The sequence below is a fragment of the Lolium rigidum genome, chromosome 1 (genome assembly GCF_022539505.1).
Source record: "Lolium rigidum isolate FL_2022 chromosome 1, APGP_CSIRO_Lrig_0.1, whole genome shotgun sequence".
NCBI classification, from domain to species: Eukaryota; Viridiplantae; Streptophyta; class Magnoliopsida; order Poales; family Poaceae; genus Lolium; species Lolium rigidum.
The window spans coordinates 311,107,431-311,179,519 of record NC_061508.1 but is presented as its reverse complement, the minus strand read 5'-3'; the positions used below and the strand labels follow the sequence as shown (position 1 = coordinate 311,179,519).

At 41.7% G+C, this 72,089-nt stretch overlaps 1 protein-coding gene across 1 annotated transcript; it reads left to right on the top strand.

Moving 5' to 3' along the window:
* The first annotated feature begins 23,217 nt into the window (after positions 1 to 23,217).
* Positions 23,218 to 25,612, top strand: LOC124684140 (beta-1,2-xylosyltransferase XYXT1-like). The gene is made up of 3 exons (XM_047218527.1): positions 23,218 to 23,633; positions 23,800 to 23,853; positions 23,997 to 25,612. Exons 1-3 carry the CDS (start codon positions 23,528 to 23,530, stop codon positions 25,256 to 25,258), a joined length of 1,422 nt encoding a protein of 473 aa, XP_047074483.1. The 5' UTR covers positions 23,218 to 23,527; the 3' UTR covers positions 25,259 to 25,612.
* The last annotated feature ends 46,477 nt before the right edge of the window (positions 25,613 to 72,089 follow it).

Below are 72,089 nucleotides of genomic sequence, written 5' to 3'. Positions count from 1 at the left end.
ACCATCTAAATAAATTCATAAATAAATGTAGCCAAACATGGCGGTGAAAATTAAATATAAAATCATATAATAAAGTACCTCCAATCATTTATAGAGCTTTTCTCTAACATGTTTCTTTGAAACATTGCACTCTATCGAACATAATTTGTCTAACATGGGGTTATTCACCCTTTGGAACCAATTACACCCTTTACTCTTAATAACTAATTAAAAATAAGTGTGATAGACCTGATGGCACGTATGTGTGACAAACACACGTTTAGCATGTGGTCACCATGCGTGTGTTCTTAGGGCTGAAGCTGATGCTTCGAGTTAAATAATTTTGGAGCAAGATTAGCCCTCAATATTTATGCATAATGTTTTTTTTTGTATATCGTAGATACACGTGCTCTACTTTGTACTACCTTTCGGAAAAGGACCGATATCGCAAATGTTTCTAAATTTAAATAATTTATACAATATTTAGTGTGAAGATATATCTAAATTTAGTACATCATTCTCAAGAGAGAGGAGCTTATATTTTTTCTTCCAATTATTTAAATATAATCAATTAATCTATAGTATAAATCACCTTCACACTATTTAACCTAATGTGTACCATCGTCTTCTAGGCCGCCAGGTTCGACGGTAGCAGCTCGACGCACAACTTGTCGTTCTAGTCGGCACTCTCGTTCAGCTCTGCGGGCATGGCCTATGGCGCATGTGTTTACTAAAACTAACGGATTATGATTTTAATATGTTTCACGTCCTAGTCTAGAGATATTATCATATTTCCATGCAGTGTGGTTTCAAAAAATTTACAGGCACAACAGCTCGTTCGGCGCTAGCATAGTACACAGACAACTCACCTAATTTTTTTTAAAAAAAACAGGCCTAGTTGTGACGTGATAGGCAAATAGACACGTTCATGTATGTCTCAATGTAGTATGTAGATCTTGCTTAGACGTGATTAAGTAGGACTCTTGTGGTCAAGAAAAAAAAAAGCAATAGCCTTCACTCGTATGGGAAAAATACTTTGGTTTCCTATTTCTCTTTAAATGTGCCTTTACTTTCCCATGTCAAGTACAAAAATAGGTAGTACTACTATCTTTGACATAAAATCTCAGCCATAAGTTACAGACCTAAACATGGATGTTTGGATATTTTGTCGTGTCAAGTTCACGTATGTTTGACACGTGCGCATGTTTACGTAAATATTCATCTCTTATTAAATCCTCATCACAGATTACAGATCCAATGGTAAAAAATTATTATGATGATGTGGATTAACCTCGTGTCTCTATTTAAAACTCCTTATTTTGCTTTTAGTATATAATAGATAGATATATGCATTATTCATATATTGTGGTCAAATAATTAATATCTTTAAATCCGTAAACCGCAATTGGACGAATATTATGTGTATTATTATTAGAAAAATGTGAGGAATTTGAATATGAAATAATTTTTTATTCATTTTTTATTATTATCAAATAATATATGCATTATTCATATATTATGGAATAATTAATATCTTTATATTTGTAAACCACAATTGGACAAATAATTTATGATTATTACTAGAAAAATGTGAGGAATTTGAATATGATTTTTTTATCATTATTATCAAATAAAATATGCATTATTCATATAATATGGCCAAATAATGTGGGGAATTTGAATACGACATAATTAATGTGAGAGGAATCTGTAAAACAGCAATTAGAAAAATATGAGGAATTTGAATAACAATACAAAGATTCGATATATTGAGATGATTCATAGGTTTATACAAATATAGAAGACACACACCACACACCACACCACAATCTACTCATCATCTTTAAATGTTGAGACGATCAAGCTGTCTATTGTAGTCAACTAGTCTCCAATACCTCCTAGCCATCTCGAAACCCATGCGAGCGTCTAGAGCGGCATAGTGCACTTGCTCTTAGCTCAATGGAACATTCCCCCATCCAAAAATCAGTTCATCTTCTTCTTCTTCCGGGTCATCCTTCTTCTTGTTCTTCTTCTTGTCCCTCTTCCTCTTCTTCTTTTCACGTTTTGTCCCAATATTAGAATTTGCAGGATCATACAGACTTGGAATGGGATTTTTGGTTGAGTTCGGGATTATCTTTTGGAGGTCGAACGCATACATAATTTCAATTCCGTAGGAACTCAGCATTTCCACTTCTTTGCCGATAGCCGCGCTGCAGAATCTGATGGTCTTATCCTGCAAGAAACCCTTGAGAAATTGTGGCACTTTATCAGCCCAACAAATTATCGGTCGCCACCGAGAGTTGAAGGACGGCGGCGCGCTGATTACCCTCGCGAGGGTTGGTGAACTCGCAGTCTAAGCCCACACACTTGATTGGTGCGGCGTCGAGAAAATCCCTCTTGATGGCGCGGATCTGATAGCGTGCAAGACACACGTCCGTTGGGAACCCCAAGAGGAAGGTGTGATGCGTACAGCATCAAGTTTTCCCTCAGTAAGAAACCAAGGCTATCGAACCAGTAGGAGTCAAGGAACACGTGAAGGTTGTTGGTGGCGGAGTGTAGTGCGGCGCAACACCAGGGATTCCGGCGCCAACGTGGAACCTGCACAAGACAATCAAAGTACTTTGCCCCAACGTAACAGTGAGGTTGTCAATCTCACCGGCTTGCTGAAAACAAAGGATTAGATGTATAGTGTGAAAGATGGTGTTTGTTTGCGAAGAATAGTAAAGAACAAGTATTGCAGTAGATTGTATTTCAGATGTAAAGAATGGACCGGGATCCACAGTTCACTAGTGGTGTCTCTCCCATAAGATAAATGGCATGTTGGGTGAAAAATTACAGTTGGGCAATTGACAAATAAAGAAGGCATAACAATGCACATACATATATCACGATGCCTACTATGAGATTTAATCAGGGCATTACGACAAAGTACATAGACCGCTATCCAGCATGCATCTATGCCTAAAAAGTCCACCTTCAGGTTATCATCCGAACCCCTTCCAGACATTAAGTTGCAAACAACAGACAATTGCATTAAGTATGGTGCGTAATGTAATCAACATAAATATCCTTAGACAAAGCATTGATGTTTTATCCCTAGTGGCAACAAGCACATCCACAACCTTAGAACTTTCTCGTCATCGTCCCGCATTCAATGGAGGCATGAACCCACTATCGAGCATAAATACTCCCTCTTGGAGTTACAAGTATCAACTTGGCCAGAGCCTCTACTAGCAACGGAGAGCATGCAAGAACATAAACAAAATATATGATAGATTTATAATCAACTTAACATAGTATTCAATATTCATCGGATCCCAACAAACACAACATGTAGCATTACAAATAGATGATCTTGATCATGATAGGCAGCTCACAAGATCTAACATGATAGCACAATGAGGAGAAGACAACCATCTAGCTACTGCTATGGACCCATAGTCCAGGGGTGAACTACTCACGCATCGATCCGGAGGCGATCATGGCGATGAAGAGCCATCCGGGAGATGATTCCCCTCTCCGGCAGGGTGCCGGAGGTGATCTCCTGAATCCCCCGAGATGGGATTGGCGGCGGCGGCGTCTCTGTAAGGTTTTCCGTATCGTGGCTCTCGGTACTGGGGTTTTCGCGACGAAGGCTTTAAGTAGGCGGAAGGGCAGGTTTAGGGGCGACACGAGGGCCCCACACACCAGGGCGGCGCGGGCCCAGCCCTGGCCGCGCGGCCCTGGCGTGGCGGCGCCTCGTCGCCCCACTTCGTAATCCTTTCGGTCTTCTGGAAGCTTCGTGGAAAAATAAGACCCTGGGCGTTGATTTCGTCCAATTCCGATAATATTTCCTTTGTAGGATTTCTGAAACCAAAAACAGCAGAAAACAACAACTGGCTCTTCGGCATCTCGTCAATAGGTTAGTGCCGGAAAATGCATAATAATGACATATAATGTGTATAAAACATGTGAGTATCATCATAAAAGTAGCATGGAACATAAGGAATTATAGATACGTTTGAGACGTATCAAGCATCCCCAAGCTTAGTTCCTACTCGCCCCCGAGTAGGTAAACGATAACAAGGATAATTTCTGAAGTGACATGCTATCATAATCTTGATCAATACTATTGTAAAGCATATGAGATGAATGCAGCGATTCGAAGCAATGGTGAAGACAATGAGTAAACAACTCGAATCATATAGCAAAGACTTTTCATGAATAATACTTTCAAGACAAGCATCAATAAGACTTGCATAAGAGTTACTCATAAAGCAATAAATTCTTAGTAGAAAGCTTTGAAGCAACACAAAGGAAGATATAAGTTTCAGCAGTTGCTTTCAACTTCAACATATTTATCTCATGAATAATTGTCAACACAAAGTAATATAACAAGTGCAATAGGTAAACATGTAAGAATCAATGCACACAGTTGATACAAGTGTTTGCTTCTAAGATAGAAAGAATGGGTAAACTGACTCAACAATAAAATAGAAGATATGCCCTTCGCAGAGGGAAGCATGGATTACTATTTTTGTGCTAGATCTTTTCATTTTGAAAACATAGAAACAATTTTGTCAACGGTAGTAATAAATCATATGTGTTCTGTATAAGATATCCTATAAGTTGCAAGCCTCATGCATAGTATACCAATAGTGCTCGCACCTTGTCCTAATTAGCTTGGATTAACATGGATTATCATTGCATAGCATATGTTTCAACCAAGTGTCACAAAGGGGTACCTCTATGCCTCATGTACAAAGGTCTAAGGAGAAAGCTCGCATTGGATTTCTCGCTTTTTGATTATTCTCAACTTAGACATCCATACCGGGACAACATAGACAACAGATAATGGACTCCTCTTTAATGCCTAAGCATTCAACAACAGATAATATTCTCATAAGAGATTGAGGATTAATTGTCCAAACTGAAACTTCCACCATGAATCATGGGTTTAGTTAGCGGCCCAATGTTCTTCTCTAACAATATGCATACTCAAACCATTTGATCATGAAAATCGCCCTTAGTTCAGACAAGACGAACATGCATAGCAACTCACATGATATTCAACAAAGGTGTAAAAGTTGATGGCGTCCCTGTAAACATGGTTACCGCTCAACAAGCAACTTATTAAGAAATAAGATACATAAGTACATATTCTTCACCACAATAGTTTTTAAGGCTATTTTCCCATGAGCTATATATTGCAAAGACAAAGGATAGAATTTTTAAAGGTAGCACTCAACTAATGTACTTTGGAATGGCAGAGAAATACCATGTAGTAGGTAGGTATGGTGTACACAAATGGCATGGTTTTTGGCTCAAGGATTTGGATGCACGAGAAGAATTCCTCTCAATACAAGGCTCGGTTAGCAAGGTTGTTTGAAGCAAACTCAAGTATAAAACGGTGCAGAAAAACTCACATATGAACATATTGCAAGCATTATAAGACTTTACATCGTCTCCTTGTTGTTCAAACACCTTAACCGTAAAATATCTAGACTCTAGAGACCAATCATGCAAACCAAATTTTAACAAGCTCTATGTAGTTCTTCATTAATAGGTGCAAAGTACATGATGCAAGATCTTAAACATGATCTATATGAGCACAACAATTGCCAAGTATCAAATTATTCAAGACATTTTACCAATTACCACATGCAGCATTTTCTGTTTCCAACCATATAACAACGAACGAAGTAGTTCCACCTTCGCCATGAACATTAAGAATAAAGCTAAGAACATATGTGTTCATACGAAACAGCGGAGCGTGTCTCTCTCCCAAACAAGGAATGCTAGGATCCGATTTTATTCAAACAAAAACAAAAAAAAACAAACAGACGCTCCAAGTAAAGCACATAAGATGTGACGGAATAAAAATATAGTTTCACTAGAGGTGACCTGATAAGTTGTCGATGAAGAAGGGATGCCTTGGGCATCCCCAAGCTTAGATGCTTGAGTCTTCTTAGAATATGCAGGCATGAACCACGGGGGCATCCCCAAGCTTAGACTTTTCACTCTTCTTGATCATATTGTATCATCCTCCTCTCTTGACCCTTGAAAACTTCGTCCACAAAAAACTCGAAACAAACTCATTAGAGGGTTAGTGCATAATTAAAAATTAATATATTCAGAGGTGACATAATCGTTCTTAACACTTCTGGACATTGCACAAAGCTACTGAAAGTTAATGGAACAAAGAAATCCATCAAACATAGCAAAACAGGCAATGCGAAATAAAAGGCAGAATCTGTCAAAACAGAACAGTCCGTAAAGACGAATTTTTCAGGGGCACTTAACTTGCTCAGATGAAAATGCCCAAATTGACTGAAAGTTGCGTACATATCTGAGGATTACGTACGTAAATTGGCAGATTTTTCTAAATTTTCTACAGCAGGGGCTATCGATGGGATTTGGTTAACCATTTATTTTTTGGATACGAACCTATTTAACTATTTTGTGAAAAAGGTTTAAATGGTTAACCATTTTGTGAAAAAAGGTTTAAATGGTTAACCGTTGGTTATTAAGGTTCGAACCTTTTAATATCGTGCAATGGCCATTATGGCATATGAGAAATGGTCGCACAGCTCGTCGGCTCGTTTCAAAAGAAAAATCAGCATGGCCTTTGCTAAAAGTATTAACAATTTACAGGTAAATTCAAAATTTGACAGTCATGTGACACAAAATATGTATGAATCGACAGCAAAAAATTCCGACAAGACTAAGAACATCCAGACCTTGTTGCTATTACAATACTAGAGTTGACAGTAAGCATAGCGATAGGGACAAGCGATAGAAACAAAACAACACTGTCACCAACAATCTCTTTTATGAGTCTGAACTTAAACAGGATAAAAAAACAGGCTAAACGCTTTCAGCCATGTTCTCATTCTTAATTTGTCCTTAAAATGGAGTTGCTGCAACTCTTCATCCGCGCCATCGTCAGTCTCCTTTGCAAAACCTTGAAAGACAGAGCATATTTTGTAAGGATTGCAGATATTAGGAAAATGTAACAACTTTATAGTATTAGTATACCAAACAGGCTATAATCTTGCCAAGACAATGGAAGTGTGGAATCATGCTGCTTCTAAATGCAGGCGGTACGGCATGATCATACATGAAATCTAACACGGCAGTGTCATATACCATATTGGGGATCTTGTCTTTCTAAGGCATCAAATGCTCTTCTCTACCTCAATGCTATCTTGATCATTGTGAAGGTTGAGTTCCATCTCGTGGGAACATCAAGAGAAAGACTCTTCTCACAAGAAATTCCCATTTGTGTAACAATGTCCTCAAACTGTTCTTTCCGATTTGCTGTAACCCTTATGAACTTCACGGTCTCACGAATGTTTGTCAAGATCCGATCCAGATAGTCAATCCCTGCTTGGCATACCAGGTTGAGGATATGGGCAGCGCACCGTTGATGCATGAATTTTCCATCCCCAAGCAACATCTTCTTCGCAACCAAATTTTCTCTCAACATTTTAACCATTCGGCCATTGTTAGAGGCATTATCCAATGTTACTGCAAACACCTTGTCCTCAAAGTTTAGTTCACGAATGCATTTTAGAACCATATTGAACATGGATAAGCCTGTGTGGGGTGTTTCCAAGGCATTGAATTTGATTATTCTTTTTTCCAACTTCCAGCAGTCATTAATGAAGTGTGCCGTGATGACGATGTACCCAATAGTCTGGTTTGAAGTCCATAAGTCCATGGTCAGTGATATCCTTGACTTGGAAGCACCAAATAGCTCCTTCAACGATTTCTTCTTCTTGTCAAACTCTTTCATGATATCGTTCTTCAAAGTATTTCTTGTTATCATGTGAAAGGATGGATTCAAACTAGAGACAAATTTCCGAAAGCCTTCATACTCAACAATGGACAACGGAAGCTCATGGAGAACAACCATCCTCACTAGCATTTTTCTTGCAATGTCCGGATCCCATTTCCACAAGTGGCTGACTCCATCAGGTGTCATGAGGGTTGCATTCATCTGATCCAAAGCTGCAACCACTGTTGCCCTTGCTTGGCATCTGTTTAAGTGGTTGCGCAACCCGCTTGTTCCATGCCCTCGCTTGGCACTAATTAGCGTACTCACGTTGCTTGCACTCTCCTCGTGTAACTTCTCCATCAACGTGTATTGGCACAAATTCTCGCCAAGACTTAGATATGAACTTTCTTCCTTGAGCAACTGCATTTGACCCTTCACTGATGTCCTCATCATCAAAATCTTCTTCTAGCTCATAATTCTCATCTTCGTCGTCCTCATCTCCCTCGAATGGAATCTCTTCATTGTGAACCTCATCATCCACTTCCGTTCTCATCTGTGAATTACCAACACTCCGAGATCTTAATGACGCCATGTATCTTGTCACTAGTGCTGCACCTTCTTCTATTTGCTGCATCTTGCCGCCATCAATAGACAACAAAATAGTATTAGTCTTGGCAACAGAACAGACAAAACAGTATGAGTGTACAATAAGGTAAAATCATGGGTGGACAGACTAGTTATCTCACAGACTGCTTCTGACAGTTGGCTTGTGAGATTTTACTTGTGGGAGGCAGAAGGTGAGTTGTTGTGATTCTGCAAAGTATGCTACTCTGTATTTTATACATTTAATGTGCAGTAAGAAACTTGAAATCCAAAAAAACTGCTATTTAATACATCTTGTTCAGATTGTAATGTATTTCGGCCCAATTTGTATGTGCTCAATCAGAACTATTTCTTTTTTTCCATAGATCGTGTCACTTATGGTTTTGCTTTACTCGACATGTAGATGCCAAGTAATAGTTTTAGGGTTATACTAATAGGTTTTCATATTACTTTGCGCACATATATTTTTTTCTATTGCAAAATAATGAGTGTTTAATCAGTTACAGAAAGTACAATGCTAAAGTTGCAGTGTAGACTGCTGTATAACTCCCTAATAAAAACTAATTGGGCGTTGTAGATGCTTATATTCTCTTCTATAAACTTTGGTCAAACTTTAGATAGTATGAAATAGTCTAGATTGTAGAACTCTCCTGACACATAAATCCCTCTACTACATATGTAAACATCAATGGCTACTGGATGATAATGGAAATAGGTTCCAAGTGTGCTTTGAAAAAGGACAACCAATAGGAAACAATAAGCTAATTTAGCACCTACTGTTATACAAATCAGAACAGTAGAACACCATATTAAATCTTGAGCTCTACCGCATGGAAACCAAGTAATGTTCAGAAACTAATGCGGCACCTCACCAAAGGTTTGGTAGCTGAAACAGCCCACCATAGAAGCCAGCAATTTGTAGAAAAAGGTGGAAGAAAAGGAGGCCCTTTACCTGAGGTAATCGTCCGCGAGGAGTAATGACTGCCGGAGAAGCTTCACCCGAGACGGCCGCAGACATCGGTGTGGTCCAAGATCTCGAAGAAGGTCTTCATGGTCACAGAAGCCATGAGGAGTTACAGGTCACCGCCGCCGGGGCGCCGCTGCAGCGCCGTTTCCGCCGGGTGGCCGGGTGGAGCGGGAAGATGGTTCGCCAGGGAGGGGCCGGGCGGCTCGTCGGAGGAGCGGGTGTCCACCGAGCAGGGGGCGGCGGTATTGGTGGAGGCGGCGCTGGAGGGGACTCGGGAGGGCGGCTCGTCGGAGGAGCGGGTGTCTACCGAGCAGGGGGCGGCGGACCGGCGGTACTGGTGGAGGCGGCGCTCGATGGGACTCGGGAGTTTCTCACAAAGGTTCGTGCGGGGTTAACCTTTGGGAAAAAAGGGCCGAACCATTTGGACCTAAGTGTTTTTCCGGTTAACCACTTGGCCCATTGGGCTATTTTTTAGGTTAGGTTAACCTAACCAGTGGGAAAACGGGAACCGAGTCCCATCTATGGCAGGGGTGGCTCAATTTCGTGACAGCAAGAAATCTGTTCCTGCGCAGTAATCCAAATCTAGTATTGACTTTACCATCAAAGACTTCACTTGGCACAACAATGCAATAAAATAAAGATAAGGAGAGGTTGCTACAGTAGTAACAACTTCCAAGACTCAAATATAAAACAAAAGTGCAGAAGTAAAATAATGGGCTGTCTCCCATAAGCGCTTTCTTTAACGCCTTTCAGCTAGGCGCAGAAAGTGTGAATCAAGTATTATCGAGAGACGAAGCATCAACATCATAATTTGTTATAATAATAGAATCATAAGGTAACTTCATTCTCTTTCTAGGGAAGTGTTCCATACCTTTCTTGAGAGGAAATTGATATTTAATATTACCTTCCTTCATATCAATGGTAGCACCAACAAGTTCGAAGAAAAGGTCTTCCCAATATAATGGGACAAGATGCATTGCATTCAATATCCAAGACAACAAAATCAACGGGGACAAGGTTATTGTTAACCATAATGCGAACATTATCAATCCTCCCCAAAGGTTTCTTTATAGCATGATCAGCAAGATTAACATCCAAATAACAATTTTTCAATGGTAGCAAGTCAAGCATATCATAGATTTTCTTAGGCATAACATAAATACTTGCACCAAGATCACATAAAGCATTACAATCAAAATCATTGACCCTCATCTTAATGATGGGCTCCCAACCATCTTCTAACTTCCTAGGAATAGAAGTTTCAAGTTTTAGTTTCTCCTCTCTAGATTTTATGAGAGCATTTGTAATATGTTTTGTAAAGGCCAAATTTATAGCACTAGCATTGGGACTTTTAGCAAGTTTTTGTAAGAACTTTATAACTTCAGAGATGTGACAATCATCAAAATCTAAACCATTATGATCTACAGCAATGGGATCATTGTCCCCAATATTTTGAAAAATTTCAGCAGTTTTATCACAAACAATTTCAGCAGTTTTAGCAGTTTCAAGCAATTTTGCACGCTTTGCACTAGGAGTAGAAACATTGCCAACACCAATTTTACCATTGATAGTAGGGGGTGTAGCAACATGTGAAGCATTATCATTACTAGTGGTGGTGATAGTCCAAACTTTAGCTACATTATTCTCTTTAGCTAGTTTTTCGTTTTCTTCTCTTTCCCACCTAGCATGCAATTCAACCATCAGTCTAATATTTTCATTAATTAGAACTTGGATGGCGTTTGCTGTAGTAACAATTTTATTATCATTATCCTTATTAGGCATAACTTTCAATTTTAAAAGATCAACATCAGAGGCAAGACTATCAACCTTAGAAGCAAGAATATCAATTTTATCAAGTTTTTCCTCAACAGATTTGTTAAAAGCAGTTTGTGTACTAATAAATTCTTTAAGCATAGCTTCAAGACCAGGGGGTACACTCCTATTATTATTGTTAGAATTACCATAAGAATTACCATAACTATTACCATTAGCGGAAGGATATGGCCTATAGTTGTTACCAGAATTATTACTATAAGCATTATTGTTGAAATTATTATTTTTAATGTAGTTCACATCAACATGTTTTTATTGGGCAACCAATGAAGCTAAAGGAACATTATTAGGATCAACATTAGATCTACCATTCGCAAGCATAGACATAATAGCATCAATCTTATCACTCAAGGAGGAGGTTTCTTCAACAGAATTTACCTTCTTACCTTGTGCAGTCCTTTCTGTGTGCCATTCAAAGTAATTGATCATCATATCATCAAGAAGTTTTGTTGCCGCCCCCAAAGTGATGGACATAAAGGTACCTCCAGAAGCTGAATCCAATAGGTTCCGTGAAGAAAAATTCAATCATGCATAGAAGGTTTGGATGATCATCCAAGTAGTTAGTCCATGGGTAGGGCAATTCTTCACCAAAGATTTCATTCTCTCCCATGCTTGAGCAACATGTTCATTATCTAATTGCTTAAAATTCATTATGCTACTTCTCAAAGATATAATTTTAGCGGGAGGATAATATCTACCAATAAAAGCATCCTTACATTTAGTCCATGAATCAATATTATTTCTAGGCAGAGATAACAACCAATCTTTAGCTCTTCCTCTTGAGGAGAAAGGAAACAATTTTAATTTTATAATGTCACCATCTATATCCTTATACTTTTGCATTTCACATAGTTCAACAAAATTATTAAGATGGGCAGCAGCATCATCAGAACTAACACCAGAAAATTGCTCTCTCATAACAAGATTTAGTAAAGCAGGTTTAATTTCAAAGAATTCTGCTGTAGTAGCAGGTGGAGCAATAGGTCTGCATAGGAAATCATTATTATTTATGCTAGTGAAATCACACAACTTAGTATTTTCAGGAGTACCCATTTTAGCAGTAGTAAATAAAGCAAACTAAATAAAGTAAATGCAAGTAACTAATTTTTTGTGTTTTTAATATGGAGAATAAGACAGTAAATAAAGTAAATCTAGCAACTAATTTTTTTGTGTTTTTGATATAAAGAGCAAACAAAGCAGTAAATAAAATAAAACAAAGCAAGACAAAAACAAAGTAAATAGATTGGATGTGGGAGACTCCCCTTGCAGCGTGTGTTGATCTCCCCGGCAACGGCGCCAGAAAAAGAGCTTGATAGCGTGCAAGACACACGTCCGTTAGGAACCCCAAGAGGAAGGTGTGATGCGTACAGCAGCAAGTTTTTCCTCAGTAAGAAACCAAGGTTATCGAACCAGTAGGAGTCAAGGAACACGTGAAGGTTGTTGGTGGCGGAGTGTAGTGCGGCGCAACACCAGGGATTCCGGCGCCAACGTGGAACCTGCACAACACAATCAAAGTACTTTGCACCAACGTAACAGTGAGGTTGTCAATCTCACCGGCTTGCTGAAAACAAAGGATTAGATGTATAGTGTGGAAGATGGTGTTTGTTTGCGAAGAACAGTAAAGAACAAGTATTGCAGTAGATTGTATTTCAGATGTAAAGAATGGTCCGGGGTCCACAGTTCACTAGTGGTGTCTCTCCCATAAGATAAATGGCATGTTGGGTGAACAAATTACAGTTGGGCAATTGACAAGTAAAGAAGGCATAACAATGCACATACATATATCACGATGACTACTATGAGATTTAATCAGGGCATTACGACAAAGTACATAGACCGCTATCCAGCATGCATCTATGCCTTAAAAGTCCACCTTCAGGTTATCATCCGAACCCCTTCCAGTATTAAGTTGCAAACAACAGACAATTGCATTAAGTATGGTGCGTAATATAATCAACACAAATATCCTTAGACAAATCATTGATGTTTTATCCCTAGTGGCAACAGCACATCCACAACCTTAGAACTTTTTGTCACTGTCTCAGATTCAATGGAGGCATGAACCCACTATCGAGCATAAATACTCCCTCTTGGAGTTACAAGTATCAACTTGGCCAGAGCCTCTACTAGCAACGGAGAGCATGCAAGAACATAAACAACATATGTGATAGATTGATAATCAACTTGACATAGTATTCAATATTCATCGGATCCCAACAAACACAACATGTAGCATTACAAATAGATGATCTTGATCATGATAGGCAGCTCACAAGATCTAACATGATAGCACAATGAGGAGAAGACAACCATCTAGCTACTGCTATGGACCCATAGTCCAGGGGTGAACTACTCACACATCGATCCGGAGGCGATCGTGGCGATGAAGAGCCCTCCGGGAGATGATTCCCCTCTCCGGCAGGGTGCCGGAGGCGATCACCTGAATCCCCCAAGATGGGATTGGCGGCGGCGGCGTCTCTGGAAGGTTTTCCGTATCGTGGCTCTCGGTACTGGGGTTTTCGCGACGAAGGCTTTAAGTAGGCGGAAGGGCAGGTTTAGGGGCGACACTAGGGCCCCACACACCAGGGCGGTGCGGGCCCAGCCCTGGCGTGGCGGCGCCTCGTCGCGCCACTTCGTAATCCTTTCGGTCTTCTGGAAGCTTCGTGGAAAAATAAGACCCTGGGCGTTGCTTTCGTCCAATTCCGAGAATATTTCCTTTGTAGGATTTCTGAAACCAAAAACAGAAGAAAATAACAACTGGCTCGTCGGCATCTCGTCAATAGGTTAGTGCCGAAAAATGCATAATAATGACATATAATGTGTATAAAACATGTGAGTATCATCATAAAAGTAGCATGGAACATAAGAAATTATAGATACGTTTGAGACGTATCAGGATCCACCTCTCCACCCTTGATGCACGAAGAGCGACCGTGATCTTAAAGTGCATCCCTTCGACTGTGATTTAGTACAACTGATATTGAGGAGCCAGGGCGTGCACGAGGTGCTCCATTGGGGCCAGGACGTCGACGGGAGAGAGCTTTTTGGGGGAGATGGCTAATGGAGATGTGAAAATATGTGGAAAATGGAGGAGATGTGAAGCATATAAAGGTGAGGAAGGTGAAGATGAACATGCCAGCCACCGGGTGATCAATTCCTGTGGCCGGCGCCGGCGATCCAAATTCCTGTGGCCGGCCGGCGCGTGACGATCGATTTCCGCGCTAGTAATGGCGATGACTTTGTCCCCTAGTACTATAAATAACCCATTTTTGTCCAAATTCTAGGGTTAAACTTGAAATTGAGATTTGACTTGAGCTATCTCTTGCCCCCTTGTGGGAAAAACCCCTCCTTAGATTGTCCAATCTATTGTATCCAAGGATCCTCCTTACCTAGATATTTTTTCATTTTAGCAACTTTACCAATTGACGATCTCTTGCTTTGAAAATCTATCTTTTTTTGGTATCTTCCTCTTTGGAATTCTATTTGGGTTTGACAATCTTTTCCAAAGGATCCTACAATTTGGTCATTGATTTGTAATTCTATTGAGTTGGTTGTTCGGGCCAACGAGGACAACTGATCTTGTGGGTATGTGTTTGTATCCCTCGAGTTCTTTGTGTTCGTCCACTTCTCTGCAAATCACCTCTGCAGTCACTCAAAATCATGAAGATCAGGCCAAACCCAGGGCTTAGCCAACATCATATGGTATCATCAGCTCAAGGTTGCCACAGATTTCACCCCACCCACCCCAAAAAATAATTTGAGAAAATATCGTAAATCTCCAAATTAGACTAACTTTTTGTGTTGGTTGGATCTCGATTTGTTCAGTTTTTTGTGGGTTTTATCCAATAGATACTTGTTTTTGGTGTTAATCTAACCTCTCTTACCCGTCCTACTCTTGATTTGGTCAAGTCCCATTCAAATCATGTCCTTGTTTTGTTGGGATAGAACCTACCGGGGTAGCTTATGAGAGGTGGTTGACGATGAGTACATTGGAGCACCTGGATGAGATTGGCACACGATACCATGTACAGAAGTTTGGCCCCACTAGGTGGAGGTAAAGACCTACTTCTTCTTGATTGTATTGATGTCTATATGTTTATTATGTTGCCATTGGAGTAGATGGTGGCTATGGAAGCTATGTCGGCTATGAGGATGAATGGATCTCCCTCTATGCCATCCTGATCGGGCTTTACATGGAAAGCTTGACCTAGGGTTTTACATTAATCGGCCGGATCATCTAAAACCCTAGTCGATTACCACCGTTAATTCCTATGCTTCTTCTCTATGATCCTCTTAAATGGATCGACTGGGCTCCCACGTCATGTTGGGACTTGATAAATAAGACCACCGAGGTAGCGACTCGATTAGGCCACCTGGCCTTGCTTCATGACTCACTTTTTTTGGGCCTACCAAGTTTGGTATTCCCTTGTCATTGCCCACCCCCCTGTCCCGTGTGTCAGGGACTCACCTGTAGCCTTGGTTCATTGCCTCAGAGTCGATTTGTCGACTCGCCTTTGATGGGTGAACAACTGGTGGTGAATCGGCGGCAAACTCCTGAAATAGGAAATACTATTGAATTCATTTTTGTCAGCGTCCGACCTTACAGTTTTTTAAGCCGCCTCATGCACGTGGGAACCCTTTATGCGTACCTTGGGCGAGGAATATTTTTCTACCGCAGGTCGCGTCACTCTGTCTTTTGTTTGACAAGACATGATGAGGCCTGCGTCAACACCCATAGGAAGGAACACCTCCATTTAATGTGTTCAGGCCCTTGCCTCTAACAACTGGGCTACGCCGCGACTGCCGCTGAAAACTTCGCATCATCTATACTTTCAACTAGGGTTGAAAATAAAACGGAAACAGATGGAAACATGCTTTATCGTTTTTGTTTCCCTCTATCTTCTCGGAATCGAAAATGGAATCGGAAACCCCGGAAACGAATATGAAAACGGAAATCATCGGATATGAATACAGAACGGATACATAGCGGATACATTACGAAAATGGATATTTGCCACAACACAATACAACATAATACCTTGATTTGTATACCGAAAGACACACATAAATAAAAAATAATAAGACAAGATATATCACTTAACTTCGACAAGCGGCAATTCAACATAAATTAACACACATAGTTTTAACACATAGTTTTAACGGCTGCATGCACACATAACTATACAAAGTGATTAGGGTTAGAGTAATTAGTGGACTTGATAGGTGGTCAAGCCTAGTTTCATGTGTAAATGTAGGTCTACTAAATGCACGGGCCTCTCTAGGTTATATTTCCGGAAACTTTCCATATTTATTTTTCCGGAATTTCCTCCGTTGTTTTCCTTTCCGTCGGAAAGGGCTCCCTCGTTTTCTTTTCCGTTTCCGTTTATGATTTTGCCGTTTCCGTTTCTTTTCCTCCAAATGTTGCTTCCTTCTCCGTATTTAGCCCTCCATTTTCTTTTTCTTCGGAAACAGAAGGAAAGTTTCCCTTTCATTTTCAACCCTACTTTCAGCATGTCGTTGGGGTAATTTCCGCCTGATCCACGTCATGTTGGGCCTTCATCTAAGGGCATGCCACTTTTGGAAACACAAATTACGTGCATAAATGTACCTAAGACCAAGTAATAAACAATATGCATTTTCATCGACAAATACATTACTGGCTTGCACAGAAACACTAGGTTGATGAATTGGTTTGAACATGCTGGACAATTGGAAAGACGAAAATTCTTTTTCACTAAGTATAATGATCTATAATATGATCAGATATGTGGCTTGTGGAAGCACCTCATCATCTGAAGACAGTGCTACACTCCTGTCCAACTACTAGAACCATGTCCGCTAGTCCAGAAAATTAAACCAAGATTACACCAACAAAAAGCACAAACTGCAATCAAAGAAAGAAACTGCATGTTGCGATATGCTAAATATTTACTAATTTGCAATTAAAGAACATAAACTAGTAACTAAATAATCAAACAACACTGCCATAAGTAGTAACTACTAAAATAAATGTTGTGAAAACTGAGCGTGTTTTACAACCAGAACCTACTGTCCTAGTTGATGAAAATGAGATGCTATCATCCACGTTACCAACTTTGAAATATTGAATCGGCGGAATGGAAGAAGAGAAGAGGCTGCATATATTCAAAGGATGAAGAAGACGAAATAAGGCCCAAATCGGCAAAGTTAAACTGACAGCAATACTGTTGATAAACCCTGCTACTGTCAGATTAAGTGTTAGGTGTCGTATTTCGTCTGTTTCGTTAGTTAAGGTAGATTAGTCTGTAGACGTTTTCTGTTAACGTTAAGCTCTGGTCCTTCTGTAACGATTTGGAGTGAGTTTCACGGGGATCACGGTTTGCTCGTGGATGGCACGAGCGTGGAGATCATGACCACTTTTTTCCCTTTGCGTTCAGAATAAAAGAAGAGAAAGAAAGCCCAAAAGCTACGACAGTTTGAGCAGCGCAAAACGTTTTCTCTGTTCTACGTGTTTCTCCCAAAACACTTGTTACCGATTAAGCTTAGGACGACAAATGCGATTACCTAACGAATAGGACTTTGTTTTACAGTTTGTATGAAAAAAACAACTCGGCTTCGTACGTGATAATTCACAATGTGTGATTTGAGTGTTTCAATTTACCATACCTGTCACTTTCGCAAAAAAATTCTTTACCATACCTGTCCGGTGGGATTAAAATCTATTATATACTAAATGCAAAATACAGTTCTAATTAGAGACACCACGTTAATCCATATCAATCCAAATTATCGTGATGGTTAGATCTAAAATTTACGGTTAGGATTTATAAAAAAATAGTTACGTAACCTATTTGACACGATTTATATTATAAATGTCACGTCTAAATCTAAACGTGGTAAGAAAAGAATGTTGGATGGTGAGATTGGTGGTCAGGTAGCATATCCTTTTCCCTTGGGATGGCACCGTGTCTAGCTAGATCTCTTATTTTCAAAAAAATACTAGATCTCTTATTTCACGTTATATCATGTCACGTGCACCTTCAAAATAAAATAAAAAAGAATACCATCGCTAAAAGAAAATTCCAACGTAGCAAAGATTGAGGAGCCTACACGCTCGCTCGCTCGTCCGGATGGGCCGTCGCGTTGTTGGCTAAACGGGACATGAAAAAATAAAGGGATGATCCATCCGATCTAGCTTCTTCCAAATAGATACGGATCAGCGAACCAGCTGAGGGCGAGCCAGCGCTAAAGTGCTTATTTTCAAGATTTCTTAGCTGCATGCGTACCCGGTAAGATTTGCATGCGCTGGAAATTTTGATCGAAAGAAGCGTGCATAAAAATACATGGCTATATATGTTCGAAAAAGAAACAACACATAAGGATATGGTGAAGAGGAGGTGGCCCCAACGATCGATCTCTTCAATCGTGCAGATTTTTTCTTCGTCGAGCATGCCGCTCTGATCGGGATCGCCAGACTTCAGGTTTTGCAGTTGTGTTTTTTTGTCAGTGGTTTTTCAAGGACATGTTGTTTACCAGTTGCACTTGGTTCCCAGATTTTAAAAATCACTTGAAAGATTGATTTTAAATTTAAAAGTGATTCGCTGATTTTCAAAAGATTTCACTAGGAACAAATGGTTCCACTAATAAAGTTACTAAAAAATCAGGATTTCAAAAAAAATTCACGGGTTAAAAAATGTTCATAAGTCAATAAAATTTTAAATATATTTTTTTGAATAATTTTCGACGAATTAAAAATGTTTACGGGTTTTACAAATGTTCACAAGTTAATAAAGTTTCTAAAACAATTATGATTTGAAAAAGTTGTTCATCGGTTCAAAATTGTTGAGAGTTCTTCAAAAAATCACGTTGTTAAAAAAGTCACAGTTTTAAAAAAGTAAAAGAGCAAAGAATGAAAAAGGCGCTAAAAGGAAGAAAGAAGAAAATTGTGCCTACATTCTGGTCAGCAAAAAATGACATGAAATGGAGAAAAAGTATGTATCTGTTCCACTTCCCGTCAGTGAAAAAAACACGAACCGAAAAGACATGCGACTTCCGTGCCTACCAGCCATGTGCTAGCGAGACTACCGCGGTCCAGTGGCGGAGCCAGTGCATGAATAATGGGTGTACAAAGTACACTAAGTCATAGTTTTACTCATGTTTTGCCTAATTTATTTAATGCATATTGCTCCGAATGTACATTAGACATAGATATACAAGCTTTTGCCTAAAATAATGGGTGTAGAATTGTACACCCATGTACTGATCTCCCTCCGCCCATGCCGCTTGCAATAAGAGAGAAATAGTGTTTAGAGGATGATGCATGTGAGATTTGATGACAACCATGTTGATTTGGCTAGACAGGCATCAGGCCCGGTACGTGGAAATATATGGCCCAACGAGGGAGTGAAGCTATATAAGGATTGCAGTTAATGAGAAGCTCTCAAAAATAAAAGTTACCAATAAAAAAGTCCATCCACCGAAATAATATTTCATCATAATGAGATAAATGACCCGAGACCTCAGTTTTGATCAGCAATGACCTCCGAGTATAACTACCCTACTAACCATTCAATTACATGTTGGTTCTTCAGATAAGCACATTTCTAATTTCAGTACAAACCACAAAAGTACATACAAATATATTAAAATTGCGTTTGTTGGACATTTCCCCATGGATGCACGTTCTATTTTGATTGTAAAACCCTACATATGATCCAATTTGTATATATGGAAGAATTTTGCCCTAGATTTTAAAGATGATAGAACATATGCATGGTAGGTTGTTCTTGATATCCTTAAAATATCCATGAAAAAGTAAAATATTTTTGCCGTATTCCAAATAGGTCTTCAAACATATGTGTTGAACTCTTGAACCTTACAACTAATAGGCGAGAACTGATATATTATACTTTTGATTATAACTCACATGCCATAGACTCACCCATTAATTTGATTATTTTTATTAATGTAGAACACGATGGGCAGATTACAATAAATTTACAAAAACATAATATTCCACGAGATTGCTGTCCATTACTATTTAGACTTCATTATATTTTTTTTTCAACTCTATAAAATTATTGATAAACTTTAATCTTATTTCAAACCTCACACTAATGTAACCTAAAATAAAATCAACAGTCTAACATGAGTGATACGAATTTTATTCTACAAACTGATCAAATATCACAATGTACAATGAAATACATAATTAATGATATGTGTTGTTTTTGCAAATGTTAAAGCAATAATTTTATCATAAATTAAGTATTATTTAAGATTTTTTCTTGAAATGTTGTAACTTAATATTTCAGTGACTACATAATACTAATATTTATATTTGACCAATAAAAGTTAATACTAAATAATATAAATATATTCACATGAAATTTTCAGATGTTGCCCTCGCATTTGCGAGGGCCACCTTGCTAGTTAAACAAAAAACAATGAAATTCATACATATATAAAATAAGATAGGCGATCCTCTCGAGTTACTAACTGAACCATCGCACAGAATAGGCTTGTCACTTCTGTTTGCTCGTAAGCAGTGCCTGCAGTCGGTGGCTAGATCATAGCACCACAACTCACTACCGCCAAGTACAGATCGTCCAACAGTATGCGTGGCTAAACATTCCTAGTCAAACACCTGCATTATACTAGTGGTGACCGACGGAATTTTTCTCCTCTTCCTGCTGGGACCAAAGAAATAGCTCCGGATTTAGAAAGTCACAACATGTTACTTCCAGAGAATCAGTGACAGTATTGGGACACCTTATTCAGTGGCAACGCGGTGCAGCAACGCAAGTTGCAAGGTCAGAGGGGTGGCAACTCACGAATGGCGATGTAATATGCGTAATCAAACTGACAGTCTGACACCAGATGCTAGTCAAAATGGTACATACTATTTTGATATGTTTAGTAGTCAACCATATGATACATTTTATCAGAGACATGTGTAGCACGATTTTAAAATTCTGTTTTCAGTTGGCTAAGCGAGAGCTAGGTTGGTGTGCATGCACAGGCGCCGGGCTTGATTGATGCTCCATGTTCTTCTTCTTCTTTAGGAGCACCGACGCTCCATGCCTTTATACACAGCCAGCTCGTATTGTGGGTATAAAGTTTTTCAGTTGCTCTTTGCAATTGTTTCCTTGTCATGGCCGGACAGCAAAAAAGATGAAGTTCCAGTCATTGTATATGCAGCCAAGTAAATTATGCAAATCGAATGTGAGTGTCTTTCGCAACATCTTCTACATTGCCAACCGCCCTAGTCGACCAGATAAAAAACTATGCAACCTGACGGTGAGTATTGCGGTTCGAACAATTGGGTGGTATTATGCCACGAGAGTAACCAAGGCTTTTCTATTTTCTTGCACAACTTATTAAATAAGGCAAGATTGTGTCTCTGTCACTAGGACTAAACAAAATTTCCGTCTAAAGAAATATTAGTATATTTTAGCTAAGCTGATAATGTAGAGCAGTGACTAGGATGGTTCAAAATACATACTAGAACTAAGCAACCTTATGGGGAGTATCACGGCACGGGTGGGAACATTTAAGTACTATACCGCGAGAGCAGGCTTTTGTATCTGAGATATTGTTTTTTTGGGCTCATAAGTAATACTATTGAAATTAAATTGGTATGCAAAGTTTACATCTTAACAAATATTAGTATTTGTGTTACTACACTGATATGCAAACTCAAAGTTTTAAATAGCGCTCTATCTCGTCGATATAGCGGATTGAGATCCCTCCCGCTAACGCTATGCACTTTTAGCGCTGAATAGGAAATCCCACTAATAGCACTGAAATGGTAAAGTTGGGCAAAAAAAAAATGCTATTTTCCCGCAAGGACCAAATGTTTTCAGATTTAAATTTGAAAGCTTGAGGACCATATGTGTGACCAAACTTTTAGAACAATATATTAACAAATATGGTATTTTGTAGATACCATATGAAAATATATTTCATTAGCTATCTAGTGATGTTGATTTGTATTTTGCATGTTAATGATTTTTTGGTAAAAACTTAATCAAACTTAACATAGTTTGACTTTCTAAAAATAACTCCTATAAGGCTTAAGCTTCGAGATAGAGGTAGTATATGTATATAGGCACTATTTTAATCGCTACAATCATCATGATTGTTCATTAGACGTTCATATCCTTGACCTATTAAAATTTTGAAATATTAAACTTCATGCCATTTATTTTAGATGATATGGATATATGATGCTTAATTTATCTATATTTTCTTATTTTTGTGAAAAAAGCGCAATGGCTGCTATAATTTTAGAAAATTTCGCCGCTAAGAAGCATAGCCCGCTATTTTAAACTTTATGCAAAAATACATAATTAACAGGGTATTAATCAGTTCTGAATTCTCATACAGAATGGGCAAGCTGCCACTTTCATATAAAGTGCATAATACAAAATATTAGTGCTATCTAGCAGCTACGCCGATAATGCAGAGTAGTATAACTGCAAAACACATAACTAACAGTAAGCATAATCAGTTCCGATTCTGAATGAGCAAGGTGCTAGAACTTTCACATAAAGTGCATGCATATTCCAGGAGCAAAAGATAGAGGAACGACAATAAAGTATACTGCATACTTGCAACCTGGACAATCTCCCCTACCATTCTGCTGTTGGGTTTCGCTCCGCGATTCCTTGCTTCCTCCCTCCTCCCATGTGCCCGCGGCTCCGAGACAATTCCGTTTGCTGGAGCAGCAAGAAATGCCAAACCCATAGATCTGACGAGTACCTTATACCACGCTTGTTGTCTGCAGAACTTGTAAAAATTACAATCTCACATGATAACCCAATTGACTTGCCAATATTCTCGCCGCCGATTTGAGCGCCACCTGACCCGGCAGATTCACCGCGACCGCAATCAAGACGATGAAGATCAGAAGCTCCGGCTGAGATCTTCCTGCTCGTGAATGAATCCCAGCAGGCGGCAGCAGCTTCGGAAAGTGTAAAGAGTAAGAGTTCTCGTGAATCAAAAGCGAAAAGGAGGCGAAGAAACGTGGTTTGCGTGAGATGCCAGCCCGGCCAGCACAGCCATGGTTCGTTCTACTCTACCGACCAGCAGACGCAGAGCTCAGATTAGTTTAATCTGATCGCAAGCGATCGCTTTCCAAATCATGTACTAAGTTGTATCGTTCTCCTCGGCCGCTACTGCAGCCTGCCTGCCTAGCTGTGCATATTTTGCCTGCCTATCTATCCGCCATTATCGCATCCATTTCTTAATTCCTCTTCGAGCTAACTAATCATCGGCTTGCTCTGCGTACCATTAATGTACTTGAGGAATGCGTTGCGATTGTGTGTACTTGTAGTATCGCACAGACAGGAGGGCTAGGAGCTGGAGCTCTCGTTGCCTTGTGAGGTTGTTGTAAAGCTGCAGAGATGAAGGTGCCTGTGAGGAGAGGAAGCTTCAAGAAGAGCAGGGGACCACCTTCATGCGGCCTCCCCCTGCTGCTGCTCATTGCGGCTGTTCAGTTCTTTGTGATTGGTACGTAATTCCCAGTTCTTCCTTACATTCTGCAACCCATTATCAGAGAATGTTTATCGTGTTTCTGTTGACCATGGATGAAGTCATCAGTAGCATAATAGCATGACAATGCTCATTCATTCTTGTAATGGAATTGGGGATTTGACATTGGGATTTTAATCTACAGGCAAGCCTTTTCCATCACTCTTGATGGATAGCAGGAATTTCTTCAATCTAGCAGGTATGTAACTATGTATATCATCAATCTTTATCCAAAAAATGTATATCGTCAACAGGCAAACAAATCATGGTACAATTTGGTTGCTCAGTTGATTTGATCCAGGGAAAGAACCATGCTTCCTGATGCGAATTTGTGCAATGCAGAGGAGGAGTTCATCCCGGAGCCACGCGTGAGCTGCGAGTTCAACGACACGAGGTCCGACTTCTGCGAGATGGCCGGTGCCATCCGCGTCCGGGGGAGCACGTCGGAGGTCTTCATCGTGACCCCTCGCCGTGGCGCCACCGCGGGGGACGTGGGCGCGAACGCGACATGGATCGCCGCCAACGCGACGAGCTGGAAGATGAAGCCGTACACACGCAAGGGGGAGTCCCGCATCATGAACGGCATCACGGAGTTCACCGTCCGGCTGGCGGCAGCCGACGAGGCGCCCGCGTGCGACGTGATGCACGAGGACGTTCCGGCCGTGCTCTACTCCAACGGCGGCTACTGCGGCAACTACTACCACGACTTCAACGACAACATCGTGCCGCTCTTCATCACGACGCGGCACCTCGGGCGCGAGGTGCAGCTGCTGGTGACGCAGAAGCAGGCGTGGTGGTTCCGCAAGTACGGCGAGATCGTGGACGGGCTGACGAGGCACGAGGCGGTGGACATCGACGGCGACGAGCGCGTGCACTGCTACCGGCGTGTGACGGTCGGACTCAGGAGCCACAAGGACATGAGCATCGACCCGCGCCGCTCGCCCAACAACCTGTCCATGGTGGACTTCAAGCGGTTCCTCATGTGGCGATACTCGCTGCCGCGGGAGCACGCCATCCGGACGGAGGAGGACGACGGAGAGGAGAGGAGGCGGCCGCGGCTGCTGATCATCACGCGGCGGTCGAAGCGGCGGTTCATGAACCTGGACGAGATCGTGGCCGCGGCGGAGGAGGTCGGGTTCGAGGTGACGGCGTCGGACCTGATGCCAAAGAAGGGCGCCCCGGGCGAGGTGGTGGTCGGGGACGGCGGGCAGGCGCGGATGGCCGACGCGTCGGCGACGGTGAACGCGTTCGACGCGATGCTGGCGGTGCACGGGTCCGGGCTGACCAACCTGGTGTTCCTGCCGATGAACGCGGTGGTGGTGCAGGTGGTGCCGCTGGGGCGGATGGAGACGCTGGCCATGGACGAGTACGGCGTGCCGCCGAGGGACATGAACATGAGGTACCTGCAGTACAACATCACGGCGGAGGAGAGCACGCTGTCGGAGCTGTACCCGAGGGGGCACCCGGTGTTCCTGAACCCGGGCCCCATCCACGATCAGAGCTGGTCGCTCGTCAAGGAGATCTACCTCGGCAAGCAGGACGTCCGCCTCGACATCGCCAGGTTCCGGCCCGTCCTCCAGAAGGCGCTCGACCTCCTCCGCTGACTGTCACAGATGTGACACTGACATGACAACCGGCGCCGGCCGGCCGACCGTGATAGCAACAAGGACGACGGCGACCGAAGCATGCAATCGAGTCGACGACAAGTACATTACACACACACACACATACATAAGCCAGCCTTTATTTTGTTCTTCTTCTTGTTCTTTTCTGAGATTGAAAATGAAATTAGCGGTGTATAATACAGTTGATCATAGGACATCAGAGTGGCGACGGTTTTTGCATGTTAGTTTAGTCTTTGTTACGGAATCGCCACAGGCGTACGTCGCTGGTTTGAGCTTCTGTCAGGCTGCTAAGCCCCAATAGCAACAAGAACAAGACAACATCATGTGAGGCATCAAATTGTATTTTTTTAAACGGACCGACACGGTGAGCAAAGCGGGCAATGGAGCATCAACTATCATGCTCCAAATAATCAAGCTACTCCACAAAGATTCCACAGGTGTTGCCGGTGGGAGAGTAATATACGTCAGCTGCTCAAGCGTGCGCGTTTACACGTCTGGTACTATGCTAAAATAATAATTCGTACACTACTTACTACGTTCATTATTTAAGATATTTTAGATTCTTTTTCCAAAATGCATATATATATGTACATATTTCGGTACATAGGTTTACTCATTTTGTTTAGCATCTATTCTGAACTAAAATATATCTAGAACATCATATAATAGACAATGGAGGGAGTAAATGGTTATTCAAAAAGTTTTCCTCCGGCATGCGACCGGCTCTATCTTCAAAATACTTGGCGTTCTTGCAATAGTTGTGTAGACAACGGGATCGGGAGCGACTGGACGCCATGCTTCGACACCTATTGGAGGCAACACACTGTCTTTCTTCTCCATCCAGTCACCGACCCGGGTTCCGTAGGGCGTTGTGCTTGTTTTTTTTTCGGTTTTAGCTTGGGCATGTTTGTGTTGTGGCCCCAGCTTTTCTTTGCTTTTATTTCTGCGATTTGAGACTTGGTCTCGTACTACGTACGGTTGTGGTTCCTTTATTTATAAAGCGGGCAAAAATCTGTCTTAAGAAGTAGGTTTTATAAGAACTATTTTGTTGAACAGGAACAAGTGAACCGTCTCTTTGGAAGACCATTTCTTGGGATCCCGGGGATACGATTACTTCTAAGAAAAAAACATTGCTTGAAAAATAAAATATGTTATTTTTCACTCTTATGGTAGTTACTTGGAAAACACTTCTCCATAGAGGAAATAAAACATATTATTTTGCATTCATATGCTAGTTGTGCTCCTGGGCCGATGGATTTTTTTAGGAAACCTCGGATCATGGCTTGTTTTCTTGTTTTACGAAAGATTGGGGATCTTATTAAGACTGACTTTATGACTTTAGTTAGAGATTTTGAACCTAGTGTGCTGAATGTTTTAGGTTGATTATGCTATCTATTATTATATCGGATTTGCTAATTCTCAATATACCGAGGACTTAGTTAGAGCTCAGTAAAATCCTAAACCGTCCAATTTTAACGTGCTTTGCGATGCGTGTTCGTCCAGGTTTCCTTGTTTGATTTTGTACTGGGCCGCATTCATTGTCCAGGGTTACATGTAGCACGGTTTTTGGGCCGGCCCATTTATGAAGCAGATGACGACCTAAAAAGGGAATTAAATCCTGTGGGTTGGGATTCGAATCAGGTTTGTCAAGGAACCGAGAGTGGCCATGTTATGAACTGTTAGTGTTGTTGCATTGAACTCTATGTACCCCTTACATGAACTGGCAGTAGGCTATATGATGTTGAATCTTGTGTTGTTGTTGAACTGTGTGTTGTTGAAAAGTGTGATGTTGTAAATTGTTGGGTGTTTAAGAAGCCTCGAGGGTTTTCCGAGGGGTATCAACCATTTTAGGTCATCGAGAGCATCTATGTTGTTTTAAAAGCCTCGAGGGTTTTTCGAGGGGTATCGACTATTTTAGGTCATCTAGATCATCTATGATGTTTTAAGAAGCCTCGAGGGTTTTCTGAGGGGTATCGACGATTTTAGGTCATCGAGAGCCTCTATGGTGTTTTAAAAGCGTCAAGGGTTTTCCGAGGGGTATCGACCATTTTAGGTCATCTAGGTCATCTATGATTTTTTAAGAAGCCTCGAGGGTTTTCCGAGGGGTATCGACGATTTTAGGTCATCGAGAGCCTCTATGGTGTTTTAAAAGCCTCGAGGGTTTTTCTGAGGGGTATCGACCATTTTAGGTCATCTAGATCACTATGGTGTTTTAAAAGCCTCGAGGGTTTTGCGAGGGGTATCGACGATTTTAGGTCATTGAGAGCCTCTATGGTGTTTTAAAAGCCTCAAGGGTTTTTCCGAGGGGTATCGACCATTTTAGGTCATCTAGATCATCTATGGTGTTTTAAACGCCTCTCGGGTTTTGCGAGGGGTATCGACCATTTTAGGTCATCGAGAGCCTCTTTGGTTTTTTAAAAGCCTCGAGAGTTTTCCGAGGGGTATCGACCATTTTAGGTCATCGAGAGCCTCTATGGTTTTTTAAAAGCCTCGAGGGTTTTTTCGAGGGGTGTCGACCATTTTGGTCATCTACAGCATGTACACCATTTTAAGAGCATCAATTCACAACATTTTTAAATAGCAACTACCAACATAGTATCAAACATCATCTTACATCATAGTCTCAAACATCATCTTAGAACATAGTCTCAAACATCATCTTAGAACTAGTCTTACAGATTAGTTTTAAACAGGTGCACACATATAGAGTTTCACCCATACAGTACAACACAGTCTCAAATTTGAAATGAGAACATAGTTTGGATCTATACACTGACAACATAGTCTTAAACATGCTTAAACGGGCCAAATTCAACAGATTATGCATCAGGAGCAGGAGCAGGTGGATCCTGGCGATATGTAAAATTTCCAGCAGTGAGATAGCCCTTCATCCAACCTGTCAGAAGTCTCTTCCTTCCACTAACCCTCCTTCTAGCAGTACCAGGATCTGAAGCAGTGGTTGTTCTTGGGGCAGAGAATCTTGTATCCACTGAAGCTCTAGGAATGGTGCTCTTGCAGGTGCTGAAGATCTTGGAGCTGCTGGTGCTACTCTTGCTCTTGGAGCTGCTGGTGCTGCTCTTGCTCTTGGAGGTGATGGTTGTGCTGGTGCTCTTGCAGGTACTTGTGCTGCTGGTGCTCTTGCAGGTGCTAGTGGAGGAGCTGCTGCTATGCTTGCAGATGCTGAAGTGTTTCCATCCTCACTATGCCTTGTACTCTATAAGCATGCAAAAAAAAGTGATTATTGTTGAAAAGCAAGTACTGTACATGGCTTAAACATACAAATTGTTTACCTGGTGGTTATTCTTCCTAAGTTGAAGACCTGGCTTCAGAGGTGCCTGGCAACTAGTGTACCTATGTCCAACAACCTTGCAGTTGTTGCAAGTAATACTGGCCATTCTAGAAATGTCTCTTGGTGCTGGAACTTCAAATTGTCCCTTCCTTCTTTTAACTTGTTTCCTTCCTGGCTTCTCTCTGAAAACAGGTGGCTCTATGCCGTCTTTGTCAGTTTTTTTCCAATCATCTGGACCAGGCACATGGTAAACAACATGTTTCTAGGCTTCTTTGTACAGTTGCTTCTTGAAGAACTCATGTACATAGTCCTCTGGATGCTATCTCACTTTCATAATTGCAGCAACAGCATGACTGCAAGGTACTCCAGTTATATCCCATTTCCTACATGTACAAGTGTGGTTCTTTAGGTTGACTGCACAATTTCTTTTGATGTTGCTAACTTGCCACAGGTCAACATCACAATTCTTTGTAGTGCATTCCCTTGACCACCTCTTTGCTTATTCCAACTTCTCAGTATAGTGTGGAGTGATCTCCCTTGTGATTCTCTCTGTCTTCTCTCTTGTCCCACTATTCTTTACCATGACTTTATTCGTTAGGCCTTCTAGCATTGTTCTGATAGGCTTGTTCCTAACATCAAGGATCATTTTGTTGAACACTTCAGATATATTGTTCACAACAAGATCTGTTTTGAAGTTTCTATCAAAAGCATGCCTAGCCCATGTCTCTACAGAAATCTGCAGCACCCAATTATAAGCCTCCTCACAATCTTCCTTCATAGCATCCATTGCTCTATCAAATTCTGGTTTTGTGTAAGAATAACTAGCTGCATCCATGTGCTTCTTCAATTCCGGCCCTCTGAATCCAGCAGATTGGAAGTTGGCATAAATATTCCTCAGACAGAACCTATGAGGAGAATGTGGGAAAACTTGTGATACAGCCTTGAGAAGTCCCTTCAAACATGAATATAACAAATGTTACTGTTTGGTTCCTTTTACAGTTACATAGCAAAGAGAACTGTAGTACACAAATTCTATGTTACTGCACTGACCTTTTGCCTATCAGAAATAATTGTGTACATTCCAAATTTTCCAGATTCCCCAATACAGTACCTAAGATGAGTCAGAAACCATAACCAACTGGCAGTGTCTTCCTTGTCCACCACACCAAATGCAATAGGGAAAATGTTATTGTTCCCATCTCTACCAGTTGCAGCAAGTATTTGTTGGCCAGTGCTCAATTAAATGAAGCATCCATCTACCCCTGTGTCATTGTGTTGGTAAGCTAACAAGGAATAAGTTTGTGCTAGGAAAAAAGTAATGCATTTACAAGAATAATAACCTATGAAGGGCTAGCAGCCATTAAGAAAGCCTTCTTTTGATGCATTCAGACAGTAAAATAACCCATGAAACCTTGGGTTTGTACTAGGATGCTCAACTACATGCTTTGTTGTCACAATACACATGCTCCCAGGATGAGTGTCAATGACAGCCTGAAGATAGTCCCTCAACGTTGTGTACTGTGCCTTCTGGTCACCCATAACAACATAAAATGCCTTCTTCCTTGCTCTGTAAGCTTTGCTCTTGGGTACTGGTGCACCCCACTTCTTCTTAGCATTGTCAATGAGTGTGTCAACAATAGTGTTTGGATCAATTCTTACAGCCTGCTCAGATTGTTTGACAAGCCAATCAATAGTAACCTTTGTGTGCTTGATACGCGTGAAGCACACGTCCGTTGGGAACCCCAAGTGGAAGGTATGATGCGTATAGAAGCAAGTTTCCCTCAGTATGAAACCAAGGTTATCGAACCAGTAGGAGCCAAGAAGCACGTGAAGGTTGTTGGTGGAGGAGTGTAGTGCGGCGCAACACCGGTGAAACCGGCACCAACGTGGAACCTGCACAACACAATCAAGATACTTTGCCCCAACGTAACAATGAGGTTGTCAATCTCACCGGCTTGCTGAAAACAAAGGATTAAGCGTATCGAGTGGAAGATGGTGTTTGTTTGCAAAGAACAGTAAAGAACAATGATTGCAGTAGAATGTATTCAGATGTAAAAGAATGGACCGGGGTCCACAGTTCACTAGTGGTGTGTCTCCAATAAGATAACTAACATGCTGGGTGAACAAATTAGAGATGGGCAATTGACAAATAAAGATTCAATACATATCAATGATGATTACTATGAGATTTAATCAGGGCATTACGACAAAGTACATAGACCGCTATCCAGCATGCATATATGCCTAAATAATCCACCTTCGGGTTAGCATCCGCACCCCTCCAGTATTAAGTTGCAAACAACGAGATAATTGCATTAAGTATGGTGCGTAATGTAATCAACACAAATATCCTTATACAAAGCATTGATGTTTTATCCCTAGTAGCAACGAGCACATCCACAACCTTAGAACCTTCTGTCACGATCCCAGATTAAATGGAGGCATGAACCCACTATCGAGCATAAATACTCCATCTTGGAGTTACAAGTATCAACTTGGCCAGAGCCTCTACTAGCAACGGAGAGCATGCAAGAACATAAACAACACATATATGATAGATTGATAATCAACTTGACATAGTATTCTAGATTCATCGGATCCCATCAAACACAACATGTAGCATTACAAATAGATGATCTTGATCATGTTAGGCAGCTCACAAGATCTAAACAATGATAGCACATGCGGAGAAGACAACCAACTAGCTACTAATATGGACCCATAGTCCAAGGATGAACTACTCACGCATCGGGCATGATGATGTAGAGCCCCTCCGGTGATGATTCCCCTCTCCGGCAGGGTGCCGGAGGCGATCTCCTGAATCCCCCGAGATGGGATTGGCGGCGGCGGCGTCTCTGGAAGGTTTTCCGTATCGGGGCTCTCGGTACGGAGGGTTTCGCGACGAAGGCTTTAAGTAGGCGGAAGGGCGGAGTCGGAGGGGTCACGGGGGCCCCACACCCTAGGGCCGCGCGGGCCCCCCTTGGCCGCGGCGCCCTAGTGTGGCGGCGCCCCGTGGCCCCACTTCCTTTCCCCCTCGGTCTTCTAGAAGCTTCGTGTAAAAATAGGACCCTGGGCGTTGATTTCGTCCAATTCCGAGAATATTTCCTTACTAGGATTTCTGAAACCAAAAACAGCAGAAAACAGCAACTGGCGCTTCGACATCTTGTTAATAGGTTAGTGCCGGAAAATGTATAATAATGATATAAAGTGTGTATAAAACATTCAAGTATTGTCATAAAAGTAGCATGGAACATAAGAAATTATAGATACGTTTGAGACGTATCAAGCATCCCCAAGCTTAGTTCCTACTCGCCCTCGAGTAGGTAAACGATAACACAAATAATTTCTGAAGTGACATGCTACCAACATAACCTTGATCAACATTATTGTAAAGCATATGAGATGAATGGAGTGATCTGAAGCAAAAGATTGCTAACAAAGATAATGACTAAACAAATGAATCATATAGCAAAACTTTTCATGAATAGTACTTTCAAGACAAGCATCAACAAGACTTGCATAAGAGCTACTACCTCCGATTCAAGGAATAAGGCGCCCTCGTTTTACGTGCTTTTTGTTTGACCAAGAATTACTTAAAATATATAAATATTATTTGTACGAAATTAACATCATTAGAAAGTGCTTTTCAATACGAATCCAACGATACTAATTACATATAATATAATCAAGATTGTGTTGCTCAATTTTTATGGTCAAAGTTTGTCTTGGAATACGCGTGCGCCTTATTCCTTGGGACGGAGGTAGTAACTCATAAGCAATAAATTCTTAGTAGAATGAATTGAAGTAACACAAAGGATGATTAAGTTTCAGCAATTGCTTTCAACTTGTAACATGTATATCTCATGGATATTTGTCAACATAGAGTAATATAACAAGTGCAATGAGTAAACATGTAAGAATCAATGCACACAGTTAACACAAGTGTTTGCTTCTAAGATAGAAAGAAGTGGGTAAACTGACTCAACATAAAGTAAAAGAATGGCCCTTCGCAGAGGGAAGCATGGATTACTATTTTTGTGCTAGAGCTTTTATTTTGAAAACATAGAAACAATTTTCTCAACGGTAGTAATAATTCATATGTGCAATGCATAATACTTCCTATAAGTTGCAACCAAGTGTCATGCATAGAGTACTAATAGTGCCCGCACCTTGTCCTAATCAGCTCGGAAAACACGAATTATCATTGCATGACATATGTTTCAACCAAGTGTCACAAAGGGGTACCTCTATGCCGCATGTACAAAGGTCTAAGGAGAAAGCACCCATTGGATTTCTCCCTTTTGATTATTCTCAACTTAGACATCCATACCGGGACAACATAGACAACAGATAATGGACTCCTCTTTTAATGCTTAAGCATTCAACAACAAATAATATTCTCATAAGAGATTGAGGTTGTATGTCCAAACTGAAACTTCCACTATGATACATAGCTTTAGTTGGCTGCCCAATGTTCTTCTCTAACGTATGCATACTCAAACCATTTGATCATGAAATCGCACTTACTTCAGACAAGACAAACATGCATAGCATCTCACATGATATCCAACAAAGGTAAAAAGTTGATGGCGTCCCCAGAAACATGGTTATCGCTCAACAAGCAACTTATAAGAACTAAGACACATAACTACATATTCATCACCACAATAGTTTTTAAGATATTTGTCCCATGAGCTATATATTGCAAAGATAAAGGAATGAAATTTTAAAGGTAGTACTCAAGTAATTTAATTTGGAATGGCAGAAAAAATACCACATAGTAGGTAGATATGGTGGACACAAATGGCATGGGTTTTGGCTCAAGGTGTTTGGATGCACGAGAAGCATTTCCTCTCAGTACAAGGTTTGGCTAGCAAGGTTGTTTGAAGCAAACACAAGTATGAACAGGTACAGCAAAACTTACACAAGAACATATTGCAAGCATTATAAGACTCTACACTGTCTTCCTTGTTGTTCAAACACTTAACAGAAAATATCTAGATTTAGAGAGACCAATCATGCAAACCAAATTTTAACAAGCTCTACGGTAGTTCTTCATTAATAGATTAAACTAAATGATGCAAGAGCTTAAACATGATCTATGAGAGCTCAAGCAATTGCCAAGTTTCCAAACCATATGCAGCATTTTCTGATTCCAACCAAATAGCAAATTAACGAAGCAATTTCAGCATTCGCCATGAACATTAAAGCACAATTAAGAACACAAGTGTTCCATATGAAAAAGCGGAGCGTAATATCTCCAATATAAGGATGATGGGATCCAACTTTATTCAAACCAAAACGAAAATAAAAGCAAACCGACGCTCCAAGTAAAGAACATAAGATGTGATGGAATAAAAATATAGTTTCACTAGAAGTGACCTGATAAGTTGTTGATGAAGAAGGGGATGCCTTGGGCATCCCCAAGCTTAGATGCTTGAGTCTTCTTAAAATATGCAGGGATGAACCACCGGGGCATCCCCAAGCTTAGACCTTTCACTCTTCTTGATCATAGTATATCATCCTCTTCTCTTGACCCTTGAAAACTTCCTCCACACCAAACTTCAAGCAAACTCATTAGAGGGTTAGTGCATAATTAAAAATTCACATATTCAGAGGTGACACAATCATTCTTAACACTTATGGACATTGCACAAAACTTCTGAAAGTTAATGGAATAAAGAAACTCATTCAACATAGCAAAAGCGGCAATGTGAAATAAAAGGCAGAATCTGTCAAAAACAGAACAGTCCGTAAAGACGAATTTTGCAGGGGCACTTAACTTGCTCAAACGGAAAAACTCAAAACTAATGAAAGTTGCGTACATATCTGAGGATCACGCTCGTAAATTTGCAGATTTTTTTGATTTTTGTACAGAGAGATCTGCGCGAATTCGTGATAGACAGCAATGCTGTTTCTGCGCAGCAATCCAAATCTAGCATCAACTTTAACATAGAAAGTTTACTTGGCACAAAAACATGATAAAGAGAGGTTGCTACAGTAGTAAACAACTTCCAAGACTCAACAATACAGTAAATAAAATAAAACATGGGTTATCTCCCAAGAAGTGCTTTTCTTTAACGCCTTTCAGCTAGGCGCAGAAAGTGCAAATCAAGTAACATCAAGAGAAGAAGCATCAACATCATAACTTGTTCTAATAATAGAATCAAAAGGCAACTTCATTCTCTTTCTAGGGAAGTGTTTCATACCTTTCTTGAGAGGAAATCGATACTTAATATTACCTTCCTTCATATCAATAACAGCACCAATAGTTCGAAGAAAAGGTCTTCCCAACACAATAGGACAAGATGCATTGCATTCAATATCGAAGACAACAAAATCAACTGGGACAAGGTTATTGTTAACCGTAATGCGCACATTATCAATCCTCCCCAAAGGTTTCCTTTTAACATTATCGGCAAGATTAACATCCAAATAACAATTTTTCAATGGTGGCAAGTCAAGCATATCATAAATTTTCTTAGGCATAACAGAAATACTTGCACCAAGATCACATAAAGCATTACACTCAAAATCATTGAATTTCATCTTAATGATGGGCTCCCAACCATCTTCTAACTTCCTAGGAATAGAAGCTTCAAGTTTTAATTTCTCTTCCCTAGCTTTAATGAGAGCATTTGTAATATGTTTTGTAAAGGCTAAATTTATAGCACTAGCATTGGGACTTCTAGCAAGTTTTTGTAAGAACTTTATAACTTCAGTAATATGACAATCATCAAAATCTAAACCATTATGTTCTACAGCAATGGAATCATTGTCACCAATATTTTGAAAAATTTCAGCAGTTTTATCACAAGCAGTTTCAGCAGTTTCAGGCAATTTTGCGCGCTTTGCACTAGGAGTAGAAACATTGCCAACACCAATTATTTTACCATTGATAGTAGGAGGTGTAGCAACATGTGTAGAATCAACATTACTAGTGGTGGTAATAGTCCAAACTTTAGCTACATTATTCTCTTTAGCAAGTTTTTCTTTTTCTTCTCTATCCCATCTAGCATGCAATTCAGCCAACATTCTAATATTATCATTAATTCGAACTTGGATGGAATTTGTTTTAGCAAACCTAACATCTTTAACTTCCTCAGGCATAACTTGAAGTTTCAAAAGATCAACATCAAGAACAAGACTATCAACCTTAGAAGCAAGAATATCAATTTTACCAAGCTTTTCTTCAACAGTTTTATTGAAAGTAGTTTGTGTACTAATAAATTCTTTAAGCATGAACTCAAGACCAGAGGGTACACTCTTATTATTGTTGTAAGAATTACCATAAGAATTACCATAACCACTACCATTATTAGAAGGATATGGCCTATAGTTGTTGTTACCATAATTACTCCTATAAGCATTGTTGTCGAAATTATTACTCTTAATGAAATTCACATCATCATTTTCTTCTTGAGCAACCAATGAATCTAAAGGAACATTATTAGGATCAATATGAGATCTACCATTTGCAAGCATAGGCATAATAGCATCAATCTTATCACCCAAAGAAGAGGTTTCTTCAACAGAATTTACCTTCTTACCTTGAGGAGTTCTTTCAGTGTGCCATTCAGAGTAATTGATCATCATATCATCAAGAAGTTTAGTCGCGGCGCCCAGGGTGATGGACATAAAAGTACCTCCAGCAGCTGAATCCAATAGGTTCCTCGAGGAAAAATTCAATCCTGCGTAAAAGGTTTGGATGATCATCCAAGTAGCCAGTCCATGGGTTGGGCAATTCTTTACCAAAGATTTCATTATCTCCCATGCTTGAGCAACATGTTCATTATCAAATTGTTTAAAATTCATAATGCTACTTCTCAAAGATATAATCTTAGCAGGAGGATAATATTTACTAATAAAAGCATCTTTACATTTAGTCCATGAATCAATACTATTTTTAGGCAAAGAAAGCAACCAATCTTTAGCTCTTCCTCTTAGTGAGAAAGAAAACAATTTCAGTTTTATAATATCACCATCTATATCCTTATACTTTTGCATTTCACAAAGTTCAACAAAATTATTAAGATGGGCAGCAGCATCATCATTACTAACACCAGAAAATTGCTCTCTCATAACAAGATTCAGTAAAGCAGGTTTAATTTCATAGAATTCTGCTGTAGTAGCAGGTGGAGCAATAGGAGTACATATAAAATCATTATTATTTGTGCTAGTGAAATCACACAACTTAGTATTTTCAGGAGTACCCATTGTAGCAGTAATAAAGTAAACTAAGCAAATAAAGTAAAGACAAGTAACTAATTTTTTTGTGTTTTCGATATAGAGCAAGTAAATAAGACAGAAAGTAAAGTAACTAATTTTTTTGTGTTTTTAGTATGAAGCAAACAATATAGTAAATAAAGTAAAGTAAAGCAAGACAAAAACAAAGTAAAGAGATTGGATGTGGAGACTCCCCTTGCAGCGTGTCTTGATATCCCCGGCAACGGCGCCAGAAATTTAGCTTGATACGCGTGAAGCACAGGTACGTTGGGAACCCCAAGTGGAAGGTATGATGCGTATAGAAGCAAGTTTCCCTCAGTATGAAACCAAGGTTATCGAACCAGTAGGAGCCAAGAACCACGTGAAGGTTTTTGGTGGAGGAGTGTAGTGCGGCGCAACACCAGTGAAACCGGCGCCAACGTGGAACCCGCACAACACAATCAAGATACTTTGCGCCAACGTAACAGATGAGGTTGTCAATCTCACCGGCTTGCTGAAAACAAAGGATTAAGCGTATCGAGTGGAAGATGGTGTTTGTTTGCAAAGAACAAGTAAAGAATAATGATTGCGTAGAATGTATTCAGATGTAAAAGAATGGACCGGGTCCCGATGGCGTGTAACTCACACGTTCGTTGGGAACCCCAAGAGGAAGGTATGATGCGCACAGTAGCAAGTTTTCCCTCGTAAAGAAACCAAGGTTTAATCGAACCAGGAGGAGCCAAGAAGCACGTTGAAGGTTGATGGTGGCGAAATGTAGTGCGGCGCAACACCGGAGATTCCGGCGCCAACGTGGAACCTGCACAACACAACCAAAGTACTTTGCCCCAACGAAACATTGAGGTTGTCAATCTCACCGGCTTGCTGTAACAAAGGATTAACCGTATTGTGTGGAAGATGATTGTTTGCAAGAAAACAGTAAAACAAGTATTGCAGTAGATTGTATGCGATGTAAAGAATAGGACCGGGGTCCACAGTTCACTAGAGGTGTCTCTCCCATAAGGTAAAAGCATGTTGGGTTAACAAATTACAGTCGGGCAATTGACAAATAGAGAAGGGCATAACAATGCATGTACATGATATGATAAATATAGTGAGATTTAATCCGGGCATTACGACAAAGTACATAGACCGCCATCCAACCGCATCTATGCCTAAAAAGTCCACCTTCGAGTTATCATCCGAACCCCATTCAGTATTAAGTTGCAAAGCAACAGACAATTGCATTAAGTATGGTGCGTAATGTAATCGACAACTACATCCTTAGACATAGAATCAATGTTTTATCCCTAGTGGCAACAGCACAACACAACCTTAGAACCTACTGTCACGATCCCAGGTGTCAATGAAGGCATGAACCCACTATCGAGCATAAATACTCCCTCTTGGAGTTAAGAGCAAAAACTTGGCCAGAGCCTCTACTAATAACGGAGAGCATGCAAGATCATAAACAACACATAAACAATAGATTGATAATCACCATAACATAGTATTCTCTATCCATCGGATCCCGACAAACACAACATATAGAATTACAGATAGATGATCTTGATCATGTTAGGCAGCTCACAAGATCCAACAATGAAGTACAATTAGGAGAAGACGGCCATCTAGCTACTGCTATGGACCCATAGTCCAGGGGTGAACTACTCACTCATCACTCCGGGAGGCGACCATGGCGGTGTAGAGTCCTCCGGGGAGATGAATCCCCTCTCCGGCAGGGTGCCGGAGGCGATCTCCCGAATCCCCCGAGATGGGATTCGCGGCGGCGGCGTCTCGGGAAGGTTTTCCGTATCGTGGCTCTCGCATCGGGGTTTTCGCGACGGAGGCTTTAAGTAGGCGGAAGGGCAACATGGGGGGCCACACGAGGGCCCCACACCATAGGTCGGCGCGGCCAGGGCCTGGGCCGCGCCGCCCTATGGTGGCGGCGCCTCGTGGCCCCACTTCGACTCCTCTTTGGTCTTCTGGAAGCTTCGTGCAAAAATAGGACCCTGGGCGTTGATTTCGTCCAATTCAGAGAATATTTCGTTACTAGGATTTCTGAAACCAAAAACAGCAGAAAAGAGCAACTGGCTCTTCGGCATCTTGTTAATAGGTTAGTTCCAGAAAATGCGTAAATACGACATATAATGTGCATAAAACATGTAGGTATCATCAATAAAGTAGCATGGAACATAAGAAATTATCGATACGTTGGAGACGTATCGGCATCCCCAAGCTTAGTTCTCGCTCGTCCCGAGCAGGTAAAACGATAACAAAGATAATTTCTGAAGTGACATGCCATCATAATCTTGATCATACTATTTGTAAACATATGTAATGAATGCAGCGATCAAAACAATGGTAATGACATGAGTAAACAAGTGAATCATAAAGCAAAGACTTTTCATGAATAGTACTTCAAGACAAGCATCAATAAGTCTTGCATAAGAGTTAACTCATAAAGCAATAAATCAAAGTAAAGGTGTTGAAGCAACACAAAGGAAGATTAAGTTTCAGCGGTTGCTTTCAACTTATAACATGTATATCTCATGGATATTGTCAACATAAATTAATATAACAAGTGCAATATGCAAGTATGTAGGAATTAATGCACAGTTCACACAAGTGTTTGCTTCTTAAGGTGGAGGGAGATAGGTAAACTGACTCAACAATAAAGGTAAATGAAAGGTCCTTCAAAGAGGAAAGCATCGATTGCTATATTTGTGCTAGAGCTTTTATTTTGAAAACATGAAACAATTTTGTCAACGGTAGTAATAAAGCATATGAGTTATGTAAATTATATCTTACAAGTTGCAAGCCTCATGCATAGTATACTAATAGTGCCCGCACCTTGTCCTACTTAGCTTGGACTACCGGATCTTTGCAATGCCATGTTTCAACCAAGTGTCACAAAGGGGTACCTCCATGCCGCTCGTACGAAGGTCTAAGGAGAAAGCTCGCATTTTGGATTTCTCGCTTTTGATTATTCTCAACTTAGACATCCATACCGGGACAACATGGACAACAGATAATGGACTCCTCTTTAATGCATAAACATGTAGCAACAATTATTATTCTCATATGAGATTGAGGATATATGCCCAAAACTAAAACTTCAACCATGATCCATGGCTTTAGTTAGCGGCCAATGTTCTTCTCTAACAATATGCATGCTCCAGTCATTAAGGTGATAGATCCTTCAGACAAGACGGACATGCATAGCAACTCACATGATATTCAATAAAGAGTAATTGATGGCGTTCCCCAGAAGCATGGTTATCGCACAACAAGCAACTTAATAAAAGATAAAGTGCATAAGTACATATTCAATACTACGATAGTTTTTAAGGCTATTTTGTCCATGAGCTGTATATTGCAAAGGTGAATGATGGAATTTTAAAGGTAGCACTCAAGCAATTTACTTTGGAATGGCGGAGAAATACCATGTAGTAGGTAGGTATGGTGGACACAAATGGCATAGTAGTTGGCTCAAGGATTTTGGATGCATGAGAAGTATTCCCTCTCGATACAAGGTTTAGGCTAGCAAGGTTATTTGAAGCAAACTCAAGGATGAACCGGTGCAGCAAAACTCACATAAAAGACATATTGTAAATATTATAAGACTCTACACCGTCTTCCTTGTTGTTCAAAAACTCAATACTAGATATTATCTAGACCTTAGAGAGACCAAATATGCAAATCAAATTTTAGCAAGCTCTATGTATTTCTTCATTAATGGGTGCAAAGTATATGATGCAAGAGCTTAAACATGAGCACAACAATTTCCAAGTATCACATTATCCAAGACATTTTAGAATTACTACATGTAGCATTTTCCAATTCCAACCATATAACAATTTAACGAAGAAGAAACTTCGCCATGAACATTATGAGTAAAGCCTAAGGATATATTTGTCCATATGCAACAGCGGAGCGTGTCTCTCTCCCACAAAGTGAATGCTAGGATCCATTTTATTCAAACAAAAACAAAAACAAAAACAAACCGACGCTCCAAGTAAAGAACACAAGATGTGACTGAATAAAAATATAGTTTCGTGGGAGGAACCCGATGATGTTGTCGATGAAGAAGGGGATGCCTTGGGCATCCCCAAGCTTAGACGCTTGAGTCTTCTTAAAATATGCAGGGGTGAACCACGGGGGCATCCCCAAGCTTAGAGCTTTCACTCCTCTTGATCATAGTATATCATACTCCTCTCTTGACCCTTGAAAACTTCCTTCACACCAAACTTCAAGCAAACTCATTAGAGGGTTAGTGCACAATTAATAATTCACATGTTCAGAGGTGGCACAAACATTCTTTACACTTCTGGACATTGCATAAAGCTACTGGACATTAATGGATCAAAGAAATTCATCCAACATAGCAAAAGAGGCAATGCGAAATAAAAGGCAGAATCTGTCAAAAACGTAACAGTTCGTAAAGACGAATTTTAAAATGGCACCAGACTTGCTCAAATGGAAAAACTCAAAACTAATGAACGTTGCGTACATATCTGAGGATCACGCTCGTAAATTGGCAGATTTTTTCTAATTTTCTACAGAGACTTGTGCCCAGATTCGTGACAGACAGCAATGCTGTTTCTGCGCAGCGATCCCAAATATAACATCAACTATAACATAGAAACTTTACTTGGCACAAAAACATGATAAGGAGAGATTGCTACAGTAATAAACAACTTCCGAGACTCAAATATAAAACAAAGTACTGTAGTAAAAACATGGGTTGTCTCCCATAAGCGCTTTTCTTTAACGCCTTTCAGCTAGGCGCAGAAAGTGCAAATCAAGTATTATCAAGGGTAGAAGCATCAACATTATTACCTTGAGAGTTGGGAGCTTTCTCAACAATGCATTGTATCTGGTCTATATAAGTAACTCCTCTCTCATTACTCATAGGCTTACTATTCTCATCAAACAAATTTTCAGGAACAAGCCAAGCATAATTATTTTCCAAAGCTTCATGCATCCCTAGTAGCTTACTAGGTATTGGCGCTTTAATTTCCCTACCATCATTAACATTACTAGTATACTTAATTCTATCCATATCCATCTTTTCAAGTATTTGTTTAAAATCGGGAAAGAAACCAAGCCTCTTATGCTTGATAAAAACTTTTCTAGCTTCTTTAGCTATATCTTCAAATTCTCTAGCAAGGACTTTTAAAACAAAATTTCTCTTTTCTCCCATCTCTATATCCGTAAGTGTAAGAAACATATGTTGTATTATGGGATTGAGATTAACAAATCTAGTTTCCAACATGTGTATTAAACGAGCAGCGAGCACTTTCATAAGTAGGGGCAGTTTTTAATAATGGTATATCTTTAAAATCTTCATCCATACTAATATAGGTGAAAAATTCTTCTATATTATCTCTTCCAATGATACACCCTCGTCCTACCGGTATCTCCTCCAAAGTAAACTTAGGATTAAGCATGATGAAATAAGCAAAAAGTAAACTAGGCAAATAAAGTAAAGACGAGTAACTAATTTTTTTGTGTTTTTGATATGGAGAGCAAGACAGTAAATAAAGTAAAACTAGCAACTAATTTTTTTGTGTTTTGTTTAGGTGCAGCAAACAAAGTAGTAAATAAAATAACGCAAGACAAAAACAAAGTAAAGAGATTGAGAAGTGGAGACTCCCCTTGCAGCGTGTCTTGATCTCCCCGCAACGGCGCCGGAAAAAGAGCTTGATGGCGTGTAACTCACACGTTCGTTGGGAACCCCAAGAGGAAGGTATGATGCGCACAGTAGCAAGTTTTCCCTCAGAAAGAAACCAAGGTTTAATCGAACCAGGAGGAGCCAAGAAGCACGTTGAAGGTTGATGGTGGCGAAATGTAGTGCGGCGCAACACCAGAGATTCCGGCACCAACGTGGAACCTGCACAACACAACCAAAGTACTTTGCCCCAACGAAACAGTGAGGTTGTCAATCTCACCGGCTTGCTGTAACAAAGGATTAACCGTATTGTGTGGAAGATGATTGTTTGCAAGAAAACGAGTAAAACAAGTATTGCGATGAGATTGTATGCGATGTAAAGAATAGGACCGGGGTCCACAGTTCACTAGAGGTGTCTCTCCCATAAGGTAAAAGCATGTTGGGTGAACAAATTACAGTCGGGCAATTGACAAATAGAGAAGGGCATAACAATGCATGTACATGATATGATAAATATTGTGGGGACCCCGGACTAGCTGTCCGAAATACCCTGTTATGTATACAGTTCACGTTCCCATGATCAGTGTGCCGTGAACACATAACCGAACTGATACCAAATTACATCATCCTTTACAAAACGGAATAAGAAAATTACAATAAGGTCACATGACCCATCTTTACAAGATAGCCTCAAATGGCCTAATCTAATCATCAGAGTAGCAGAATCACTTCAGCAGCGTAGAGCCCAAGTCATCTGCCTTAACCCTACAGGCATCTGACTGGGAAGACGTTCCTAGCTCGCATAGACGTCGTCAACTCCTTCTTCACCTGTCGAAGTCCTCCAGGTCTGGCCAAGTAAATAGCCAGGGACAAAGCCGTGAGTACATTTGAATTGTACTCGCAAACCATCAAGAAGGTAATAACAATTCTAACTAAAGAATACAAGAGAGGAAGAATAGTTTCTCTGGTGGATATAGCATGTGAAAGAGAATAAGTTTCTCTTGTGGATATAGCATGTGAAAGAGAATCAGTTTCTCTTGTGGATATAGCATGTGAAAGAGAATCAGTTTCTCTTGTGGATATAGCATGTGAAAGAGAATCGGTTTCTCTTGTGGATGTAGCATCCCACATCACAGTTGATGGGAACACTAAGGAAGTCCTATGACATCTCTATGTCTTTGTTAAAGAAGAGGTAGCATACCGCCATCTCAATTGATGGGGATACTAGGGAAGTCCTGTGACATCTCTATATCTTTGTTAAAGAAGAGTTCCTCTACATGAAACACTAGGAAGGGTCACCCGCTTTTGTTTCATTTTCCTCGACCATCTCCACATGGTCGGCACAACATCTTTCCTGTACCCTTCCGGTACTTCCAACACACATTTCCTTTGGAAATCATTTTCAAAACCAAAACTCGACACAGCTCTGTAACGGCCATCCCAACCGTCCATGACCGCGGACGCGGCTATTCGAATAGATTTAACTCTGCAGAGTTTGCGCACTTTCCCCACAAGAACCGATAAATCCGCCGGGATCATCCCCGGATCGTCATACGAAAGTATGCGAGACTCGGATAATCGGTCATAGTCTTTCGCCTGTATCCCTTAGCATGAGCCCTTCCCTGCGGGCTTAACCCTTCTCGGCACCCCGGCGACATACCTCCTTTTTGAGCGTATCTCCGGCGCCACGACGAAGACCCTCGGTAATCGTCCGGCTGCAAGTTAATGCGAGTGTATTGCCTCCTTCGGAGCGCAACTCTGGTGTCGAGATCATCGTGACCCTCCTAGAGAGTGGTGAAGGTATCTCATGTCAAATTCAACAAACTACGGACTAAGCCCGTGCCCACTTTGGATATTGTGGTTGCGCTAGTTAATTGTCATGGGTGAGTACTTAGGCGCCAAAGTTTTCATAAAACCCAACCACTTTCTTATCCTCATCACTTTTACCAAATCCTTTCCTTTCATAAATTCTCACTTGGGAAGAACATCATACCCAAGGTTTTAACAAAAACTTTTACAACAAGGTAAAACCTTGAGGGTTTTCCCAACCTATAGTTTCATGTAAGAACTAAGAGACAACAATGGCATGATGCTAGCCATCATACCATTAAGGAGGTGAAAAATGAGGTGTCAAGGGGATCATACATACTTAGGATAAGCATGCGTAGGGACAATATAAGTAGGATGATTAAACAAGGGTCATGATGTTAATCATCATACCACTAAGAAGATGATAATATAGGCGGTCAAGGGGGCATACATGCTTAGGGTAAGCATGCATAAGATCAACAAGGGGTTCAACATACTCGAGAGTAAGTATGCGAGAACATCAACAAGGGTGCAACATACTTGAGAGTAAGTATGTATAGCATCAACAAGAGGTCCGGCACACTTGGGAGTAAGTATGCATAGCATTCACTCAAAGTAGAAGATATAACAAGGGCACGATACTAACTATCATACCACGAAGGGGTGCAAAAAGGGTGTCGAGAGGTCGACACTCAAGGTAAGTGGGCATACCCATCACACTTAGAGGGTACACCGAGATCATGATGATGACAACCACCATGTCACTAAAGGGGGTTGTCGGTGAGGTGCCAAAGAGACTAAACATGCTCACGGTGAGCATGCTCCAACAACAAAAGTAGAAACAACACAAGATAGATTGAGAGACAATAATAACAACAAAGTAACCACAATATGTGATTCAACATTCAGAGATCAAGAGATGGCTTGCCTTGGCTTATTTGTCCCTGGACTTCTTCAACTTCATCAATATAAGAATACCAACAATATAAATAAAATCCTTGTCCGATCCACTTCTTCTTCTTCTCCGAAATTGTTCGCATCTATCGCCGAAAAATATAAAAGGAACACAATCAATCACATGGTAACAACACAACAATCAACAATGAACAATCAATAGCTAAGCACTCTACTAAGGGTTAACATACAAAAGGGCTCATAGTTACTGCAAAACAACGTTTCAAAAGAAAACCCATTTATTTTACTTAATAAAAGTATGAGAGCCTCACAAAATAGCAATTGTCTCTCCGGTTATCACCATGGCATAATTTAAATATCCCCTGGTAGATAACACCAAAAAGAAGACAAGTGCATTGGTTTGGCATCAAAAACATTTATATTTTATTTGCAAACATTTTTGGAAAAGTAGCAATCAATAGTCCTAATTTAATTTGCTCACATATCACTAGTCAAAAAAAATAGGAGGTAAACACTACACCAAACTATTTGAAAACTTAACCAAAATAATAGAACTTGGCCTAAGTTGCGAAGGTTTTGTTTTTCAAGAATAAAACATAAGTTGACCATTTTTAAATGAAAAGAGGTGGCCAAAGATTTTAAATAAATAAATGTTTTGAGTTCAACAAATCATGTGATACACCATTCACACAAACAGTAACCAATATGTATGGACAGAGGCTAACAATATTTTTCCTAGATGGATAGTGATAAAACAAGACTAACCCAATTGGATTCACTCAAAAATGTTAATCCTACAATTTTAGGAATTACAAATACTAGACAGAATACAGTGAACATGTTTAATGCACTAAAAATACGGGACCAGTGGCATTGGAAAGGTAATAAAATTTCTGAACTAGTGCACTTAGTTTCACTCGATTTGGGTTATTAAAACTCGAGTTATTCAAGTTTTAAGTTCTCTGGTTTTTTTCACATTTTACAGAAATATCAAAAAGTTTAAATGAGTAAAACGGGCGGGAAACACTTTGGGCCGCGCGAGTTTGAATCTTGGGCCGGCCCAGGAAGAATTCCAGGTGGAGGGAGAAAATAAAGCAAAATAAAAAGAAAGGGGAGAGGGGGCCCCGCGTGGGCCAGGCCGGTGCATGGCCACTTGGGCCATGCAGGCCATGCAGCCCGTTAGATGGGGATCGGGTGGCTCGGGGCCATCTCCTTCCCCACGACACGCTCGCGTGCGTGTGTTGGACGGAAAACAGCGGGCGGCGGCAGAGAAGAAAGAGAGGGGGCGGCTAGGCTCACCGGCGGGAGGTGGGCTCGCCGGCGACAGCTGGGCGGGGCGGTGGCGGCCTGGGCGGTGCAGGGGAGGGCCCGGGGCTTCTTCTCCCGCGCAGCAGCTCGGCCCGGAGGTCGTCTTCCTCGCAGCGACTCCCGACAAAAACAGCGACGGCGGCGGCTCCGGCGATCCTGGGCGGCACAGGGGTGCGGGTTAGCACGGGAAGAGGGTGGGGAACCGAAGAAATCAGAGAGGGAGAAGCGGGAGTGGCGGGGGCGAGCTCGAGCTTGCCCGTCACCCTCGCGGTGACCATGGGCGGCGGGTTTTTCTCCGGCAGCCTGGGGCCAGTGAGGCGAGGTTGCGCTCACGGGCGTGGGTAGAGGAAGTGGAGGGGGAGGTAGAGTGGTGTGGGAGGGAAGGGAGTGAGCGGGGGAGCCTTTTATAGCGGAAGCGAGGGTGTTGGCGGTGGCCACAACCAATGGCTGGGCGCGCGCGCGGTGCCACCGGCCAATGGGTGGCGAGGGCGAGCGTCACCCGTGACGTCAAGGGGGCGACGTCAGCTGGGGGATTCCCCAGAGAGGGTTGCGCGGGAGGAGGCTGCACGCGCGCGCTCTCTCTGCCTCCTGTAGGGTTTCGGTACGAGGAAGGGGCGTGTGGTGCTGTTGGGCCTGATGGAGGAAGAGGGAGAGGTCCCTGGGCTGGGCCCTAGGGTTGGGGAGGCGCAGAAGAGAGGGGAGAAGGAGGGCACAAGGCCACGGTTACAAACAGAGAAAAGGAGAGGAGGGACGAAAAAGAGAGAGGAAAGATCCCCCTCTTAGGGTTTCCCCTCGGAGAGAAAAGAGAGAAGGGAGGGCATGGTCAAAGTGATGGAGAGAGGGGCCATGCAAAGGTGTGCATGTAACCAAAATTTGGAGGGAGGAGGCATAGCACAATGAAGGTGAAATAAAAGGGGGAGGGGTGGTGTAGAGATGACGATGATGTAGGTTTTGATCCAAGATTTTTAATTGTATGAGCCAAATGGGATAAGAATGAGTTCAAGTTGAATTTAGAATAAAGAGACACAAAGTTTTGGTGAGAAGTAATAGTGGTGACACATAGAAGGATTTTGGGTTTTGATACTATGGCTAGCTAAGGTCTTGGATCACTTCATGGAGATTCTTGAAAGAAGAAAGGGATGGAAGATCTACCATTTCCAAGTAGAAGAAGTAAAAAACTCTTAAATAGAGTTGCCAAGTGGTGGGAAATAAAGGGAAAAGAAGGGCCTATGTCTCACTCTCAAGGTTTTTGGCAAATTGGTTTTTATTTAAAATTTTCTACTTACTTTATTAAGCAAGGTAGAGTTTTCTCAAAATTTTAAAAGAGCAACAATATGCAAGAGTTTGCATAAGTGCCATAAATATGTATTTAAAAAGAAGAATAAAATAAATACTTTTATAGAAATTATTTTTGGGTTGAAGGAAATGGGGTGATACCAAATACCATCCACAATCCCTATTATTTGAGAAAATAATTTGAAATGCTTAGATAAAACTAGAAGTGGTTTTGTAGTGAGAAACTAGCGAAGAAATTAAATAGAGTTTTGGAAATGTCCTTTCAAAGAAAGTCGGAATAAATTTTTGGGGAAAGATCTCAAGGGTAGATGATTATTACACAATGCAGCAATCATCTCCACACTTGGTTTTGTGAAGATTCAACTAGATAAAAGGAAAACAAAGGTAAAAGAGGGAGAAGTGATCTAGAGTTAATACTCTGGATAGGGTAGAAGATCAAGTGAAAATAAGAATTGTAGAGGTAGAATAGGACATGCAAGACGTGGAAGTTGTAGAGGATGTTGCAAAGATGAGATCCATGTGTTGAGGTCACCAATAACAGTTGCTGGTGCTTAAGAAACAACTGCCAAAGTTTGAACATTTTAAGCCTGCCAAATCAGATTGTTGACTTGGCTTCAAAGCCATCAAGGACAAGTGGGTAAGGGAGATGGATGTATTAAGGGGTAGATGATCCCAAATTTTTGAATCAAGGATGATTTGAGCTAGCTTAAACACAAAGAGGAATTTTAGTTAGGCACACTCATGTTTCCATTAGTGGAAAGGTTTGATGTAGTAAAAAGGAAAACAATTTCTCATAAGTCACACATGTGTTTTATTTGGTGAGTTGTTTGTTTGACCACGAGAAGTGTTGTTCTTTGAGGTAGCTCAAGACAAAACTCAACAAGCAATTCAAGACAATCCATCTACCAACAGGTCAAAGCAATTCATTACAACAAACAGATCAAGGCAATTCATCTAATTAGTCTATAGAAAAAGTTTTTGTTCCCCCTAATTTTTGCACTTTGGACAATTAAACATGGTTGCAAAAGTTGGGGTGTGACAGATCTTCCACCCTTAAAATAATCTCGTCCCGAGATTACTAAGCGTAGAACTAGAGGGGTTGTAAGGTTTATCTAAAGTTAGACTCCATTCTTCTGTAGATGTGCCATTGTTAAGAAGGTCGTTGCTTCATCTTCTGGGAGACATGATGGTTTCCTGTCGATGGCGAGCTTCATGAAGAGGTTGACTACTCCATGTAGGTGTTAGATCTGTGGCTTCTAAGCGATCCTAGCGGGGGTTCAAGATTGTGGGAGAGTTAGTGCACTCTAGCGGTGCTTTAGCAGGGTTGAAAACTTTTTACAGTTAACTTTAAATTTTAGTGGAAGGCGAAGTCTTCCACCCTTAAAATTGTTCAAAGAGGGGGTTTAAAAACTCTAAGCTTCGGCCACGGGTCTTGTCGGTGCTTTCGAAGAAGTGATCTTTCTCTCGTCTTGGGTTGAAGCATCTTCAGGGAGCGAGGTACAGTCCACAACTTCATGGGGAGTTGGGGCATCTCAAGTTCCCAACGGTATTTTAGAAAGGTTTAAAATTTTAGGGTCAGCTCCAATTTTTAGTGAAAGACGAAGTCTTCCACCCTTAGGATTTTTCATCGGACCTTTGGAAAAACTCAGAGCTTCTGATTTGTGGTCCTGTCTGGGGCTTCTGAAGGAGTCATCGATCTTCCCTATTCAGTTGAAGAATCTTCAGGGGAGACGTGTAGACCACTGCTTCCATAGGTAAACACGGTGTTTACTAAACCATATAACGCGCGGTAGCTTAGTAAGTCGATGAAACGCCTGGTTGGTATCCATATGAAGCAGCAACAAGGGTCGTCGAAGACAATCTTCAGCTTGCGAGTCGGTGCTGACTTATACCAGTTAAGAAGTGAGCAGGTAACTACACCTAATCTTGAATCTTGAGGTATCTTTATGAGCTTCACTTGATGAGGACCAGATGAACCATGTGATGTAGCTTAGCTTTGACGCTATTGTTCTCTCAGCTTGTTAGACGGTGTGTTAGAGAGTAGTTTTAAAAAGATATCCTCGAGGTTAGCGCGATTACTCCAAGGTCGTTAGACCAAGTTAGTATGTCTTCTTGCAGAGGTGTAGTCACTCCTGAAGGTAGGGGCTTCTGCTTTCTTGGTGTAGAAGAGATGCTTCAGCTGATCTTGGAGTTAGTAAACGGAGATAGAGGTTTGGGTTAGTTTTTATAAGGGTCAAGAAACAACTGCTAATGGGCTAGAGTTAGAGCCTTTTCTTAACTTATCCAATTAGCTAGCAGTTAGCATTTTATCGGTGAGGTAGATGGGCTGAAAACATCTTAGGGAGGCTTCCTACGCTGGTTTGTCACACCAAGAGTGTTTTTCGGACCTAAAGACCAAGACAATCAAACACACAACAAACAAATATAAATACTCAAGACAACGCACTTAGGGAACTACAAGCAATCATCAAACCAGACATGGTAACACAAGTACCCATGGATGACTAATACGCGGGGGTAGCTCAATCAAAGCGATTGAGTTTGTTTTATCCATCCTATAGGTTTGGGCTGGTCACATATGCTGACGTCTTCATCTTGCCGACATTGGCTTCAACTTGGATCCTGGTAGCAGTTGGTGGCGAAGCAGCCTGGTGTTGAGTCGTCGATGTTGAAGTGGAGTCGAAAACTGCGTAGAACTTCTGGTCTCAACATCCTAGGGACGTGAGGTCTTCAGAGGGGTAGCTGTTGAGGTACTCCCAAGGTTTGAGATCTTCTCGTGTCTGGCCTAAAAATTACTAGTCAAGAACTGAGGGCATGATCCCTGACAACTGCAAAAAGGTGCGAGTCCACGGAGGAACAAGGTCAGCTCCTTGACCGACTTTGGTGACAACCAAAGACGTGATCTTATTATCCTTTTATGTGCATGACTAAGTCGGCATCCTCCAATAGCTGTCGTTGGAGATACATGAGTCTTCCTGAGGGATTGATACATCTTTGAATTCGAGTCTCCGGTCTGAGTTGGGGACATCGTCCAATATGTAGGTTTGAAGTGGATGAGACAATATAGTAAGAATTTTCAAACATTCTTATAAAGTGGAGAGATAAGAATTTAGAAGTTTTGAAGAAATAAGAGGAGTAGAAGCTATGCTTCCGACTAAAGAAAGAGTTTGTTCTGTAAATAGTTTTTCCCAAGTGCTCGTTTCCTAACTAACGTCCATGCTAACTAAGGTCTCCTACAGTCAGGATAGCTCTGATACCAGCTCTGTGGGGACCCCGGACTAGCTGTCCGAAATACCCTGTTATGTATACAGTTCACGTTCCCATGATCAGTGTGCCGTGAACACATAACCGAACTGATACCAAATTACATCATCCTTTACAAAACGGAATAAGAAAATTACAATAAGGTCACATGACCCATCTTTACAAGATAGCCTCGAATGGCCTAATCTAATCATCAGAGTAGCAGAATCACTTCAGCGAGCGTAGAGCCCAAGTCATCTGCCTTAACCCTACGAGGCATCCGGCCGGGAAGACGTTCCTAGCTCGCATAGACGTCGTCAACTCCTTCTTCACCTGTCGAAGTCCTCCGGGTCTGGCCAAGTAAATAGCCAGGGACAAAGCCGTGAGTACATTTGAATTGTACTCGCAAACCATCAAGAAGGTAATAACAATTCTAACTAAAGAAGACAAGAGAGGAAGAATAGTTTCTCTGGTGGATATAGCATGTGAAAGAGAATAAGTTTCTCTTGTGGATATAGCATGTGAAAGAGAATCAGTTTCTCTTGTGGATATAGCATGTGAAAGAGAATCAGTTTCTCTTGTGGATATAGCATGTGAAAGAGAATCAGTTTCTCTTGTGGATGTAGCATCCCACATCACAGTTGATGGGAACACTAAGGAAGTCCTATGACATCTCTATGTCTTTGTTAAAGAAGAGGTAGCATACCGCCATCTCAATTGATGGGGATACTAGGGAAGTCCTGTGACATCTCTATATCTTTGTTAAAGAAGAGTTCCTCTACATGAAACACTAGGAAGGGTCACCCGCTTTTGTTTCATTTTCCTCGACCATCTCCACATGGTCGGCACAACATCTTTCTTGTACCCTTCCGGTACTTCCAACACACATTTCCTTTGGAAATCATTTTCAAAACCAAAACTCGACACAGCTCTGTAACGGCCATCCCAACCGTCCATGACCGCGGACGCGGCTATTCGAATAGATTTAACTCTGCAGAGTTTGCGCACTTTCCCCACAAGAACCGATAAATCCGCTGGGATCATCCCCGGATCGTCATACGAAAGTATGCGAGACTCGGATAATCGGTCATAGTCTTTCGCCTGTCTCCCTTAGCATGAGCCCTTCCCTGCGGGCTTAACCCTTCTCGGCACCCCGGCAGCATACCTCCTTTTTGAGCGTATCTCCGGCGCCACGACAGAAGACCCTCAGTAATCGTCCGGCTGCAAGTTAATGCAGTGTATTGCCTCCTTCAGAGCGCAACCCGGTGTCAGAGATCATCGTGACCCTCCTAGAGAGTGGTGAAGGTATCTCATGTCAAATTCAACAAACTACGGACTAAGCCCGTGCCCACTTTGGATATTGTGGTTGCGCTAGTTAATTGTCATGGGTGAGTACTTAGGCGCCAAAGTTTTCATAAAACCCAACCACTTTCTTATCCTCATCACTTTTACCAAATCCTTTCCTTTCATAAATTCTCACTTGGGAAGAACATCATACCCAAGGTTTTAACAAAAACTTTTACAACAAGGTAAAACCTTGAGGGTTTTCCCAACCTATAGTTTCATGTAAGAACTAAGAGACAACAATGGCATGATGCTAGCCATCATACCATTAAGGAGGTGAAAAATGAGGTGTCAAGGGGATCATACATACTTAGGATAAGCATGCGTAGGGACAATATAAGTAGGATGATTAAACAAGGGTCATGATGTTAATCATCATACCACTAAGAAGATGATAATATAGGCGGTCAAGGGGGCATACATGCTTAGGGTAAGCATGCATAAGATCAACAAGGGGTTCAACATACTCGAGAGTAAGTATGCAGAACATCAACAAGGGTGCAACATACTTGAGAGTAAGTATGTATAGCATCAACAAGAGGTCCGGCACACTTGGGAGTAAGTATGCATAGCATTCACTCAAAGTAGAAGATATAACAAGGGCACGATACTAACTATCATACCACGAAGGGGTGCAAAAAGGGTGTCGAGAGGTCGACACTCAAGGTAAGTGGGCATACCCATCACACTTAGAGGGTACACCGAGATCATGATGATGACAACCACCATGTCACTAAAGGGGGTTGTCGGTGAGGTGCCAAAGAGACTAAACATGCTCACGGTGAGCATGCTCCAACAACAAAAGTAGAAACAACACAAGATAGATTGAGAGACAATAATAACAACAAAGTAACCACAATATGTGATTCAACATTCAGAGATCAAGAGATGGCTTGCCTTGGCTTATTTGTCCACTGGACTTCTTCAACTTCATCAATATAAGAATACCAACAATATAAATAAAATCCTTGTCCGATCCACTTCTTCTTCTTCTCCGAAATTGTTCGCATCTATCGCCGAAAAATATAAAAGGAACACAATCAATCACATGGTAACAACACAACAATCAACAATGAACAATCAATAGCTAAGCACTCTACTAAGGGTTAACATACAAAAGGGCTTATAGTTATCGCAAAACAACGTTTCAAAAGAAAACCCATTTATTTTACTTAATAAAAGTATGAGAGCCTCACAAAATAGCAATTGTCTCTCCGGTTATCACCATGGCATAATTTAAATATCCCCTGGTAGATAACACCAAAAGAAGACAAGTGCATTGGTTTGGCATCAAAAACATTTATATTTTATTTGCAAACATTTTTGGAAAAGTAGCAATCAATAGTCCTAATTTAATTTGCTCACATATCACTAGTCAAAAAAAATAGGAGGTAAACACTACACCAAACTATTTGAAAACTTAACCAAAATAATAGAACTTGGCCTAAGTTGCAGAAGGTTTTGTTTTTCAAGAATAAAACATAAGTTGACCATTTTTAAATGAAAAGAGGTGGCCAAAGATTTTAAATAAATAAATGTTTTGAGTTCAACAAATCATGTGATACACCATTCACACAAACAGTAACCAATATGTATGGACAGAGGCTAACAATATTTTTCCTAGATGGATAGTGATAAAACAAGACTAACCCAATTGGATTCACTCAAAAATGTTAATCCTACAATTTTAGGAATTACAAATACTAGACAGAATACAGTGAACATGTTTAATGCACTAAAAATCATACAAAAATCCTAAAAATACGGGACCAGTGGCATTGGAAAGGTAATAAAATTTCTAAACTAGTGCACTTAGTTTCACTCGATTTGGGTTGTTAAAACTCGAGTTATTCAAGTTTTAAGTTCTCTGGTTTTTTTCACATTTTACAGAAATATCAAAAAGTTTAAATGAGTAAAACGGGCGGGAAACACTTTGGGCCGCGCGAGTTTGAATCTTGGGCCAGCCCAGGAAGAATTCCAGGTGGAGGGAGAAAATAAAGCAAAATAAAAAGAAAGGGGAGAGGGGGCCCCGCGTGGGCCAGGCCGGTGCATGGCCACTTGGGCCATGCAGGCCATGCAGCCCGTTAGATGGGGATCGGGTGGCTCGGGGCCATCTCCTTCCCCACGACACGCTCGCGTGCGTGTGTTGGACGGAAAACAGCGGGCGGCGGCAGAGAAGAAAGAGAGGGGGCGGCTAGGCTCACCGGCGGGAGGTGGGCTCGCCGGCGACAGCTGGGCGGGGCGGTGGCGGCCTGGGCGGTGCAGGGGAGGGCCCGGGGCTTCTTCTCCCGCGCAGCAGCTCGGCCCGGGGGTCGTCTTCCTCGCAGCGACTCCCGGCAAAAACAGCGACGGCGGCGGCTCCGGCGATCCTGGGCGGCACAGGGGTGCGGGTTAGCACGGGAAGAGGGTGGGGAACCAAAGAAATCAGAGAGGGAGAAGCGGGAGTGGCGGGGGCGAGCTCGAGCTTGCCCGTCACCCTCGCGGTGACCATGGGTGGCGGGTTTTTCTCCGGCAGCCTGGGGCCAGTGAGGCGAGGTTGCGCTCACGGGCGTGGGTAGAGGAAGTGGAGGGGGAGGTAGAGTGGTGTGGGAGGGAAGGGAGTGAGCGGGGGAGCCTTTTATAGCGGAAGCAGGGGTGTTGGCGGTGGCCACAACCAATGGCTGGGCGCGCGCGCGGTGCCACCGGCCAATGGGTGGCGAGGGCGAGCGTCACCCGTGACGTCAAGGGGGCGACGTCAGCTGGGGGAGTCCCCAGAGAGGGTTGCGCGGGAGGAGGCTACATGCGCGCGCTCTCTCTGCCTCCTGTAGGGTTTCGGTACGAGGAAGGGGCGTGTGGTGCTGTTGGGCCTGATGGAGGAAGAGGGAGAGGTCCCTGGGCTGGGCCCTAGGGTTGGGGAGGCGCAGAAGAGAGGGGAGAAGGAGGGCACAAGGCCACGGTTACAAACAGAGAAAAGGAGAGGAGGGGCGAAAAAGAGAGAGGAAAGATCCCCCTCTTAGGGTTTCCCCTCGGAGAGAAAAGAGAGAAGGGAGGGCATGGTCAAAGTGATGGAGAGAGGAGCCATGCAAAGGTGTGCATGTAACCAAAATTTGGAGGGAGGAGGCATAGCACAATGAAGGTGAAATAAAAGGGGGAGGGGTGGTGTAGAGATGACGATGATGTAGGTTTTGATCCAAGATTTTTAATTGTATGAGCCAAATGGGATAAGAATGAATTCAAGTTGAATTTAGAATAAAGAGACACAAAGTTTTGGTGAGAAGTAATAGTGGTGACACATAGAAGGATTTTGGGTTTTGATACTATGGCTAGCTAAGGTCTTGGATCACTTCATGGAGATTCTTGAAAGAAGAAAGGGATGGAAGATCTACCATTTCCAAGTAGAAGAAGTAAAAACTCTTAAATAGAGTTGCCAAGTGGTGGGAAATAAAGGGAAAAGAAGGGCCTATGTCTCACTCTCAAGGTTTTTGGCAAATTGGTTTTTATTTAAAATTTTCTACTTACTTTATTAAGCAAGGTAGAGTTTTCTCAAAATTTTAAAAGAGCAACAATATGCAAGAGTTTGCATAAGTGCCATAAATATGTATTTAAAAAGAAGAATAAAATAAATACTTTTATAGAAATTATTTTTGGGTTGAAGGAAATGGGGTGATACCAAATACCATCCACAATCCCTATTATTTGAGAAAATAATTTGAAATGCTTAGATAAAACTAGAAGTGGTTTTGTAGTGAGAAACTAGCGAAGAAATTAAATAGAGTTTTGGAAATGTCCTTTCAAAGAAAGTCAGAATAAATTTTTGGGGAAAGATCTCAAGGGTAGATGATTATTACACAATGCAGCAATCATCTCCACACTTGGTTTTGTGAAGATTCAACTAGATAAAAGGAAAACAAAGGTAAAAGAGGGAGAAGTGATCTAGAGCTAATACTCTGGATAGGGTAGAAGATCAAGTGAAAATAAGAATTGTAGAGGTAGAATAGGACATGCAAGACGTGGAAGTTGTAGAGGATGTTGCAAAGATGAGATCCATGTGTTGAGGTCACCAATAACGATTCTTTGGTGCTTAAGAAACAACTGCCAAAGTTTGAACATTTTAAGCCTGCCAAATCAGATTGTTGACTTGGCTTCAAAGCCATCAAGGACAAGTGGGTAAGGGAGATGGATGTATTAAGGGGTAGATGATCCCAAATTTTTGAATCAAGGATGATTTGAGCTAGCTTAAACACAAAGAGGAATTTTAGTTAGGCACACTCATGTTTCCATTAGTGGAAAGGTTTGATGTAGTAAAAAGGAAAACAATTTCTCCTAAGTCACACATGTGTTTTATTTGGTGAGTTGTTTGTTTGACCACGAGAAGTGTTGTTCTTTGAGGTAGCTCAAGACAAAACTCAACAAGCAATTCAAGACAATCCATCTACCAACAGGTCAAAGCAATTCATTACAACAAACAGATCAAGGCAATTCATCTAATTAGTCTATAGAAAAAGTTTTTGTTCCCCCTAATTTTTGCACTTTGGACAATTAAACATGGTTGCAAAAGTTGGGGTGTGACAAATATAGTGAGATTTAATCCGGGCATTACGACAAAGTACATAGACCGCCATCCAACTGCATCTATGCCTAAAAAGTCCACCTTCAGGTTATCATCCGAACCCCATTCAGTATTAAGTTGCAAAGCAATAGACAATTGCATTAAGTATGGTGCGTAATGTAATCGACAACTACATCCTTAGACATAGAATCAATGTTTTATCCCTAGTGGCAACAGCACAACACAACCTTAGAACCTACTGTCACGATCCCAGGTGTCAATGAAGGCATGAACCCACTATCGAGCATAAATACTCCCTCTTGGAGTTAAGAGCAAAATCTTGGCCAGAGCCTCTACTAATAACGGAGAGCATGCAAGATCATAAACAACACATAAACAATAGATTGATAATCACCATAACATAGTATTCTCTATCCATCGGATCCCGACAAACACAACATATAGAATTACAGATAGATGATCTTGATCATGTTAGGCAGCTCACAAGATCCAACAATGAAGCACAATTAGGAGAAGACGACCATCTAGCTACTGCTATGGACCCATAGTCTAGGGGTGAACTACTCACTCATCACTCCGGAGGCGACCATGGCGGTGTAGAGTCCTCCGAGAGATGAATCCCCTCTCCGGCAGGGTGCCGGAGGCGATCTCCTGAATCCCCGAGATGGGATTCGCGGCGGCGGCGTCTCCGGAAGGTTTTCCGTATCGTGGCTCTCGGTGCTGGGGTTTTCGCGACGGAGGCTTTAAGTAGGCGGAAGGGCAACGTGGGGGGCCACACGAGGGCCCCACACCATAGGTCGGCGCGGCCGGGGCACTGGGCCGCGCCGCCCTATGGTGGCGGCGCCTCGTGGCCCCACTTCGACTCCTCTTCGGTCTTACGGAAGCTTCGTGCAAAAATAGGACCCCGGGCGTTGATTTCGTCCAATTCCGAGAATATTTCGTTACTAGGATTTCTGAAACCAAAAACAGCGAGAAAACAGCAAGCTGGCTCTTCGGCATCTTGTTAATAGGTTAGTTCCAGAAAATGCGTAAATACGACATATAATGTGCATAAAACATGTAGGTATCATCAATAAAGTAGCATGGAACATAAGAAATTATCGATACGTTGGAGACGTATCAGGTCCACAGTTCACTAGTGGTGTCTCTCCAATAAGATAACTAACATGCTGGGTGAACAAATTACAGATAGGCAATTGACAAATAAAGATTCAGTACATATCAATGATGATTACTATGAGATTTAATCAGGGCATTACGACAAAGTACATAGACCACTATCCAGCATGCATCTATGCCTAAATAATCCACCTTCGGGTTAGCATCCGCACCCCCTCCAGTATTAAGTTGCAAACAACAGATAATTGCATTAAGTATGGTGCGTAATGTAATCAACACAAATATCCTTAGACAAAGCATTGATGTTTTATCCCTAGTAGCAACAGCACATCCACAACCTTAGAACCTTCTGCCACAATCCCAGATTAAATGGAGGCATGAACCCACTATCGAGCATAAATACTCCCTCTTGGAGTTACAAGTATCAACTTGGCCAGAGCCTCTACTAGCAACAGAGAGCATGCAAGAACATAAACAACACATATATGATAGATTGATAATCAACTTGACATAGTATTCTAGATTCATCGGATTCCATCAAACACAACATGTAGCATTACAAATAGATGATCTTGATCATGTTAGGCAGCTCACAAGATCTAAACAATGATACCACATGTGGAGAAGACAACCAACTAGCTACTACTATGGACCCATAGTCCAAGGATGAACTACTCACGCATCAATCCGGAGGCGGGCATGATGATGTAGAGCCCCTCCGGTGATGATTCCCCTCTCCGGCAGGGTGCCGGAGGCGATCTCCTGAATCCCCCGAGATGGGATTGGCGGCGGCGGCTCTGGAAGGTTTTCCGTATCGTGGCTCTCGATACAGAGGGTTTCGCAACGAAGGCTTTAAGTAGGCGGAAGGGCGGAGTCGGAGGGGTCACGGGGGCCCCACACGCTAGGGCCACGCGGCCCCCCTTGGCCGCGCCGCCCTAGTGTGGCGGCGCCCTGTGGCCCCACTTCCTTTCCCCCTCGGTCTTCTGGAAGCTTCGTGTAAAAATAGGACCCTGGGCGTTGATTTCGTCCAATTCCGAGAATATTTCCTTACTAGGATTTCTGAAACCAAAAACAGCAGAAAACAGCAACTGGCGCTTCGGCATCTTGTTAATAGGTTAGTGCCGGAAAATGTATAATAATGATATAAAGTGTGTATAAAACATTCAAGTATTGTCATAAAAGTAGCATGGAACATAAGAAATTATAGATACGTTTGAGACGTATCAGTGCTGTCCAGAGGCAATACAAGTGTGAACCCCTAGAATTTTCCTTATGCAAAAAGTCTGCTCATGTGCAATCTTTGAGGCACTCATGTTGAAGGGACAACCTGTATCTGCTCTAGGACACAGAACTATGATTCTATCACTGTTGTTCCTCCAGTACTCAAAGTTCCTAAGCTGAGCTATGTGATATGTCCTTAGAGCCCTCCTGAACCGGTATACATTAGTGAAACAAAGTTTCAGAGCTATTTGTTCATGTGGGTTTGCCCTGGTCTCATCATACCAAAGTCTTTTCTTCAGCCTCCTCTTCCTTCCACTCGCAGGTACAAAGTTTGGCACAACCCCATCATCATCACTGTCTCCAAGCTCATTAGGGCTATTTTCTTCATCAGATGTAGGCATGAAATAGTTGCCTTCTTCAAATTTAACAACCTCATGATGTGAGGTACTAATAGGACCACACTTTGATGCCTTCTTCTTCAGTGGCATAAGTTTCTCTGTAATTTCCTCAACCTCTGAATCTTCCTCAGGTTCAAACATCTCTTCAACATCAGTGTCACCTTCAAAATGAAGAAATGGGTCAGATTTTTGTTCTTTGATTTTTTGCAGCTTCTCCATTATTTCTTCACTCTCTGCATTCTGTGTTGCATGCCTCTTCTTCCTGAGTTACCGCATTAGCTCCAATTCTGCTTCAGTAGCTGCCTCTCTTTCAGTTGTTGCTAGTTCAGGTCTGTACTCACCATCATAGTACATGTACCCACCCTCATTGTCACCTACATCATTATCATTTACCTCCTTATCACTGTCATATTTCATCTTCCAAGTATTCTTCATCTTCATCTGATTCAGCAACCTCTTTTGCCTTTCCTTTATTCATGTTGCTGCTCTGTTGTGTGACAATGTACAGAACATAACTACAGTCAATTGCAGCTGGATACACCTCCTCCACTTCATCTGCCATGAAATGGACCCGTCACTTGTTATCTGACAGCACAATAGGTACATCAACTAAATTTGTAGCTTCAACATCTTCTATGTTCAAACCAATCGGCCATTCTGCTTTGTGCTTCACCACTGTTAGATTGAGTACCTTATCACTGTCATAAAGCTCAAGCATTTCATCTACCTTTGACATGCTATCAACTACCTCCATTCCTTCCTTCCCTTTGCCTCTTTCTTTAACATAGTACATGTAGTATCTGATTCCATAGCCACGTTGTTCTACCAGGGCTAGCAAATTCAATACAATGATGTCTGAACTGCTAATAGTCCTCTCCAAATTATCTTCACCACTAAAATGAAACCTAATCTCCCAGATCTCATCATCCAAACTGCATACAACACAAGACAGGGGAGAGAGCTTATTCGCCGCCGCCGAAACTTGACGCCCACCGGTGGCTGCTCTTGCAGGGTGAAGCGAGAACGGCTCTCGCAAAAGCGGTGGCTGCTCTCTGCTCCGGCGACGGGTGCGCCACCGACCGGACATTTTCCTCCGTCGCTGCGATGGAGATCCTGATCCTCCCGTCCGCAAACTCGCCAACCGCCGCGTCCTCGCGTGTGCCGCCACCGCCGCCTGCGCCTGCGCTGCCACCGCCGCCGCCATCCTCCGAGTCAGCAGTCAATGCCGCCATCGTTGGGTCCGTGTCCGAAGGAGAGAGGAGGAGAAACGAGTGAGCGTGTCGGAACCTAATCCTCTATTTTGACCGACCGCACGTGGAGGGGCCCACGACCGGCCGGCCGTTAACGTCCGTCTTCTTATTCCGTCCAGGAAAGGCCACGTCATCACTTTCGGTGGGGTCAGGTTGTTAGAATCCATGTCAATTCGTTGTAAGTCGGTCATTTGTGTGTTTCGCAAAAAACCTGGTGGAAATGTGGTGGTTTTCTGTCCCGCAATCGTAAAGTGGTGGTCTTTTGTAAATTTCGCCACCAATGTGGTGGTTTTATGCTATTCACTCCATTTTAATGGAACATGGGGTTACACCCCTTTTCTCAACAAAAATAAATAAAGTGTTGGACTAAAGTACCATGACGTGTGCCGTACCTTCCCCAATAGGAGTCGGCCAGCATGGCGCCTGCCAGTGTGTGGTAGCTGTGGAAACACTGCTGGCGCCAACAACATTGCACTCACTCAGCCACCTAGGAAGGTGGTGAGATATGTGACGATGTTGTACACGATCGTAGTGCAGTAACAGAACTCGGTGCATGCACATCCCCATCCAATTGAAGCAATACTGTATTTTTTTCTTTTTTTTTTTGAACAGAGCGAGGGGTCTAGAAGACCCCATAGGAACAACTTTCATATAATGTGTGGCAGGTACAAATTACAAGGAGGTCATTTTAGTCACTCGCCCTAAAAAACCTAATATTTGAGGATAAGGCCTCCACTTATACAAAAAAAAACACCCTAGCAGACAAAAATAAAAAAGCAATCCAGTCCCTGTGCGTCCCTGCCACAAATCGCCGGTGTCCTCGAGGCGTCTCCGCCGAGGATCAAGGGCAGGTTGCTCAAGCACCTCCTTCCGACGAGGAACTGCATCCACTGGACGCCTCCAAGACACCAGGGACGAACCACTTGGTGTAGAAGACGCGTTGAGCACCAGTGACAGATTCAGAGAAGAGCCTCTGCACCAGAGGTTGAAGATACGCCGCCTTTCCGGCAGAGTATCGCAGAAGCGAGGTTACCTCTTGCGTAGTTTAGCTCATTGTCACAGCACCACCTCCGGAACTTCGCAGATCTACAAAGACAAGCAACAGATCGAAGCTTCTCTTCTCGGCCACCACCTCAGTGACTAGAAAAAAGAAGAAATCCAATCTGGCCACCTTGATCTAGAGAGCTCTAAACGAGCTTTGTTTTGGAGGATTCAGATGCAGTGCCTCCTCCCACATCCATCTCCTTCCACATGAGCACCATCAGAAGCTGCACCACCACCAACCGCCGCGAAAACAGCTCGGAAGCCTCAGCGACGAAAAATCCCCATTGGCATCTCGCCATTCTCCACAAGGGTAAAGGCTAGTCCTAACTCCGATGAGAACCTGCCCCTACTACTACTGTTGTATAGAGAAGGTCGGCCTCCTCTCCCCCGTCGTCTCTGGCCGGCAGAGCCGTCGGAGAGGAGGGGAGAGGAGTCGGGGATGACTGAGCCTCTCTCGGAAAGGGGCGGAGAGAGAGAGATAGAGAGAGAGAGAGAGAGAGAGATAGAGAGGTGGGAGATGACGGGCACACCATACTATATTTGTTTCCAATCAATCGTGCCAACATACTACCCATATTCATGGCACGTGACGAAACATCTTTCTGCCATGTGTCGTTTTAAATGTATGTAATTTTATTTTCATACATATGAAAATTATGTTGAACAAATAAATATTAAGCAGAAGAATTCTATGTTCATGTGTTGGAAGGGTTGAGGCAACGGCCCTCTACCCTCAACAATATAAATTGTTTAAGTCGTACAGTAGGATCTTTTTTCGACCTTGGGAGGCTTGTTTACATCCGCTGACGGCGTCATTAATGGTGCTCCGGTGATGGCGTCAGACAATCTTGTTGAGCATTGTTGTGGAAGCGGTTGGGAAACCCCAAGAGAAAGGTGTGATGAACGCAGCAGCAAGTTTTTCCTCAGTACTAAATCAAGGTTTAATCGACCAGTAGGAAAAATGAGTGACTTCTGAAGGTGTTGCTAGCTGACTAGTGGCAGGACGTACTACAAGCGTCAGCAACAACGTGGAACCTGCACACAACACAACCAAAGTACTTTGTCTCAATTTGCAGTGAGGTTGTCAATCTCACCGGTTTGCTGAACACAAAGGATTAGACGTATCGACTGGAAAGAGATGATTGCGGAAAGTAAACAGAACATGATTGCAGTAGATGAATTTATCAGTGTAAAGGAAACGGACCGGGGTCCACAGTTCACTAGAGGTGTCTCTCCATAAAGATAAATAGCATGTTGGGTGAACAAATTACAGCTGGGCAATTGACAGAATATCGACCATAGATGACAAGATGATTACTATGAGATTTGATTGGACATTACAACATAATACATAGAACTTAATCCAACTGTGTCTATGACTAATAATCCACCTTCTGGTTATCGTCCGAACCCCTTTCAGTATTAAGTTGCAAGCAACAGATTATCGAATTAAACAATGTGTGTAAAGTAAACAATAGAATTACCCTTGGATAAAACATTGTTGTTTTATCCCTAGTAGCAACAACACATCTACAATCTTAGAAGTTATTGTCGCTCTCCCAGAAAACTAGAGGCATGAACCTACTATCGAGCATAAATACCCCCTCTTGGAGTCACAAGTATCTACTTGGTCAGAGTATCCACTAGCAACGGAGAGCATGCAAGATCACAAATAACATATGACGTGAATATATAATCGACCTCAACATAGTATACAATATTCATCGGATCCCAACAAACACAACATATAGGATTACATAAGGATGATCTTGATCATGTAGAGCAGCTCACAAGATCTACACATGAAGCACAAATTGGAGAAGACAACCATCTAGCTACTGCTATGGACCCATAGTCCAGGGATGAACTACTCACGCATCACTTCGGAGGCGGGCATGGCGATTTAGATGCCTCCGGTGATGATTTCTCCCTCCGATAGGGTGCCGAGAAGAGCTTCAGAACCCCCCCCCCCCCGAGATGGGTTCTGTGATGGAGGCCGCGACGGAACTTTTATGGATGGAGGCTCGGGTATCCATGGTTTTCCCGAGAAGATGTATAAATAGGAGGACGATTTAGGTCGGTGGGGTGCCTGGGGGCCCACACCTCCCCTTGGCGCGGGCCTAGGCCCGGCCACGCCAAGGGCAGGTCTAGCCGCCCTGTGGCGCCCCTTCGACCCCCCTCTGGACTTTGTCTTCGTCTCGGTAAAATATTGACTTCGTCTTTTGTTTCGTCCAATTCCGAGAATATTTCCTGTACAATTTTTCTGAAATACAAAAATAGCACAGGAACTGGCACTGTGGCATCTTGTTAATAGGTTAGTGCCGGAAATCATGTAAAAGTGCAACAAAATATGAGCAAAACATAAATGAATTGGTGTAAAACAAGCATGGAGCATCAAAAATTATATATACGTTCGAGACGGATCAGTCATCAGTGACCTAACAGTTACCATTGATGTGGTCTCCAAGTACAGCGACTCCAAGCACAATGTCACCTTCTCTGATGTCAGTCTCGCACTCGGGTACCACGGCGCCACCCTCGCGGGCTCAAGTCCTGACCACACCGGGGAGCTTCTTGCCGCTGCAGTACGGTGTGCACTCGACCAGGACACCGCTAGATCCCGCCGGAAGACGAGCAATGGAAGACGACCTGAGTACGGGCATGACGTGGAAGGTAGGCGTCTTCACCATGAGGAAGTTCTTTACATGGATCTCTTACCTTTTTGTCTAAAATGCAGCCCTCCACGTCATCAATTAGAATAGAAGCCCATGTCATCCACAGGTTCATCCAAAAAAATTTGGAAGAACCGGGGGTGGGGGCAAGTGCCCCCTCCAAACACACATATGGTATTTTCTCAGAAATACATCGTCACACGTTTAAAATACTAGATGACTCCCCGCGCGTTGCAGCGGGAATGTGTAGATACAAAATAACTGAGCCAACTAACCCATAATAATGAAACTGTTGTTTGAGACAAACCTCAAGAGATATCTAAAGATGCAATATTCTTTTGTCTAGATGCATGAGTATTATTTGTAATAGTCAGAGTGACTGACCGCAAGTGCAGTTGGATACCAATTGTCTAAAATTATATATCGAGCTTCAATCTAGAGCAACAAAGAGCATTAAGAGAAACATGAATGATTTGCTATTTTGTGGTATGTTCTTTCTTCCCTCTCCCAACTTGCTCCATAGTGAATACATAGATCAAACTGGAAGATAACCGTTCAACTCAAACAACCTGGAAGCTCAACAAACTTCAGATGAAACAGTTTGTGCATGTGTACAGATGTACATAAATGATATCAGTAGCAATTTTTTTAACAAATAAGCATGCTGTCTATATATTAGCATATATGATGGTGCCCTTTATCTCTGAAGGACCACAAGGATCACGTACAAAACTGTTTGACAGAAGAGGAGCAAAGCACTTCTGCCATTTGTATAAGAGAACTAGTTAAAATACCCGTGCGTTGCCACGGGACCTCAAATTTTATTTGCCCAATGCACATATATAGTTCCTAATGCACTTATGAAAAAAAAACAAAGAAATTAGAGATATCATAAATTATAATCATCAAAGAAACCTATAGAAGATAATATAAAATCATTGGTTATCACAAGCCATGACAGCAACAGAGAAACATTCGTTTCTAACAAAATCTTCTTAGGCCGCTGCATGAAACTATCTCTAGATCCTCCAGGAATTCCTTCAATTGCTTGACACCTCCGCTTCACCTTGAGTTTCAAAAACACTATCAAAGTGCTACCATGCACCTTCTATATGCCTCTTTCAGCAATATCTATAGCTCGATCATGCTCGCCAACTACTTCACCTGCCACACTAACATGCTCTTCAATAATGGCAGGGATTATAACAAAATATGACTTCGCCACTTCAATCAGGTTGGGAGAACACACTTACTCTTTACAAGAATTTTGCAGTTTCCATAGTTCATTTCATATTTGCATCTCAAAACATCCATGCTACTACTTTCAAGAAAACAACTGAAGAGAGCAGCAAAGACATCGGCCAACGTGAAAGACACTGAAGAGAGCGGTACTGCACTCGAGACACTCATCATAATGTACTATTTGTTTATAATTTATAAACAAGAAAATGTGTGTGTACTTACAACACAGCCGCCCACAATCTAAGAAAATATTGGCATCTCATTTAGTAACTGATGGTATGAAATACAATATTGCATCACAACAACCATCAGAAATGAACCATGTTATACTATTGGAGTGGTAGGTAACCAAAGCAATTCTGAAAATGAAGCAGCACACCTACAAGATTACAAGAAATATTGGACTGGTAGGTAACCAAAGCAATTCTGTTTTAAATGAACAAAATCAAGATCCCATCTTTTTGTTAATTCTGAATCTCAGAATCACCTCCACAATCCTAAATCCAGAACTAGACAATTATTTACCATGAACAAAGCACTACGTGGTACGCCACATTTTCTCCACTTGAAACTAACATGTTACACTTTCTTCAGCAACACCTTTGTGCTGCTTCTTCAGACAGTTCTCACAAATTTTCACAAAAGAATGTCTAGCTTTATCCTTACCGTAGTGCAAAGATCTTGAATACATCTCCACAGGCTCCACCGTGAAAAACTTGGTCCATGTATTAGCATGAACCATCGGTTTTTTCTTCCGTTTTTTGCATTAACCAGATGTTGTCGCAGGAATAAGCGATGTAATTTCTTTAGAGGCGACAAGAGCTGGAAAAAATGATGGTTGTTTGATTGGACCGCTGCAGCAAAGAAACATTAAGCTAAGTGTCACTGAGGCAAGTGACATATAAATGGGAGAATAAAATTTGAGAATATTGAGCCATGACTTCTAGTGCCATCCACTCCGAATGAAGGCCAACCGGAAATACGGTCATGATAAGCACGCCACCTGAATAAGGGAAATATAAGACACAGTACTTGTTGAACTAAATCAATGAATCAGGAAACTATTATGAAGCAGAGCAATTATTCAAACAAGAGAGCACACAATGATCATGTTGGGGATTTCTAATAGTGCAGAAGGAACAATATGTTTCTTTTGACATGAAGTTCCGTGTGAGTTCAAACATTATGAAGGTATGCAGGTACTAGTCAACTCAACCGACGAGACCTCACAAGTTTCTCTATTTCAGGGTGCACTATAATCTAGGTATCCAGCACCACTATCTCAAATGGTTTTACTTCTCCATATTAAACAGGATATAAATCCATGAACACATATCCATGGGCCCGACAATGCACACTGGAATGGTAATATCAGCTAATGCAAAACTAACTTCTTTATCTTGGTGTTTCCAGATCTTTCTTCCCTCCTTTTCTCTTTCCTAACGAAACCACTTCTCCTTCCCTTGCTCTATTGAAATTGTAAGCCCTCATTTATGTGGAATACAAGTAGCAAGAGAGTTCACTACAATGAAAAATTCAGTAACTTTGGAGAAATTACAGTACAAGCAGAATAGCATATATTTTGCAATATACCTGTACAATGGTTCAGAAATAGCATATATTTCAAAACCACTAACTTCAAATTTCAGAAATCCCAAGAAAGACTAAACCGAGTTCTTGAGTGCATCTAGCTTATCCTTGATATAGACAGAGCAAATTTTACCACCAGTTATACACCAGGGAACTCGTCTGGTTATACTATGAGATCTGATTCTATTCCATCCATGCAAAGTGAAACCAGGTGCCAAAATCACTGCAAGCACACAACCATATATGGTTTATTTCTCAAATCCTCAAATCTCTGTAAAACACAAAACACTTAAATTTGTTAACTCGGAACACAATAATGCAGCATGTTAGAAAGCCTGAGCACATTGAACATTGAAATATAGGAAAATAAAACTCTTACCTGACACTGATCTCACCAAAAAGATAAATCCTAGTCTTGCTATTCGAGGGAGGCCATTTGGTAGCACTTCAGAAAAATATATGTATTTGCTCACTGCACGCTTTAGAAAAAATTGTTATACTTATAACCCCTTTTGCCGTGAAATGCTATCAGCCAGATTAGAGACACGTTAACCAAAATAAAAAAATCCCTTCCCCAGAATTGCTTTGCGTTGAGAAGTTTTTTCTGGATAATTCTATCTGTAAAAGGCTTGCATTATAAAGTGAGAGCATGTGTCTTCTCCCTCCCCAAGTTTCAATATATCTAGAGCTATGAAAAGAGAATTATCCTACCATTTTTATTTCCCTTATTCAGAGAATGAAACTCCTCTGTTCTCTGTCATGTTCTTCAACTATGGATGATCTTTTTCCAACTTCAAACGGACTGCATTGTTACCCTTATTTTTCCAACTCAGCATGTGTTATTGCTCCATCTTCCTAAAGCTCATCATGAGGCCCTTCTTCATGTACGGAGCGGTATTCAGTTTGGGCTTCACCACCTGGAAATTGCAATATGATTAAATCAAGAAAGAGAGCTACTACAGGCCAACAACCGGTGAACAAAGCATCATCCCCGGATCCCGTTCATGCCTTCCATATAAGTTAGGAAACATAATGCACACATTAACATTGGAAGGTCTTGGTAAAACATAATGCAATCACAGTATTTAAGTAGATATATTGTATTATAAGAATGTAAAATTCCAATTATTTAAAACGCAGTGGCAAAATATATTGAATTCGGAGTGACATGTTGATTCTTCTATAGAAAATGAAGAGGGCAATGAGTTGGTTCTAGAAAAAAAATTCAGAAGCATATAATGCATAAGTAATAAATCCATCAATCAATGAGATATACCTCGAAGGGTCAAACCACGAAATGGAGTAACCATGATGACATTAGTGGGTTTCCAATGATGGTGCTGCCCCAGGCTAATCATGTTGCTGGTCCGAATAACTGGCGTCAACTGAGTAATGCGATCAAAAATCATTAATGATATATTTATCTGCGAGAAGAACTATTGTCGATGTGGTGGAGGTGAAGGATAACACGTACCTTGACGGGACGAGGTTCGATGCGGTGGACATTGCTCTCCTCAACGAGGATCTCCATGGCCATGAGGCAGAGCACATTCACCTCCGCCTCTAGCAGCGGCTCGCACTGCTTCAGATTTAGGCTTTGACTCGCCGTCCCGCGATCATCTCCTGATCCAACGAGCCCGCCCTCTCGCCAGCACCGCTGCGCCACCGCTGTCCGCAATGACATGCAGGAGTTCGACAGAGGCACCGCGCTCGAGCTCAATGGAGGCCTCCGCAACTCCCTCGCCGTCGCGTGATCAGCTCCTGATCCAACGCGTCTGCCCTCTCGCCGCCGCCGTCCGCAACCACACGCAGGAGTTCGATGGAGGCCTCCGCAGATCACTCGCCGTCACCACTCGGCCAAGGAAGGACGTAGTCTTCTTCCTACTCTGGCTCACCTCCGACCACTCTGAGGCTGCCGGACGACCGCAGTGAGTGCCCTACGCCAAGCCTCCTGCACCAAGTTTGTGTGAGACAGGGGAAAAGAAACACAACAATTTGAAAAATGAGAACACATGATTCTCATGATACTCCAAATGGAAATGCATATAACTCAGGTCATAAAGGCAATCTGTATAACATGATACATGAGGTGTTGATAGCATATTTAGCAATCTAACATGGGACCGTAACATGCATATTTAGCACTTGATTCTCATGATGTAGAGGCTTCACGCTATACATGATTCAGAGTATCAGATACCAACTCAATCGTGGGAAAACAGTATATGTTCACTGTCAGCTAAAGTCAAACTGTCGATATCAGCAAAGGACAAGCCATTTATTGGGAACAAATGATTCAGTAGAATGCAAATGCTAGATAACTGTAAATGACCATATGCTTATATGATCCATAAGTTTCTATTCCTTTCTCACCACGCATCAGACTCACGTATTAGCAAACAAGGAACCTAATTTCTGAACCAGCACAACAACAGTCAAACGAATTTTAGACAAGATTTAATCATACTTCACACATGCAGTAAATTCAGTGACAGGAAATGACAGAAATTATATGATCATTCTTTGTTTCACTTTTGTTTTCGATTGTTACTCAAACCAATAAAAAAGTGGAGACATTGTCCATCTTATTATCAGAACATACTAAACCATTTTATACTCGATCTAACATGATCCAAGACGTATGCATTTCTCTAAGCAACACTGAATAAGAAATCAGTAAACACATCCATCGTTGCATAGAAAGTACTGAATCAGCTAAACATTGGGAGTAACCACCAACTACAGAGCTTAATTTTTTTTACTCCATATGGAGGTTAGTTGTGTAGATACTGATGAAAAAGAGTCATGAACAGGGACACTGGTTGCTACGGACCTACGGTTAAAGATTCAGCCTAGTATAGGGTTGAGGACACTGGTTGCTACTGGAGTAGGATGGTTGGATCTACCCTTGATATGCACTAACATAAGGTACTCTTGCTACCAGAGTAGATGGTGTGCCTGTTGTTTCAACTGCTCGTTCGAACGCGATGAATATCCATAATTTCAAAAAATGCCATACGAACAGCACAAGAGTATGCGAGTCAGGGAAAGAAAATGCAACAAATAACTTGTGTAAACTATGATGTCCGTACATAAGACAGTCTGCTATGGGATTTCAAAACATCCAGCAACAAATGCCCTAACGAATCGACCTTCTTATGTGGTGCAGTATGAAAGCACTATCCAGACATAACAAAATCAGTCTAAGAACGAGTATACCCCAATATACCCAGACCTAATTTCATCATAAACGTCCATAGAGTTTACGAATCTTGGAAGTAGCTAAACGTACATAACCTCCACCACAAAAAAAGCTCAAATATTTTGGGGGGAAATGACAGGCCAATCGAGCCAGTGACGAAGAGGCAGACCTGGGAGTCTGCGAACTGGGAGGTGAGGCGGGTGAGGAAGAAGCTGAGCGCCCCCTCGCATTGGCCTTGTCGATGAGCTGCGGGGGTGGAGACCAATGGCCATCTTCGCATCCACCTTGTCCTTGGCGACGACCACCTAGGGGCACCGAGATCTCAAGCGGGGATGTGGTGAGCAGCAGGATCCAGCCGACAACTGCACTCCACGTCCAGCGGCCGGTTCATGGCCATCGCTCCGTCATCATGGGAGAGATTGCCGTCGCGATGATGGCTGAGAAGCCGGGCGTTCCTTGCATCGGGGGCAGGGGAGTCGGGGGGGGGGGGTTGGGGGTTGGGATGGAGTGGGGCGGGGTGGATTCCTTACTCGATCCCTTGGGCTTGGCCCATTTGGATTTTGGATGCAAGCGATGCGGGGCGGGATAAAAAAGAACGGCGAACGACCAAAGGACGACGAAAATAGGGGGAGAAGAAGGAACATGTTCCTTCTTTTTAAGTAGTAGAGATAAGTAGTAGAGATTTGACGGAAGGGATGAATAATTATCCATACTAGAAAGGTGTGGCTTGGCGTAGAAGAGGATAGTATGTGGGTAAGAGTAAGAGGGAATGGTATCAAAAAGTTCTCGAAAAATAATAGTAGCAGTTGGTGGCAAGTCAGCGGTAATTTGGAAGTAAAAAAGAGCAGTATGTAAAGCATCTCGAGATCCAGTATAGATTGTGAAACATATATGTCCATACAGGAGCAATCCAAGACACCTAGGTAGAAACATTACAAAATTATACATCACAAAAGCTTACGCTGTGAGCAAACTGCAAAATATAAGTAAAGATGCAATCAAGCATTAGTTCTTCCGACACCAACCACAGACTCGTAGATTCCTAGCTAAGAAAAGCACCTTCTCTACCAAGCATTCAGGACCAGGATCCCGGCTACATGATCTTGGACTGCCATAAGAAAGCCACAGCTCCAAAAGAATTAGTAAGTATTGAATTACTACTCTTCACTGAGAAAATAGCAGCATTCCTCCAAATTCAAAGCACCAAAGAGATTTTCCAAATATTATCCACCGTAAGAAATTATGATGCATTCCTAGCATGACGCCAATATCATACATTACTCTTGCAGCGGCTAATACCAAAATCCATGGACCGCTGATTCCTGTGGTCACCAAATCCCGAATTTATAATCTTGCTGCAAAAAGAAGTATTTACAATCTTTGTAAGCTAGAAATCAAATAAGTCATACTCCTTTCTGCGTAAAGTGACCAAAACATTTTTTT

Bases quoted from the DNA above. Each gene is read 5' to 3' on its own strand.
- LOC124684140 (XM_047218527.1), top strand. From the start codon at position 23,528: ATGAAGGTGCCTGTGAGGAGAGGAAGCTTCAAGAAGAGCAGGGGACCA. The intron at 23,634-23,799 runs GTACGTAATTCC...TTTAATCTACAG, and splicing joins TGTTCAGTTCTTTGTGATTG to GCAAGCCTTTTCCATCACTC. The intron at 23,854-23,996 runs GTATGTAACTAT...TGTGCAATGCAG, and splicing joins GAATTTCTTCAATCTAGCAG to AGGAGGAGTTCATCCCGGAG.